This window comes from Myripristis murdjan, chromosome 1, assembly GCF_902150065.1.
Source record: "Myripristis murdjan chromosome 1, fMyrMur1.1, whole genome shotgun sequence".
NCBI lineage: Eukaryota > Metazoa > Chordata > Actinopteri > Holocentriformes > Holocentridae > Myripristis > Myripristis murdjan.
The window spans coordinates 28029858-28101946 of record NC_043980.1 but is presented as its reverse complement, the minus strand read 5'-3'; the positions used below and the strand labels follow the sequence as shown (position 1 = coordinate 28101946).

At 40.7% G+C, this 72089-nt stretch overlaps 2 protein-coding genes across 3 annotated transcripts in view; both read left to right on the top strand.

The window, feature by feature from the left end:
* fat1a (FAT atypical cadherin 1a) overlaps positions 1–8488 on the top strand; it is an 87249-nt gene extending 78761 nt beyond the window's left edge. The window contains exons 24-31 of one of the 2 annotated variants that reach the window (XM_030044817.1): positions 1–373; positions 813–966; positions 1977–2087; positions 2253–2893; positions 3726–3863; positions 5332–5391; positions 5823–5858; positions 6732–8488. The exon at positions 1–373 is cut by the window's left edge and continues 96 nt beyond it. In XM_030044817.1, the coding sequence (XP_029900677.1) occupies positions 1–373; positions 813–966; positions 1977–2087; positions 2253–2893; positions 3726–3863; positions 5332–5391; positions 5823–5858; positions 6732–7417 (2199 nt within the window). In that variant the 3' untranslated portion in view covers positions 7418–8488. The remainder of the gene's footprint in view (positions 374–812; positions 967–1976; positions 2088–2252; positions 2894–3725; positions 3864–5331; positions 5392–5822; positions 5859–6731) is intronic. The other variant, XM_030044878.1, reaches the window with a different exon arrangement.
* A 9398-nt stretch (positions 8489–17886) lies between these two features.
* On the top strand, positions 17887–52616 carry mtnr1aa (melatonin receptor 1A a). Its single transcript, XM_030064816.1, has 2 exons — positions 17887–18317; positions 51010–52616. The coding sequence occupies exons 1-2, from the start codon at positions 18134–18136 to the stop codon at positions 51876–51878; spliced, it is 1053 nt and encodes a 350-aa protein (XP_029920676.1). The 5' UTR covers positions 17887–18133; the 3' UTR covers positions 51879–52616.
* The last annotated feature ends 19473 nt before the right edge of the window (positions 52617–72089 follow it).

The window sequence follows — 72089 nt, the reverse complement described above, 5'->3', positions numbered from 1 at the left end:
ACCGTCTCACTGGAGGTGGATGGAAACTACGCAAAGCTGGTGTTGGACCGGGTGCACGCTGCCTCTGGCACAGCTCCGGGCACTCTGCGCACCCTCAACCTTGACAACAGCATCTACTTTGGTGGACACGTACGCCAGCATGCCTCTGCACGCCTTGGCCGCAGCCTGCCTGTCACCAACGGGCTCCGTGGCTGTGTAGAGGCAATCATGCTCAATGGCCAAGAGCTGCCTCTCAACACCAAGGCTCACCGAATCCACGCTGTGCTGGAGGACATGGTGGACGTGGCTCCAGGCTGCGCCCTCACACCTGTTGAGAGCTGTTCCAGCAACCCCTGTACCAATGGAGGGAGCTGCTCCTCTCTGCCTAATGGAGGTACTTACATCCTGAGGGTATTTGCCGAAAGACAACAAATGAACAGTTAATCTGAACAGATGTCTATGGCTGTATTCATTACAATAAACCATTTTTTTCTGCAGAATATCAATTATTAAATCATACTGGTCTGATATTACATAGGTGGTATTTGCATTTATCACAACATTTTTGGTTTTTAATTCGTACAGAATGTTGCCTGAAGCATTTCTCTCAGGAATGGGATTTATCTCTTTTTGCAAACAAACCTCAGATATTCGTTTTAATCAAATTCTGTTGCTCACAGTGCCTTTAAATCCCCCATCTGTTATTCATTGATTGCAGTTTTCTGCTGTAAATAAAGCACTGCTGCTTTTCTGTTACCTGAAAAGTATTTCACAAATAGATATTGTGCTCAGCATGTATGTGTCTTTACCAGCCTCTTCTCTGTATTCGTTAGGCTACTTCTGTAAGTGTAGTGCCTCCTTCATGGGCACCCACTGTGAGATTGGCATCAGCCCTTGTGCCTCCAACCCCTGCCTGTACGGGGGTACCTGTGTGCCCCGGGCAGACGACTTCTACTGCCAGTGCAGAGGGCAGTACTCAGGACAAAGGTGTGGTATCACAGCTTTCCGCTGATTTGCTAACAAATACTTCTTCCCTTGGTTTCCATTGCAGTCCATTTCTTGCATAATAAAATCACTCTTTGAAATGTGGCTTGCCAAGTGATTAAGAAATCTAATCTTGTCATCTTATTGATGTCGATGCTTTAGTTTCAGCCAGTAGTTTGCCCAAGGTCATATTAAGTAAACATTTAGCCGAACTGAAGCTCTTTATCTGCGTTCCCAAATCCATCAAAAATATAAAAGCATTTGCAGAGATCTTGTCTTATCAAGAGCAACACTTAATAGCGCTTGTCAGGCTCCTGCAGGATATAAGTTTTTAAATTTTTAAGCCTTTTTCTCACAGTGAATACAAAAATTTGACTTAAGACCATCCCCCTACTCCTGTATTGGTATACCATGGTATTTTGTTAATATTGTTTTATAAAAATGAAGCCGGGGGCATTTCCTTTTGGCTGCAGGTGATGCATGACAGCATTGGTGTTGTATTCACACTGTGTAGACTTGCCATTTATGCACTTCAGTAAATGTGCAATTTGTACTAATGTGCCATAAATGGCTTTATGCAAATTTAGTTTGAAAGAATTAAGAAAAATATTATTGTATGGTAATTTTATGATTCAGTTTAGCCTGTGTAACCAGACTGTGTCTGTGCCTGCTTAATGTAGCAATATAATCAAATCATTGTCAAAATGGCTTATTTTGTTGATTGAAGCAAGATATGCTCATAGGTTCAGATGGAAAGTCATCTACATTCATGAATGATCAATCACATTTTTCACTTTAGACTTTCCTGCAGCAACATCAAACTTAAAATTTTACACTTTCACTATTTCACCACTGAACAGAAGTCTTTTGTAGGTACTGGTAGCTGTAAACCCTTAAAACAGATGCACAAATTACTTCATACATGTAAACCCGTGCTCCTAGCCTGAAGCTACTGCATGCTTCTTTGTATTTGTGTTTGGAATGTGTCAGTAAACATGTATGTAATTCTCCAGGTGCCAGCTTGGGCCGTACTGCAGAGACAACCCCTGTAAAAACAGTGGGAAGTGTATTGACAGTCTGGACGGCCCAGTATGCGAGTGTGAAACAGGCTTCCAGGGAGACAGGTGAGTGTCAGTTTTATGATTCGGTTGAAATTCATGTACTGAACTCATTTTAATATCATCAACCCCAACAAACTGGTCAAAACATTTGCAGCCATTGTTTTGTCCATCGTCTTGCAACAAAGTTTGTAACATGTTAACTCCACCTTCCTCTTATGTTTTTTCCAGGTGCCTCAGTGATGTTGATGAGTGTGTCAAGAACCCGTGTGCCAACGGAGGCCTGTGCCAGAACACATACGGCTCCTACAAGTGTAACTGCTCTCTGGGTTTCAGTGGGCAGATGTGTGAACTCCGTGTCGAAGTTCGCAATGAATTTGTCTCCACCTCTTGGAACATTGGCCTGGAGGAGGTTATTGGAATCGTGGTCTTCGTATCCAGCATATTTTTCCTGGTCCTCCTTTTCATCATCATCCGCAAGAGGGCGTGTCGCAAGTCAAAGGCTGACAACGAAGACAAACATCCCGGAGGCTCAAATGTGCCTCACTCCTTCCTCCAGAGGCCTTACTTTGACTCCAAGCTCAGCAAGAACATTTACTCAGACATCCCACCTCAGGTCCCTGTGCGGCCCATCTCCTACACTCCCAGCATTCCAAGCGACTCACGCAACAACCTGGATCGAAACTCTTTTGAGGGATCAGCCATCCCAGAGCATCCAGAGTTCAGCACCTTCAACCCTGACTCTGTACACGGGCACCGCAAAACTGTAGCCGTGTGTAGCGTTGCGCCCAATCTTCCACCGCCTCCTCCCTCCAACTCGGTCTCCGATAGTGACTCTATCCAGAAGCCCAGCTGGGACTATGATTATGATGGTAAGCTTGTCTGAGTGCAGGCAACTGTACTTATCTTGCCATGGTGATGGGTAGGCACTAGTTGCCATGAGATGCAAGTTACTAATTAACATATGCCATATGATGGACACAATTAAAAACAACATCCATCCATACTCTGAGTGATGGATTTCACAAAAAATATACATATATATCGCATATACAGTTATACAGTGTGCAGTTATACTATACTATACTATACCTATTTTGTGTTGCCAACTGCATCTTGTACTGAAGCGGTAAGTTGGGATGGGAGTTAGAGCAGTTTAAGAAAGGATGCAGAGTGGTGCAGATGCTCGCGTGTAATGGATTTGCTTGCCATTTTTTGTCATCGGGTATGACTTTTTCATGTGCACATTAGCAGTGCTTTTCCTGTGCCTTGTGTTAAACAGCCTCTTGCTCATTTTACTTACGGGCTGACCTTTTCAATTGTTTTGGGTGTACAAGGCTAAAAGAGTCGAATGCTACGTGATTAATGTGATTGGTGGAGGTCAGAATGCTTGCTTGATTTAGTGAAAAAAGAAACTTGATTTTGACAAAGCAGGAATATTAAATGAATGCATTAATTATGAGTTTTTGTGATTACTGTAACACTCTTGCTGCTGCTGCTTTAATGATAGTCTTGATTAATATATAAATAACTGAGTAGCTCAAGTGGGTGGCCCCAGTGAGAATCAAACCCTCCTGTCCTGGCAGGGTTACAGAGATACTGCAGCCAAGGAAATACACAGGGCAGCACAGCACTTTAAATGTGTTTTCATCAAAGCAACTACACGCTAAAATCTCCTCCCTCTTCCTGTACTTCCCCCTGCAGCAAAAGTAGTGGACTTGGACCCGTGCCTGACCAAGAAGCCTGTGGAGGACAGTGCGTGCCACCCCTACAACACCAGGGGGAGCATGTCTGAGGTCCAGTCCCTCAGCTCCTTCCAGTCAGAGTCCTGTGACGATAATGGTATGCTGCTCATCTCACAGTGTTTGATTTTTCCTTTTTCTGACAGTTGAGACGACAGACATGACAAAAGGCATGAAAGTTTTATTTGTGCTCTAAACTTAGTTTGTAAAATGCAGTGCACAGCACACATAAGATGCATGCTGGCAATGGAGGACACACGTGCTCCTCAGGTGTGTTTTCTTAATTTTTTTTATTTTTTGTTTTGATATATTAATTTTTGTTTGTTTATATATGTATTGAAAATCTGATTTGCCTGTGGGGCTTTGTAAGAGTTTACACTTGGCTGGTATAACATTGCATACTGTAAATGCTAACTTTCTCTCTCTGCATGCTTAGAATGGATGGCCCAATGGTGGCTCTGGGTCACATGTTCTTTTCTCTTTCTTTTTGCTGCGGGGCTTCAGCTCCCATATGGATCAAATCAGTCCACAGATCCAGAACAAGATTTTAAATAGGGGTCCGGCCTGTAAGTCCTCAATCACCACCGGTACAGAAGGAAGCAATCAAAACAGCTTGTCGCATGTAATTCTCCCGAGATTAAAAAAAAAAAAAAAAAAGATTCCGATTCCGACCCTGTTTTTCCATTTTGTCTGCTCTCAGTTTACCTTTGCTCAGCTTCAAAAGAAGTTGATGACTAAATCAGATGCGTGTGAAAATCATTCATGAGGTCACCGCCTTTTGCTTTTACAGTCATTTATTTACATGCATGCTTCTGTATTTTTGTTTTGTGTGTCTGTTCTTTTCCTTCAACATCTAGCCTCAATCGGATGTTTAGAGAAAACAGCAAGAAACATAGCACAAGGGTACATACAGTACATATAATGGTTCTCCCATGCCCTCATCACATCACATTGACTGGGGAAATCATGATGGGGATTGGGGGATTAGGGGCATGAGCTGCTCATCAGTCATCAAAACCTTCATCTATGCCATGATCCTTTGCATTAACAGTCAACATTATTCATAATACTGTATTAACACAAGCATTTTAAAGACTTGTGTTTGGTATTCGTTCCATTCACTTCTGCGGGCTCTAATCAGATACAGGTCAGGTCTGTGTTAGGGATGGAAATTTATTCTTTTTTTTTTTTTTTTTATCTCTGGGGAATTTCACTGATTCTTCCATCTGTACTGTGAATAGCACCCCCTCCCTCCTCCTCCTCCTAGCATCTCAGTATGTTGTTGTTGTTCTTGCACAAACAAACCAGACCGTCCTATCCACTGTGTTACGTTCCACCATTGTCTTGTGCCCAGCCATGGTAAACCCAGACATTCACTGTCCACACACACAAAAAAAGTTTCCAGCAACAATGACAGGAAATTTTTTTAGGGGAGTATCGCTTGTTTTGGCATCAGCTCCCACAACCATGCGCTCCATATGTGTTTTTTTTCCCGTTTTACTTTCAAAGGCAAATGTACTAATGGTAGATCTCTTTTACCCATTCTCCCCTTCCCTACCTCTCACAAGCCTCCATAGTGACAGTAATCCACCTTGTCAACTCTGTTGTTGACACGGTGGAAGGAGAAGGTACTCTTTTATTGCTTCCCTCTGCCAGTAGTTTTGTCCTTGGTGTTGGGATGTGAAGCATAGGTTGTAGAAATGCCATTTCCTTACACCGACACACCTCGAAACATCAAAACCAACATGGTTCTATCTGGGATTCAGCTGTTAATTATACAGTGCATGCCAATACAAAGTAGCTAATTGACACAGGTACAAAGTGTTGTCTTCAAGTCTCTAGATCCTCACTTTCTCCCTCTTTATTGTGCACCTGAAGACGTCTGTTTAAGAAAATGGCAAGTCTGTTGTCCATAGATTAACCTGTCATTCTCTTTTATAGTTTTGTCTGTGAGTGTTTCATTATCCATATTTCATTCTTGTTCTCAGCTGCCTGTTCTTTCTCCTGGGTTTTAATTTGACTTGTTCTTTCTCTCTCCTCCTTCTTGCCTCATATAAAGAGTCTTTTTTGGCTCATGACCTCAAGAACCCAAGAGGTGACTTTTTCATCTTTGTTTGCCTGAAGTCCACTGGTGTTGCCGTGTCCCTCCCTCTCTAACTGTTAACCACTAACCCAAACCTTAATGAGGAGAGTATTAAACACTTTGTAAGGCTGCACTGCTTTGACAGCAAGGTGTTTTTGCCTCAGCGGCCTTGTGATGTGTTTATAGTTAACTCTGCCTCTATAAGATTATTTTTTCATCCCCAAAATGTTCCCTTGCATGGCTTTGATGCTGTGACAACATTAGAGAAAATCCAATTAATCTGAGCATTATTTGATCAAAGGGTTAGTCCAGTCACTAGTTTATTCTAACTTTGTGGGTGTTTGTGGTTGTGTGTGTGTGTTTGTGTGTGTAACTGTTGCCAAGAGTCTAACTTTGCCACAGGACTTACCATAATTAGATTCAAAGCACTTGGACCCCAGAATGTTACTAAAATTTTATTGTTACACAAAAAATGTTTCTCTGATGTCATGCAGTCTGAAACCAGAATGCATCAAAGCTTTGAAATTAAATATCATCAAGTTTCATGGCATTTTTTTTTTTAATAAGAAAGTTGTGTTATATGTGTGTGTGTGTGTGTGTGTGTGTGTGTGTGTGTGTGTGTGTGGGAAAAGCAGTTATGCCCTATGTCTGTGAATGTAAAAATGGTGTGTTCACAAGTATTGTCATTAAGTGGTGTGAAATTAAGTGTTAATTAATGACTGATGAGTTAATGTTGCATGGCGTGGGTTTTTAACATTAACACTATGGTGTTTGGTGATGTTAAGTAACCATGTATAATGCACTGTGCTCTGGCATGGCAATGTTACTTATGCTGACTAAGTAGTGTGTATGTGTATGTGTGTGTGGTTTTGCCTTTTCAAACAGGATATCACTGGGACACATCTGATTGGATGCCAAGTGTTCAGCTTCCTGGAATCCAGGAGTTCCCACAGTATGAGGTTGTGGAGTCCCGCGCCCCCATGTACAGCGACCCGAGTGCCATCGATACCGACTACTACCCCGGTGGCTTTGACATTGAGAGTGACTTCCCGCCGCCGCCAGAAGACTTCCCCACAAACGAGGACCTGCCGCCACCGCCTTTGCCGGAGTATGCTGACCGCTACGACACCCTGCGGCCCCTGGACAGGGACTTGGATCCCGCTCCCGCCAGTCCAGGGGGCTCAGTGGGGGTCCGCCAGCGCCCGGCCCTGCCCCAGCTCTACAGCCTTAACCAGTATCTCCCGCAGCACTCCTACCCAGGCGAGGGGGCTGACGCCGAGGGCCTGGGCGCCAGTGCCACTTCCACTACGGCCACCACCACCCCGGCTTCCACCATGGGCACCAGTGGCTACAGAGGGGACTACCCCATAGGCTACAGTCGGGACTTTGACAACCCTGCTCTGGACAACATGTCCATGTCTCTGTACACGTCCACAGCCTCTTGCTCGGACATGTCGGCGTGCTGCGAGGAGTCCGAGGTGATGATGAGCGACTACGAGAGTGGCGATGAGGGCCACTTTGAACGGCTGGCCATACCAGCGCTGGACTCCCAACAGCACACTGAAGTCTGACACTGGATCCAAACAAAAGTGCCTGAACCCACATAAAACCTTACATTACTCCTCCCCCTGCCACACACACACACGTACACACACACACACACACACACACACACACACACACACACACACACACTTCCCACCCTGACGCATTCTCCCTTTTTGTTCACAATATATGCACACACAAAACACAACACTACTCTCTACACCAGGGATCCAGGGGTCTCCAACCTTTTTTCATCCAAGAGCTACTTTGAAAACATGACTTACATTACATTTACACTTTGTATCAACTAAACTAACTAAATGCAGTGAGTTTCTTCATGTATCCAATGTTAACTAAAGCCCACATTTTGCATTTAAAAAATGCACATCAAAAGACATGTGATATATATTTTCTGAATCCAAAATGTCCATGTATCAAATTCGCATGTCATATCATACTAAAACACTTTAAATTCACAAGAAGAGTCCATGAGAGAGGTGTATGCTGGAGTAGCTTTTTCCACTTACATTCACTCTTGTACCATCATTTAAATGTTCATCTGTCAGCCTTGTTCTGAATTTCGATTTTCCGCCATTCATACCAGAAAAGCTGCTTCACAAAGGAACGTGCAGACACACAAAGCAGATACTTTCAGGGCTGCGTGATGGATGTTTTTGTACATTATTATTAAAATTATTATTATTATTATTAAAACCTTTTGACGAGAAACAGGTGGTGAGCTACTGGTAGCTCGTGAGTTACTTGTTGGAGACCCCTGCTCTACACACACACACACACACACACACACACACACACACACATCAACACACACACATCAACACAACACATAGTGTCACAACGCAGGGGTTGTGTAGACTGGTTGTGAAGGCCGCTCGGCTGCGAAGGTCTCAAAGAGCTACAGGAGAGGACTCTGTAGCATCGTCACATCTGCTCAGTTCGACTCCCACCCTTTGAGCTGGCGGTGCCATTGCTTTAAGTAACTGTCATCATGCACAAGAAATGGATTGTCTGAAGGAGCCACTTGTTAATGTACAACAGAAAAAGCATCTACACAATAATGATCATTGAGAAAAAAAGCGAAAGATTTCAAGGTGATACTTTTATTTCTTTAAATAAAACCGAGCAAAATGTTTTTATACAAGTCCTCATCTTCAGTGTAAATTTAAATGTACAGTTTTGATTTTAAAGTTTACTAGGTTTTGTAGATATTTTATGCTTTTATTTTCAAAAAAGAGTTAAATGGTGTGACATTATCAGCCTTACTGTGCTTACATTCACAAAAAAGAAATGTTTAAAAAAAAAGAGAGAGAGAGAAGAGCGTGGCTTTTCCAAACACAGTGTATCCGTAAAGTTTATTGTCTCCTGCTCATTTCAAAAAGGGTCTTCAATGAACGACTGCATATTCTTGTGTTGTTGTTTTTTTATTTGTTTGTTTGTAAATTTCAACTTTGGAACCTCTTTATTTTTCCACCAAGAAAATGGGACCCAATATATTTATAGTGCAAAGTTATCCATGGACACATGACTTTTTCAGGTGTCTATGTGTGTGTGAGCAATGCTATGGTCTTGTTAAGGTTTTTATTGAATACTGCCACAAGCTCACGCTTTCCTACTGGCAATAAATTATTCCTAAAAAATATTTTGAATGTCGTGTATTTATTTACAGATTGCTGCATGTTGTAAAATGTTTATCTTTCAGTTGCATCTCTTAATCCAAATCCAAACAAAGGAAAAGCCTTGTGACGGAATGACAGGGGTATCCAAGAAATTAAAAAGTAGATTTCAAGTACATGTTGATGAAAGCACAAAGTTAATCATTAGTTGTAAATGAGTTTCTAAAAGTTATGAAAGGCTTATTTGTATGCTTGTATTGTTGGTGCAAAAACATGAAGTAAGGAAGCAATGTTTGGCATAACAATAAAGGACACAAGACAGGAGAACATATTTACTCATAATTAATACACCTAAAGCCCCACAGCAGATCACATTTTTTGAACATAACATTATGAAACGCTTTTGTACAATTTAGTATGATTTAGTATTTACTATTAAAATGTATTAATTATACAATTATTGATTGCTTAGCTCATTTTATAATGAATCATGACTTATTAAGGAACATGAAAGCTTCTTTCAGGCTTGAACTTTACCAGCAAACAGTATTCTGGGAGAGTAATTTATTTGTGATTTGTATTTCCAGTCACAACAGCCATGAAATGTTTGACTAATATGGTGCAGGAATTGCCGCAGATATTTATTTATTTATTTATTTTATAATCTTAGAAAACACTGTTGTTAATCAAAACAACAAAATTCACTCAAATCTTCAGCCACTGCTACTGATTCAGAAAGCTGCAATATGTCTCCAGCCCACACAAATACTTTTTTCCCCCTCCAAATAGTGTTTTTTGGTCATCTCTGCTTTGATAGTGACCATAGAGAGAGGGGGAAGGCAGGGGAGACAGAGGGGATGACAAGCAGCTCAAGGTCCAGGCTGGGTTTGAGACCAGGCCGCTGTGGTAAGGACTCAGCCTTGATGTGTGGTACATGCTCCACCAGTTGAGCCACCGGGCTGCCGCAGCCTGCGCAGATTCTCTCAAAATCTTGTCACCCCTTCCTCAAAAGACCCTCTGACCCCTAGAAGCTGCTGGCATGAAATTCAAAACTGTGGTTAGACAGCCAGACCCATCCCTCCAGGATCCAGTCCAGCAGAACATGGTGGAACTTCTGAGCTTCCTTCCCGCTCACCGCTCCACCCAGGCTTGACTCTCCATCGCCTCTCCACTGGAGGAATAACCTTTCAGCTCTGTCCGGACAGAGGACTACACAAAAAATAACAATGACTACTGTGCATTGTAAGGACCCAACTGTGTAGCCGAAAAACTCAGTCATGAAGTTTCCATAGCTGTATACAGAGCATGTTATTCCTTAATCTTTTGTGAAATTTTCTATCCCCAAGTCTGTTGTGCAGTCAACACTTTTAAATCAGTGCTGGTGCCACGTGAGGACGTGTTATATGAACTGCATTCCACATTGTACACTGTCATTGCCAAGCTCTTAAGGAATTCTTTTCTTTCTCAGCCAGCTTGTGACATTAACATTATTTGGAGAAACAGGTTCTATGGTATGTCACACATCTACAATCAGACAGGCCTACGTTAACCCATACCTACAAAGCTTAATGGAGAAAATATTTCTCGACCTCCAGCAGTGGATAGCAATCTAACCACTTTGCAACTACTCATGTGCTCCTTAATCTCATGCTTGATGGATCCAATTAAGTCCATAAATAGCACCAGGTGTTATTCCATTAAATAAAATACAGACTCCATTCATATACACATTATGGAGCCATAGAATGGAGTTATTTGTAATTGGAGGCGTTCTGCTTCAGGGGCTGTGGTTATTAGCTTTCATTTGGAAGCTCAAGGTGTCTGCAGTACTAAAAAGTGTCCACAAGATGGCTCTGTATGCTAACAGTGTAAACCAAGACAGGACAGATGGCACTGAGGGAACCAGAAAGAGAAACACTCACAAGCTAAATCAGGTTCTCATGCAGGTTTTCATTTCAGCCCAACACTCGACCAGGTGATGACACTCATAAGTTCTCCCTCTCTGCATCAACATATGCAAATCAGTGAAATCGGCTGATGTGTTGATTGGCTGGAATGGAAACCTGCACAGTGCTCTGGTACATGGTGGTGAGCCACTGAGCTACAGGATGTAAGCAAATACCTCAGACATTTTGTCTGCCAACAATAATACACCACTCCACTCCTCTCCTGTCCTTCCTGCTAGATAACACCAAAGAACCACAGAGAGCATGTGTCTGGTCTCATTTCTAGAGAGTTACTCTCTCTCAAGAGAGAGTAACTCTCGCTTTAATAAAACTGCTTTAATAAAACTGATTGTCCTTCAGGTCATCAGTCAGAGCCTAAACTTAGATTCATTTGCTTCCATAAAACAATTTCCTTGCCTCTGTGTTTAAGGTAGAACTACCTCATGATGCCGTGCATGTACAAATGTAAATGCATAGTCTGTGTGTGTGTGTGTGTGTGTGTGTGTGTGTGTGAGAGAGAGAGAGAGAGAGAGAGAGAGAGGCACCACACACTATAACATCTATATGCACCACTGCTTTGTCTGTGTGTCTGCACAAAACTTCAACTCCCTCGGCGCACTCGTCTCTCAACATCTATCCACCTCAGCTATCTGCCCAAACAATGGTCTGTGCACACAATGTAAAGAAAGAGAAATGCTTAACCACTGTGAGTAAACAAAGACACCTGCTGAAGTGGCTTACTCAGTGTGGCACACACAGGCCAAAGTATAGTCAGGATGTGCGTCGCATTGTAGATCAGGAGTGGAGGGAGGGAAAGACAGTGCAGAGTGAATGAAGCGATGGAGGTTGGCGTGTCAATACTGACTGCACTCGATGTCTTTGATGATGAGGAATATTTTGATTACAATAACATACCCAATCAGCATCTGAATATGTAATAATACTGTGCCCCAAGCCACCGGCAAATCTTAGAGGATAAAATCAAATGAAAAATACATAAAACCTGCTCAGATTCCTAATCAACCACTTTGTCAGGACACCAATAGCCATAATAATAATACAATATCTATATAAAATATGTCAGAGAACCTACCAGTGCTTTACTAAAAGGCATAGCATAGAAGGAGCAATAAAATGTGCAACAAAAAAATGTGACTCAAAAACAAACAAAAAAAGCAAAAGCAAAATCAAAAATAATATGTAAAAGCAAGTTCACAAAAAATGTGTAGTGAATGAATTCTCCTATTCACCTGTTTTTGTGGACTGTGAATGAAAAAAAAAAAAATGAGGTTCCTACCCCGTAGATGTCAGGGGATTAAGTGAGTAAATCTGTCTCTGTACCACTGTTTGTGTGTGCGGTCATATGCTGCGAGCGCACGTGTGAGACAGACAGACAGACAGACAGAGAGACCACTGACCCCAATAATCCTCTCTCTCTCTTTCTCTCCCACCATACACATCTCTCTTCCTGGGTGGAGCTCTGTTGTTGTCATGGCAACCAACCAAGTGGAGGAGGGAACAACACCAGATAAAAGCAAACACTCTTGTTTCTCTGTGGGATGTAGTGATGACCAGTGAAGCGGGAGGGACACGCCGGGCTTGTGCAGAGACTGGACTCATTACATTACTTCTGTCTCCTCTCCTCGTTTTGCTGACAGCTCTGTCAAATGAGAGACAGACACAGAGGAGAGCGGGGGAATTCTGTTGCACCCGGTCCTCATCATGGCTGCTGGGGGTACACCGCTTCCCTCCCCCAACGTTGCCGGCTCCGCTCTCTCTCCCCCTCCTCACACCCCTCCTTCTCCCAGAAAAGTCATCCGTCTCTCTTGAGCCTGTTTCTACGGTTCCCATCCTGGTTGAAGAGGTTCCATCTTACACCTCCATGTCTCTCTCTGCTTTCATTCAGCAAATGACCTAAAGACAGACAGACATCTCCTTTGCAGGCCTTAGTATTCCTCTATTTCCCTCTCGCCGTCTGTCCTCTGTCAATTCAGGTGGTGTTTTCTTGAAATAGAAAGGTACTTGTTACCAAAGCAGAAACTCTCACCCTTTCACTGCCTCTGCTGCAGACTGACTGACATAATGTGGCACAAAGCTAGTGTTCACAGATACATTCTGTGTTGAAGCATTATTCCTCCTTATCCCTTGAGACGCATTTAATGAAAGTAAACCCTTGTAGCAACAGCATGCTTTCCTAAAAGCATGTGTAAAAAAAAAAAAAAAAAAAAAAAAAAAAAAAGAGGAAAAAAAATACAATATCCCCTGCAGATATGTCTGTGTCTCTCTCTGAGATGCGTGTTCATCACTTATCTTGGTTTGGGTGACATGCACTATGGTTCCACGCTTGCTCCTCTACCTACCACCGAAATTATTGATTTATGAGCCACTTCAATTATCCATTGGACAACCTTCTGGATGATTACAAAGACACTGTGGGGAATGCAGAGAGGTTACACGCTCCACCCAGGAATATGAGGTAAGTATACAAACTGTCAGCTGCTGATTTGAAACGTAATTTTGCATGCATGAAATGTTCATGTTTGTGTGACAAATGCATTACATATTTTTCATTTTGTAGGCCATCAGCCATTATTATCAGACTGTTAATTGAAGATACTGTATTTGCTACAGTAGAATAATCTGAACAGCTGTACATGGACTCTGATCTTCTCCACAGTACGTGTGCCCCATGACTCCATGCTGAGCTAAATAAGTTACTGTATGTAAAGAGTATTTGATTGAAAATGAGATTACATTATTTGATTTTTTTTTTCTATTCTCAAATTAATTGGGCCTCAATGCAATTTGCACACTGAACATAAGTTTATTGCCATCAACAGCTGACATTCCAGCACATTTAGTAGGCAAGCCATAAATACACATACTCTCCATGAATTTACAGCAGGAAAAAAAAGTTTCCTTTTGCAGTTTGGTGTCTCAGCATTTTCCATTTGCTCTACTGATGCTGTCAAGCCTTCATTTATCATCCAGCAAAATTCCAGTGACTGAATATCAGCAAATGACACTTCACATCAGAGGTTCACTCTTTTCTTTGCTCCCATCTTCTCTCTCCCACGTGTCTTTCAATGTCTCTGCTTTTTTGTTTTATATATATTTTTGCTGTCTGTCTCACTCGCTTTCTGCACCAGTCATTCAAAAAGTCTCTTGCTAATTCTATTTCCTTCCTTCGCTTTGTTTCCATCCACACAGAAGGCTTTCAATGTAATGTGTTTGTGTCAGTGTACTCATGGATACTGCATGTACTGATCAATGTCTGGCTGTAAAGACACACTGCATCCAAATGCTCTCAGCTGAACAGTTTGGGGGCTAAAAAAAAAGGGGGGTCTTAAAATGTGATATACAGAAACACAAGAGACAGAAAGGAGCAAACAAGTCCAGTAGCTTTTGTAGCAAGCTGTCTGTATATCTTGAAATAGAGAAATGTCATGATAAGATGTAGAGAGATGAGTGATAAAGGTAGAGGTACAAAGGCAGCTTGGATTTTCTCACCCTCTGAGTAATAAAGTTGGAATGCTGCCATGAGTGTTGAAAAGCATCTCAACTGAACTGTTTATGGAATAGGTTAAGGACAAAAAGAGACAAAAGGTGAGTGGCTGCTCTGAGCAAAACCAAAGGCCAGTGCAGGATCATTGTACTGCACTGCACATGCTAAAAAGTGCTACATGCACAACTGATTGAATCCAAACAAAGTTCCAGTCCAGCAGCAAGGAAAGATAGGAAGTTCTCACCATAGCTGGTAATGTCAAAAAAAAAAAAAAAAAAAAAATTACTTTCCATCACCTCTGACTTAGTCATTACTTGTCCAAATTCCTAACATAATGCAAGTATGGCGATTGGCATATCTTTATGTTTTTGTTGCTGGACATCTGCAGTGCCATGAAAAAAGTGACTTGGCCAGGGTCACAAAATGCAAACAGGCCAGAAAATATGTCTGAAATTAGGAAATATGAAAACTGAGATGTCAAAAATGCAAAACAGAAGCGAGCAAACTAATGTTGGCACCCAGGGATACCGGCAGACTGTGTGTCTCCTGTGCGGTCAAGTTTGTAAATGCCAGAGCTTGTGGGCCCCTTTCTGCACAAAATTTCCAAAAAGCCTGGGAAAATATATTCTTACCATTTAGGGCATCAAATGTGACCAGCTTTTGTTAGCTGTTGGTAGCAGTGTTGGGAATGATGTATTACTCTATAATTACTTTACTTTTCCCCGTAACAGTGATGTTTTAAGTGAATTTTCATTAATGTGATGACAGTAAATATATACAGTAAATATTAATGTGATGACAGTAAGTATATTTATTTTCTCTGAGAGCAGTGGATAATTTATCACTAACTTATAGCACTGCCACACAGGTGCAGTAGCATGCCCTCCACAAAAGCCATATTGGAAACCATAAAGTGTGTCATTCTTAATCAAATGTAAACACATTTTTTAAGAATTTAAAAAAATATGGCAACATAGAAATGGGTCAATAATTTGAAAAGATGGTATAGGACTATCTGCTTTAAACAAAGGATGATATTAGCTTTAATTAAAGGCTTTGGAATGATCCCTGTGCTTAATGAGGTGGCAAGGACCTGAGTTAAAGGTTTGATGATAATTGATCTTACTTCTTTAACTATTGCTGCCTCTATCATGAGCTGTGGATGCATCCTTTAAAAGATCCAATTATTTCCATGATCTCACCCTGATTAGGTTGGTCAAAAGTATTAAGAGAAGGGAAATATCCTTTCAGGAAATCTATGGGACAACTGAACTCCAGATTGGTGCGCAGTACATCCACATATCAGCAGGTTGCTCAGTGATTTTCTAACTGCAGTGGTTAAGTCAGCTCATGAATTAAATGTTTTGCTCAGTGACTCTCTTACAACAACAACAGCATGCCACTGCAGCACTTTGGTGTTAACAGGTGGAGTTTTTAAAGTCAAAGTAGATACACTCACTCCAATCATGCATACACTCCACTCAGCTCCAAAGAGAGTAAGGATAAGAAACTGAAGTTTGAAAGCCAGATATCTGCACACAGCAAAAGTCATTGGCATTAATCAACGATCTGCTCAATCATCCCCTCCCACTGCACTTTTACTGTGAACGTGGATGTTTGATAGAGTGCTTCAGTGGTTAAATGGATCACCCTCGCTATAAATAAAGTAGGAATGACATGCTGTGTTATGTCAAGAGTGATCTTCCATGAGTGCCATCAGCTGACCTATAAAGGTTACTACTAAATCCATTCAGACATGTGCAGCTCAACAAGGACCTGATAAAAATCCTGCAGTCACTAAGCAACTTCAGCAGATCTGGAGGGATCTAAATGTAGACCCTGGTGTACGGTCGCAGCAAAATGTGACTGTCAGAATACAGGAAATTTCGAATATTGGTATTAGAGTCTCCAAATTTGGTGCCTGCCCTCCCATTCTAGTGATTGTGGTCTTGCCCTCATTTTCTATCTATGAAAAATTATGCACATAAAATACATATAGTGGGATGAAAAAGGAATAGCACTGACTAAAAGCCCTGTGGCTTTACTTAAGTGTTTGGTCGGTCCGCTCACTGTTGTGCAAATGCTGCAATCATTTTACCTGCCTTATGTGAAGCAATTTTGCAGGTTTGAAGTAAGGACAGAGCAAAACATTTTCTCCCAGTAGCTTGATGGTTTATTGAGCCATGCCAGTACCAAAGATTCCAAACTTAGCTATCCAAATAGTTCAAATCCTGGTTCAGCCAATGGAAACAGGAACAGCATAGGGACATGCAGCTGTGTAAAATTAAAACATTAATGAATAGTCAGCTAGCTAATGCATGCAGGGGCTTCATGTAAGAATCACGGTGAATATTCATTACTCACACCAAACGTCTCCATGCTATGCATGAACAAACCAGAAGCAGCTTTCATTCATCATCTTTACCAGCTTATTCCTATTCAGGGTCAAAGGGGGGTGGAGCTTTGGCTGCGTTGGATGCAAAGCATGGAAAACATCATAGGTGGGTTGTAAGATAGATAGATAGGTTCCATACAGATATCACAGTAATACCGTAATTATATAGAGCCTATCATTACAATATTTGTGTTATAATCAAGATGCCTCATTGTAATTTTGCTGTGATATTTATAGCATCTTTCTCAAATATAATGTGTCAATTGACAAGCATCACTCTCTGAGATATTTTGTACAGAGTATGCTACAAAAGTGTGAGCGCATATGAGTGTGTATGTGGTATGTGTGTGTATGTGTTCGTGTGTGGGTGGGGGCTTATAGTCATTCACTCATTGTTATCCAAGCTGTACTGACCCATTTATTGTGAACACTCCCACCCCCACACCCCCTGCAATTATCTTCCAACATATATAATAAACTGTTTACTAAATCACAATATCTGACAATTAAATCTGCTCAGATGGAGGTCTCAGAGACAAAATCTCAGGCAGCAAGAGCCTGTGGCTTTACATACCAATGAAGACTCCTTGATATGGTAAAGTAGACCTGTGGGACTCCAGGAAACTGAAAGGCTAAATTGTATGGCTTATTGTCAATCACCAGCATGGCTGAGCATTCAAATACTGACTATATGTAAGATGGTGTTCCCTCCTAGTACCCGTGTTAGTCGCAGAATTTTCAACATTGAAATATATTAATTATGAATGTTTGCTTTTTTTCCAGAATAATCATGAATGGGCGCTTTAAATAAGATACAGTCAGCCTGCCAGAGCCGTGAATGAACCTGCATGTGACATGAGGAGTGGAAAGGGTCTCCATTCGCTGCGTTACTCCTCTCAGCCGCTAAGTGTCAGTATTTCCCCCCTTAAAAATAAAACCGCTCATCTGTCCGTGCCCGTGGCTGTTTAATCACATGTTGGGAAGGTTTGAAGTTGCAGCTCCATGTCACACATACGTACCAGCACAGTGATGGGCACACAGTCGGTATAGACACTGACAGCGAGGCGACTTGAGGGAAGAGACAGAGCTAAAGCAGCGGAAGCTGGGAAAGTCCACTGGGAACCAGAGAGAGGATGAAAGCCGCGGGATACAAGGCTTACATCACAGCACCGGCGTCTCCACTATCTAGATTTTAGGACACATGGGAGTCGCTGCACTTTGGTTTAGCTAAGTGAGAAAGTTCCGCAGATATACAGCCTACAATGGTAATAAATGGGTCTCACCTGAACAGTTCGTCGCTAGACCCGAATGACCACGTCTTGAATCGCCCCCCCTGGGTTACAACAACTTTGGGGTCCTTCCTCATCTTCACTATCGTAGTTGACATCCTGGGCAACCTGCTGGTGATTTTCTCGGTGTATCGGAACAAGAAGCTGAGGAACGCAGGTGAGTAAAGTGAACCTGGGGGAGTCGGAGCGTCGCGCGCCCTAAGCGTGCGGCGTTCACGCGCGTGTGACTGAGCTCAGTTGAAAAGTAAAAGAAAAAAAGTCTAAAATGTGTGTTTGCTTGTGCAGAGCGACCGGTTGTAGTAGAGTGAACTTAGATAAATACTGTTGTGTTTTTTGTGCCGTTACAGCGGACTGTGTGCGCTGTAGATGGTTTAACCTATTTACGATCCATCAGTAAACAAGGCTGTGTGTTCCAGCCTGCCAGTGTGCTCCAGCGAGATCTGACGAGCAGGTTAGGCTTAAAGACCCGGGCTAGAGCAATGATGCCCGCTCTTTGGAGCCTGCCATACACCCGTGCCAAATTTTATGCATCTAATTTATTCTAATAACTCATACGGCACTATGATGTGCGTGTGCAGATGACTAGCCCACTTGATAGTAAGTTTGTTGTTTTCGCTGCCGTTTTGTATTTGATCACATTTTTATTCCCCGTGGATAATCTCACAACAGGGACGTACAGTTTGGCTGTGATGTGGTACCCCTCTGTAGGATTGTACGATCGCTACAGTTTTTCACAGCTGATTCTGTGCGGTCGAAGTTGACCTTGACTTTGTGGTCTATAGCCCACTTTCGGAGCTGATATAATCTTCATTGACCTATAGACTATGATGTAGGAAAGGCTACAGCAGGCTCATTGTGGAGAAACACTTCAGAAAATCCAGAGACACTGTGAAGCCGCACAACGTTGGGCATTCTTCAATGTTGTTACCTAACCGGAATATTTGAAATAAATAAATAAATGGATACAAGAGCTGTTTTGATCACTGTGGTTGCATGGTGGGACTTAGACTGTGGGGGGTTTATTGTGGATTTAATGATAATATGGAGTGCATGGTATAAAACCTTTATAGGGTTAAATTCGGGTGATGCGCACCGTCAGTTCACTCAGCACCAACAAGACTGACAGACCAGTGTTTGTCTCAGTAGATGAAGCTGGTGAAACGCTCATAATTTAATAGTCTACAGAGGAACAGTCTGCTCCTCTGAAACCCCAAGAGGCTCCTGCCGTGCTCAGGCCCACAGACACTCACTGGCACATAATATCATGGCTGTCATCATTTGGAGGCTGTGGTAGGATGATTTACAAATAACACTCCTGACATCAGCGTCTCTCTCACGCACAAACGTTTGGGTCAGGACACATTTCCATCATCAGGATGGAGAGGAAATAGCCCCACAAATAATGTTGTGTGTGAACTACATGGTTATGTATGAGGATATGATTATTGCCTCTTCCTGGGATTTCTCCACCCATTGGTTTATGATAATCCCTTCATTTGATTAAAAAAGGCACATGCAACAATAGCTCTCACTGGATTTGGGTATTTTTATAATGGTGTAAACAACACAGTTGTAGCTTAGATGTCACATAAAATAAAAATTTGCACTGAAGCAGAAGAGATTACATCTGTGTGATTTGGTACTGTAGGCTATGCCTTGTTAGTGGATGTAAAACTGTGAAACAAAGTGTCTGACAAGTGGAGAGAAAAATTTAGGGAGCCACAGCTTTGAAGTTGTTCCATTCATTAAATGTAAGGCGGTCGTAATGCAGCTGAAATTTAATCAGCCATGCAGTAAAGATGTATTATCTCCATTGAATTTATTAGTGCCCAGCACAGTATATGTGCTCATGTATTCATTCACATGAATGAAAATAAAGAGCCTTAATTTCTGCTCATCAGATAAGCAGATTACTTTTTGCCACACTAGCTGAAGCCCTTTAAAATATCCTGAGTAATAGTCCAATGTTTAAAGATCAAAAAGAGATCAAGAAAAAAAGTGATGTGTTGTCAATGAATACTAACAAGCCCTGTGTAGATGACTGCCCTGGGCTGACAGGTTTATGCCTTTTAAGCACATTTCCTATTTTCCAGGTGAGTTCCTAAAGACTTGAATGCATAACTTAAGGCCCATAGGATTTCTGTGGTAATTATGTTACCAAAGACACTGAGTGAGACAGAAAAAAAAAACTTCCCCATATGACTGCTGGCCTGTTCAGTTTGTTAAACTGGACATTACTCATGGCAGTTCACTGCCGGACGGCTGGCTGGATAGATGGATGTTGTCAAGATAGGTGTGAGTCTGACTTCAACAGCAGTCTTAACTTTTAATTGACCTACATGGAAAGTGGATTCAACTTCCCCATTTTCCTTCCTGTAAGAATTCCATTTCCTGTTGTTGAAAACATGAGTGGGCAGAATGTTCTTGGCTTGAACTCTTTGTTGTCCTGGGTGCACAGTGGCACCTCAGCAATCCAGCTGAGACTGAAATAAGCATTGAGCTTTGAAATAGACTCTCAGCGGAGAACCTGGCAGGCTTCTTTTGTCCCATATGGCAGGTTGCACCACTGCTATCTATACATGACAAACCCTGTGTCACTGTATGAATTGGACCAAATTTGGGAGTCAGCAGGTGAGTGAGAAAGCGCATGAACGAGTGACAGCAAGATAGCCCCTTCAGATTCTGAAGTATGACTCATTTTGAGACAAAATCTTTGGGGAAAAAAAAAATCAGAAAAGCATTATAAGTTTGACTTGTTTATTCAGTTTGAGTGAGAATAGTACTTACATGTCCTATCAAAGCAAAGAGCTTTACAAGTTTGCCACCAGAGGAAAGTTGAAACAGTGAGGTACTTACCTGCCCAAACTCTGAAGTGGGGCAGAGGGATACCGTGGTGGGTACTATGACAAGGCCCCCTGCTAACCTCAGATAAATCCAGAGATCTGCTGCTGCTGAATACACCAAACGAGCCCCACATTTGAGGGGGGTTGTCTGTTTTTGAGTGTGACAGGGAATTTATCCTTCCCCAGTCTTGCGTGCCTTGGCTGTGTGCCGGCAGAGTGTTATTTCCGATCATTCACGTTCATTACCCCTCTAGTATCTGTTATAATTGCCCTCAGCATAATGACTGTTTTGAAGCATTTAATGCAGATTTAAGTGGCATTTGCGTGTCTCCAATTAAAATGAATGTTTTAGGACTCTAAATATCCATCAGCTTTGTTGGGAGATTCTAAACGGAAATTGGCTCAGCACTGAGGAGCTTAATGAAGGGATGGCTGTGAAACTGAAACAAATCCCCTTCTGTAGATATTATTATACAGTAGTTGTTGATTCCGCAGTATCCTGTTGTAATTTGTTTGTGAGGCGCTTTGGTTTGGGGAAAAAAAAAAAAAAAAACTTTTGTGAGAAGCTGTAATCCTTCACACGGGGCTGTCTCAGGGTTGTGTGTAATTGTGTGGTTGTGTGTACAGCACCTTTCTTGTGTGAAAACGTCAGAAAAGAGTCTGATTTCGTTTAGCGTATTTAAGTAAAATGCTTCAACATCAGATAGGTGAGTGTCTGGCCAGCATTACTCATATTTTCCACTCATTTCAGGGTTGGAATTGGTTGGCAAGCTGTCATTTATTTTGAACGGTTAACTTGCATCTGAAATATGTGGTGTGGCACAGAAAACTGACAACATGTTATTATTTTCTTCGTAATAATTGCAGGCAACCTCAGTGCAGTTGTCAAAAAAAACCCATCAAGTTCTTGACTCCTACTGACTTTCAGAAACATCTGCACCATCTGTTTCGATGACTACGACTCTGACTACTTATTATACCAGCCTACATGACGTGCATTCCCTGCATTCTCAACAAACAGTGCAAGAAATCTTTAATTTTCTAAGGTTTCAGACAAATGTGTATGTTTTGCTACTCTTTGTCGAGTAATACCATATAATTGTGATTCAGCCTATAGCCAATTAATGAAAGTTTTACATTTGCCTGCCTAGAAAAAACCTATTGGGGGGTCCTTCTTTCCCAGGAATAATCCTCTGCTGCACAGGAAGCGATCCGTTTTCTGTTTACAGAAGCAGCACCAGCAGTTTGTTTGGAATACACAGAGGAATATATGTGTACATATATATATATATATATATATATATATATATATGTGTGTGTGTGTATATATATATATATATATATATATATATATGTGTGTGTGTGTGTGTGTGTGTATATATATATATATATATATATATATATATGTGTGTGTGTGTGTGTGTGTGTGTGTCGGAAGCAGTCAGAAGCAATCACAGTCTGCAGCCTTTTTGGCTTAGACCACCACAGTTTCAGTGGTAGATGACTTGGGAATGGGAGAGGACATTTGAATGCAAAGAGAGGATAGCACACCAGTGCTGACTGTGGCTGTGAAGTTGAGCTGGTTCTATGTTACGATGTGTATCAATTAATTTCAGCATTGCAACTCATTTGCCACTTATTATCTAAAACACTGTTTTCTGGAGCCTAACCTCATGTAGATATATTGTGTTGTATTATGTGAAAGATAAAATGTATTCCAGACTGCAGTAATATTGTGTTACATTTGTTCAAAGTTAGTGCAGATCTCTTGAAAAGTAAGTCATGCAACAGTGTTATTCAAGTGGGCCTCAGAGCTCTAGTTATTGAAGGGGCCCTCAATAGCTTAAAAGGCCAAGGGTCAGAGCTTAGTATGCCTGCATGCATACTAAAGTTGACATAAGACGTACTGTAGATACTATATAGGTATAACTAAGATATTATCAGGCCGTTGTCCCAGTAAAATAGACACATCTCAGAGCAGTCTCTTACACTTTGTGTATTTAGTGATTGTGATCATCAAATAGGTTGAGTGTTATCTTTGCACTGGTACTGTGTATGTGAGTATAAGTAGCTTTATCTCAGGCGTAAAGTCTCTTATGATTTTGAAGAAACAAATAAGGCTGTGCAAACATTTATCTATTCTCCTTTTACACATTTGTTTAATTAAAGCCCGTTTCAGCAGCTGGCCACTTGGCTCCTGTCATTCCCAGTGTCGTGACGTGTTAAGACGCAAAAATCACAGCGGATGTGTCAGTTTCCGTGGTGAATGCTGTGATAGGCATCAGGGCTGCACGCTATGATGGGGCAGCTCATGGGAACTGAAAGGAAAGTTTCAGTGGAGAAGAAACACAGACTAATTGGGGACCCACAACAGACGGCAGGTCATGCAATTAATTCATAGCTTGCCTGGGCTGCGTAAATAAAATTGAGTGGGAGAGGACAAAGATCACCTTCTCCTACTCACAAAGCACATAACGCTTGGCTATAGATCAGTTTCTGGCCCTCCTTTTAGGCAGGACAGTGAACTGTAGGGCCATCAAGCTTCCTAAAAGTCAGCTGTACTCTTAATAACTTACAGAGAGCCTGAAATGTTTTTTTTTTCCTCAGCACCGCCTTGAAACATGTGACTCCTACTGAAGAGTCGGTGTGGTTTCATTAATTACACCATGCCTGCAGCTCTGCTCTGTATAGATTCCTTTCAGAGGGGTTCTGGCCCTCGCTGGCATCATAAGGATGGAAATGGATTAAAACGTCAGATATTTGAACACACAAAATGACCTAATTAAAGACTTTGGCAACAGACGCCCAAAGAGCCACTGCTGGGTTTGTATGTACGATGTTATCAGTGTGTGTTGACAAGCTTGTCCGGCTCGTCTGCTGCTGCCTTGTGTTCACAGATGAGGAGCGGGCGAGACAAAGGTTCAAAATGTTAGAACAGCACATCACTGCAGAGATAAAGCGAGACAAGGAGACAGATAGGTGAGACCTGTCACACAAAGACAGACGTGCAGAGAGAGAATGCAAAATAAACACTTTGTTGGGTTTGTTTTTAGAATGATTTTGCTCTGCCATTTAATTAAAAAAGAAAAAAAAGGCACCTGTTGTTTCCGTCCTGGACAATTGGGTTTGAGTTTTTGTAACCTCAATGTTAACAATCATGGGAAAATTTTCTGTTAAAACTGGTCTGTTTTTCTCTTTGACCACAGTGCCCCCATTGTACTTGGCAGGTGCTAAGTTTTCCTGCTGGGTTTAGGCCTCCTTCCAGGGTCATCTGAGAAAGAAAAATTGACCCAGCAAGTGCTCATTTTACTTACCCTCAATGGGGTGCATCAGCGTTATTCCTGTTTAATGATTGAGTAATATTTGCAGAGTTAAATGTGCACAGAAAGAATGCCTGCACTAATCTAATATATTTGAATTTGGAATAAAAACGAAGACTATTGGCTGTATTTGGTTTCCCAGATACCACCACTTATGGTAACCTTTTGAGAAGAAACCTTATGTATCTTTTTTCTGTTTTTGAGTCTTAGCTTCTCCTCAAAAGTTTTGAATGAATGAATGAATGAATGAATGAATATGTTTATTTCGATCACAGCAGCACAACATATTAAACATAATTAAAGAATTAAAGAAAATGAATATGGCTGGTCGAAAAGGGTTTTCGGCTGAAGCAAAAGCTTATGGCTGCCGAACCCTTGTAATTTTACACCTCATTCCAGTTTGCACCCATCCATTCTTTCTCTTTCCCTCCAAACATACTCACCCTCAGACATTCTCTCCTTTTGCTTTTCCCCCCCCTCTTTTCAGTTAAAATTTGACCACCCGGGCTTCATATTCCATGACACCCTGTCTGTTTGCATCACTCTGATCCAACACCCCCATCGCTCTCTTAGGACGTTATGTTGTCAGACTACATACCTGTAGTGGAATTCTGCCAATAGCACTTTGAATCAAACCAACCAGGCAATAATACAGGTATCGCACAAACCCTTTGGTTCCCACATTTACAATGTTAGCAAGTTAAAAGCTCATAGTGAAATAAATTAAGTCTGCTTTCTAATAAGTGCTGTGTTTAACCATAAACAGCTTGGCTTGGACAAATTAAGAGCAGGCATCTGGCCTCTGCTCTCCTCTACAGCGACCCCTCGTGCATGCTCTTTCTCTCGCTCTCTCTCTCCTTCTCTGTCTCTGTCCCTCTGTCTCACACACGCCGAAGAGCATGCCTGAACTTCAAAAGGAAGACATAATGAGTCTATAAATACTTATACATACAAGAGCATATTTGCAGTCATTTAAGATCCCATCCCCCCACTCCACCTCCTCTCCATCCTCCCTCTCTAGTGCTATTTTTAATCATTTACAATATTATACAGTGCAAACCTCTTTCTGCTTGGAAGGAGCTGGGGGATGACGCACATGGCAAGCTTGGGGCAGTGAGATCAAGTAAAACCTAATGCTCATTCAAGGGGAACTATGCATAACACATGCATACTGTAGAGTGGCTACTGTAGAGCAGCAAACTATTTGATTACACATGTGGAGCGGCAGCAGCCCAGAAGTTAGAGATGCTGGCTGGTGACCAGAAGGGTGACAGTTTGAAACCCAGACTAGCTGAGAAAATGTGAATGTGAACACTGTAGCCTCCCTCAAGAGTTGGGATGCCCTTGAGCAAAACACTTATGCCACCGTTGTTGCTTGGTAGCCATCAGTAGCAGACTGGTCGAATGAATGATAAAAAGGGTATTGCTGAAAAATGTAGACATGCAGGCTGAGTCAGTCCGTCCTAGATAAAGGTTAAAAAAGACAAGCAAATTAACCTCCTTACCTTCCAAAATTTCTCCATCACTACCTGCCTGTCTTTCTTTTTTATCTCACAATTGATTGGCCTAATAACAGGGGAGATTTGACTCAGTTAAGTATTAAGTAAGCACTTTTATCTAAGAGTCGTGTCGGTCTCTTTGTGCTAACAGGGCGATACAGATGAATGGCATGTAATGATGATTACAAATGCAGCCATATGAATGTTTATCAGTGTTCCCCTATGAACACTGCCCTATTCAGCCTTATCAGATGTCTCTGTGCTCTGCTTAGTTATCTATCATTCAGAGAATTTGCACTCCAGTCAACAGCACCATTATCAAAATCACATTTTTAAAAAAGCAGTAGAGAGCAAAAATAGCAGGGCACCAGATTCAAATAATGACCCTGAGGTAAGGAAGCAGTGCGTTGTCTACATGAAATGCATAGTAAGGTTCAAGCTGAGCCAAAACAAAACTTGGTTTGTTAGTAGTGGCTATTCATTTTAAAACAGATGTTAGGGAAAGTGTTGGGAGCACAGAAATGGAATTGTATAGGGGATTCTACGGATGCTAATGGGCAAACTGGTAACCATTTTGGGAACTGATTGAATAACTAACAATTTCATGGTGAAAAAACAAGCATTACTAAAAAAATATTGGCCATAGAAGTTATGATCAGTGGTAATGTACAAAACATTTGATTGGTGCCTTGACTGCTGACACCATAATGTTATAAATAGAAGCACTTGCAAGATCTTGTGACTGAACCAAAACTGCAACCAGTACATTTACCTATAGTTATGTCAAATGATCCAAATCAGCTGTGGTATTGTTAGCAAAAAAGTATTTCAGAAAATGATGAAGGACTAATAGCCTCACAATGAAGCCAAGTCCACACTAATCCAGAGGGCTGTTTTCATGTCACACTCTTTCCATCCACATTAGTGTTTTCAAACAGTTTTTAAAAAGTGAGTAATTTACACCAAAACATTTAAATTTCTTTAAAACACTTGTATTACTTTGTCTAACATATAGATTGTTTTGGTTCCAGGATTACATGACATTTTTGTGTAGACGGAAGGGCAAAATGGATAAATTATTATTCAGATTTCTCTGGATTAGTATGGACTTGTCCTCAGTGGTGGCTCTTTAATTGGTAAGACAAAGATGAATTTTAACAGGACAGTTCTGTTGTAAGGGGCCCAGCAAAAAAAAAAAAAAATGCATAATTCAGACCCTTAAAGATGTATTTTTTATTTTTTTTTAACATACCCCATAAAACAGTATATGCCAAAAAAAAAAACACATTCAGCTGGAAAAAAAATCTTTCCTGGCTGTTATCAGTCAACTCAGAACACAAGGATGTGCAGTTTGTCTACAGACACAGTCACAACAGAAAGAGAAAGATTGAGTCCTTTGTGAATAGCCTTATTTTTGTGATTCCTAATTTTGCTTTAGGATAATTTTTCCTTTGGTCTTGCTCTGCTGACATAGCATGGGGGAATTAGTTTGATAGGGATTAAGATTTGTTGTCATCCGAGTCTGTGCAGCACAGCAGGGATAGATCTCCATATCACTCGTCACTTGTCTTCACAAAATGCAACATAGAGAAATTTGAGCTGTGGCAGAGCAGCCAAAGATGTGAGGTTTTCCTTCCATGGAAGCTTTAGATTTTTCTTTATTTTCATTTAAACCAGAATATGCTGACATAAGGATTGAGTTTTTAAGAAGAGGTTGATATTAAACCTTTTTATAACCACTAATAACTGCATGCTATTGCATCACTATTTCATCTAGATATCTCTTCTCACTCCATAAATGTTCATTGTCCATTCAGTGCAGGGTGGGGGTGGGTTAGACAGATTCTGCAGTTCTTGGCTTAAGGTAGTTCATAAATTGTCAATAATAAAATGTTTATTATTGACTGTTCACTGTGTCCCAGTTAGGAGTGGGAGGGTGGGAGCATAAAGAAGGTCAGAGTGAGAGTGATACACAGACACAAATACAAGTCATTTGGTTGGATGAACAACTCCACAAATACAAATAGTAACAACATATCTGCATACTGACTCCTAGTCCCCATTCTTACAATTCAGGCATGCTCAACACTCTACATGCTGAATAGCTTTGGCTTAAGTGTTATTATCCAATAACCGTTCCTATCATTACCCACTTGTTTGAGAAAAGAGGCACTTATCCATTTAAAGCTGTCTAATCACCACGGAGGATCACTATTAACTAGATATCCATTATTCAGCCAGAATCCTACTTTGTTTCTTCTTTTAATATTACTTAATATCGTATAACTGTTTTTTAGTACCCACTCAGCTATTTGCCTTGTAATGGAGTTGTTGAAGGCTGATGTTATGGATACTAGGGATATTAATAGATATTATTAGAGACTCATGAACTTTGTTTTACCTGCAAAGCAATGCTGACATTGATTTTGGATCTTCTTCGCGTCAGCCTTTTCTCTTGAGTTAAACACTATACTACTATACTACTACTGTATTGTACATCTGTTTTGCAGAGCAGACCTAAACCCACATTCAAAGTAGGCAGAATATGACAAATCCGCTGCCACATTTGCAAAGCCATTAGCTGAGTCCTACACGTCCCTCTAATGAGAAGAGATTAGTATGTGAGATTTCTGCATCACAGTATGCTTTGCTTTAATGGACCGTAACCTTGTTCCCTGCAATTATTGTCTAAATTGATGCATTTTGTCACACTTTCAGACACATTCACACATTGCTTGGGCTCCATCCAGCGTGCCTTGGGTGCCATCCAAAAGTAATAGGGAATTATGCAGTAGGAAGGTGCGTGTTCATACTGATAGTGACCCACTCCAAGCCTCAGTTGTTCCAAGACAAATAAAGCATGTGGCATGTGGTGTTTCAAAGATAAGATGCTCTCAAATTTCTGGAGAATATTGTACTGTATGAATAGCATCCTCGCATTATATCTGGGCTGCTCCCAGATGTTAATTAGACAAATTAGAGGCACTCTTTGCTGACTCTGGTGGCACAAATGACCAATAGTTTGCTCAGAAAGAAATGTTGCGCATCCCAATTTTAATGTCCAGGTCAGACAGTGTAACCTGGCAGTAGATACCCCTAAAAATGGATTTTGCATTCATTTCTTTTGAAAGATGGTGGAGAAAGAACTGAAAAGAAAGAGCTTGGGAAAAAAAGACCAATGCGAGAAATTACCAGCTTAAGTAGAAGAAGTAAAGGCAGGGTGAGGGAAGGTGTCTACAACGTAAAGTTACATTACAACACATCACAATGAACTCCTGGAATGTGCTGAACATCAAACACATACGAGGTGTGACAGTTGAGTATCAAAGGGAGGAATTTTCCCTCGGTACAAGCGATAATGAATGAAGTTTAGTGGATTAAGTGGTTGCTTTTGTCACTAATACACACACATGTGAATCTGGCCAGGGACCAAATTCATGAATGCGTTCTTGAGATGAATCAGAATAACATAAGAAGAAATTTTAGCAAATTCTTAAGGCTTCTAAGTGCAATTCCCCAGTATTTTCTTAGATGCAGTCTTATTTCTTCCAAGTTTCTTTAATTTTCCTACTTAGGAACATCTCAAAATAAGGCATGAATAAATTATCATAATAATGCTTATCCTTATTACCACTGAGGCTAGGAGACCAAAAAGTTCGATGTATTAAAATAAGCATGTTTGTCAATATCAGGACACATATCCATTGTGATGCTAAATCTGTCCAACTTATGGTTTACTGAAACAAGGTAGTGTATGATTTGATTTGATATATTTGATATGATATATTTAGCATCTGAGTTTAACTGTAAAATCTGATATACGTAGGTATATTTGGGCCACATCAAATAAACCAATAAAGGCTTTGAGTTATAATCTAATTGCCTAAATGTGCTTAAATGTATGACATTAGAGGCTTAGCTATGTAATGTAGGAATTTTGAGACAGGTGAAGGGTTGTCTTAAAAGATTAAATAACAAATTTGAGAACTTTAATTTCAAGAATACCATTTACTCACCATTTACTCAGTTTTTTTCTAAAGGATTTGTGAGTCCAGCCCCAGTGATTTGCCCTGCTCCTTCTCCCTCTCTGTTTCTCAACTATCTGAAAAAAAAAAGAAAAGGAAAACCCTTCGGTGAGTGGATTGCCTGCTCTTCATCTAAAAAGAGTAGATGAAGAGTGGGTACTTAATCATGATGAAACATTTACCAGCACACAGGACCTGATGTGGCTATCACTTGTGCTGTTAAACAAGGCTAAGTGCAGAAACTTGGCTCGGATGTTAGAGGAGAGCAGTGTAAAGGTCACAGCGGGTATGTCCTTGGGGTTATCATGTGGGCATTTCCCCTCATAGTCTGCACAGCAATTTATAGCATCTTGGAGGCCACTGCCGAATCCGCTCTGAGCACTGGTGAGATGTAAGGTCATCCGAGTTTTTGTTCATTGGAATAGATTTACCATGGATGTCAGAACAAGTACTTAGACTCAGGAAACTATCGAACAGTGTTCAATATTGTTCAGTGTTCCTGTAATACACTGTAGATGTGGACTAGTAAGCCCTGGACAGACAGAGACCAGCAGTTGCATTCAGAGCCACATCTCACGCATTAGTAACTCTATTTATTTTATTTGGAGGTGTGGATAAATTCTCATCCTTCAACGTGAGATGTTGAGACCGTGCGGAGCCAAATAAGGCAGCATGGATTGACTCTGAAATAGGATTCTTGTACATGACCCCAGAAAAATGGCTCGTCTTGCTTGTTTTTCCATTGTTAGCTTAGCTGCAGCGCTAGCTACTGTACTGACTAAATATACAAACTTTGGGTAAATTAAATGAGCTCGACAAAAATGGAAATGGATTTTTTTCGTTATTGTTGTTTTAATTATGAGGATTTTTGTCCAAAGTACTGGGGTCCAACCTATGTTCCCAGGAGTCTGTATTACATGAATATGATTTTTTTCATCCGAAAAAAATGTTGCCTCAGTCTTTTAATTTAATCTTTTAATTTTTGAAATAGCCCCATGTTCCCTCAGTCTTGTTATTGCAACATAATAATAATAATTAAAAAAAAAAAAAAAAAAAAAAACATCAAGCAGCTTCCAAAAATACACAACTACAGTTCTAATTAAAGGGTTGGTTAAATGAAATATGTAGTTTCTCATTTAATTGGTCTTAAATGGTATCATTGTGTGGAGGAAACATCATTAAACTGTGAGAATCTGAAGTCCTTCCTATGCAGGTAGAGTCTATCTGTGTAAATTGTTTTCCTGTCCAATCAGAATGTGGTGGTGTATGAAAAAAATGACAGAGGGAGCATGCTTATTTAGTCTGAGTCTGAGTCTCTAACATTTTGTTTAGCCAGTTTGTTAAGCAGTTTCCTTCTCGTTCACCAGTGAAAATCAACTTGTTTGAATAATAATGACAGCCCACAGCACCACTGCCCTTCTCTGTCAGAATATTGTGTTTAAATTATGTGTGCAGCAGTTTTTGCTCTCACACAGCAGAGTGTGCTTAGCCATAGTTTGTTTGTGGTTTATTTGTGTTAAAAAAAAATCCCACTTGGCTACATATAACATATAACAAGAGTGAAAATTGGGGAAACATTGTTGATGTGATTTTAGGCGGCCAGTGGGGCGCTGATGGGATGCAAAAGGTAAGCAGGCTGGGGTGGATAGATGCATGGTTGGTGACAAATAGGGAGGGTAATGATTGTGTTGGGGGATGCGAGCAGCTTTCCTGCTGAGGGAGAAAAAGCTTTGGAGAGCTGTGCATGAAAGTCTAGGGGAAAGTACAACATGAGGCATCTCTCCACCTCATCTTTTGTAATGAACCTCAATTAAGGTTTTGAAAGACTGTAGCAGATGATGTGAAATTTGATGTACAGAGCCCTAACTACTGTATCACCAGACCCAGAATGACTGATTTATCATTCAGTCATCATATGTCTCCGTTTAATCCAATAACCCGCCTATTCAGACTCTCAATTACTGCCTTGTTATCTTCTCAGGCCACCATTAAGTGTGTGCGTGTGCATGTGTCTGTATTGTTAATGCATTTGCTACTTTTCATTGGAAGATAAAATGTATTTTCTTTTGCACAGGACTGTGCAGTTTAGTGACAGAGCATGTGGGCATATGCCGTGTAGAATTTGGCTTAATTTTTGTCTTTCGTTCCTCACATCTGTCAAGTGTAGCTCCCCCAAAAAAAACCTTAGTGAAACACAAAGGAAAACACAAATTTGTCATGTTGTCATGTTTCATTTGCAGCATGTCTTAGAGTTTGAATCCGCTGAAGAAGCTTCCAACGTGAAGAGTGAGGGTTTTGTTGGTGCATCTTTTGTAGTTAGGCCAGTAGTCAATGTGATAAATTCCTTGGGAAGTTGAGGGGGATATGTTGGGAATCTGGGGAGGGAGGCGTGTGTCTGGATGTCATTCTTGCAAAAATCTATTGAGTGTGCATAAGTGTAGGAGAGAAGAAGGCTGGAGGAGAGAGGGTTTGACTGACAAGCGTGTGTGGTTGATTGGTGTCTATCTCTCTGCTGCTCTGTGTGTTCATGCATTATGCTTGTTTTTACAATTTCCAGTGTGTGTATGAATGTGCACACGCATTCAGTGCACTGAGGCCAAGTTTTGAACCTGTCATTATTGTTATGACAGGAAAATGGCTGAACAGGGCGTGAGGGTGGGAGACAGATGAATGAGGAGTATATTAATGATGAGTAAAAGATAGTGGGATTTTAATATAGGGATTAACGATGACATCCTGGCGATATTGGCATGACTTTGAAGCAGAGCTATTACATAAATAGGAAATGAGAGACCGGGGCCACAGCTTGTGGCTGCAGTGACACTCAGAATAAAATATCAAGTTAAGCTGTTAACCACAGCAATAAAATGCGGTTCATCTTTCCACAGTAAAACAGACAATATACTAATTTATGTAAGTCTCAAAACACAGTGAAAACATGACACTCAGATAGATACAGAAACTCGTACAAATCCAACTACGGTATAAGGAGATTAAATTGAGCTCTTTAAGGTCAATTAGGGTCAGATATGATGATGGGAGTAACTGCTGCACAAACTAATCAGACATAAAAATCTCAGATGCTTAAGTGCTGGTTTGACCTCATTTTCTCAAGTGTACAGTAACAAGATATCAAAACTCTTAAGATCATTGGCTTCAGCATCCAGCAGTTACATATGTGAGGTACTGATGGCTGTGTGTCCTGTGACACTACATGAAAGTTTGAACTAGCTAGCAATGGATAGAATTTTTTTTTTTTTTTTGAGTAATTTTCATTATCATGTTCTGTTCAAGCATATGATTGCATGCCAGATATTCAAAGAGATTCCTCTTGTCTAATAATGGTATGTTAGGGTTTGTGCTACCCAGATTAATTTAACATTACATAATCTGTGACACCCAATCGATTATGACTTACTCATGTAGCAGGCTCTACTAATCACTGTTGTGTAGTACATGGGAACTTGATATAAAACTTCTACATATGTTTATCACAGAACATTATACTCTGCTCGCAATCTGCACTAGAAAGATTGCTATCTAGCATTAATAGATACAATATCTATTTATTTGTTTGTATATTTATTTATCTGGTGTAGCATGTCTGGTAAAAATAAATGAAATAAAAAAAATGTATTTATGGTTAGTGGTTATGGTTAATTCTTATTTGAAGTTTGAATTTCATTTTATTTGGCTTAAGGTGCAGCTTGAGTACATTGATGATAAGGTAGAATGAGTTTAGGTTATTATTTCATGCATCAGATGTACAAGATCTCAGTATTTACTTATCAAGAATTATTTACAGTTTGTCTTTGACTGTAAAAACTGAGTCTTTTATTGCACACAGACATGGGCACAGATGATAATTTTTTATAGTTTCAGGTTAATTTCATTTAAAATTTAGCAAAGAATCTTTTTTCTGTCCTCCTTTCTTCCTTGCTTTCTTGCATGACAGCAGGATACTGTAGTAGTTGGAAAACTGCTGCCTCACCCTTGGCTTTGTTCACATGGTGATTTACTGAACTGAACTGAAGACAGTTTTCCACTTGGAAATCCATTGAGATACATGCAAGAACAGACAGTATTTTACAGATAAACGTGATTATTACATGTATTTGGAAGCTGTCAGTGTGAATTTGAATATAAATCTGGATAGACAAAACCATAATGAATTCTGACTTAGCATGATTTTGGCTTTGATTTTAGTTCATTTTAATAACCTTGGTGCATGGTGAGTGTGTGTAATTCATAACAAGTGGCAGTAACTGTTCATTAAATAGTCGCTTTGCAAGAACCTAAATGGCATAAATGGGATCCATCCAATCTTGCTGCAGGATCAAACTGCCTGGTAATTGCAAACTGGAATCCAAGCTACCTTGTAATATGTGTGTGTGTGTGTGTGAGAGAGAGTGTGTGAATGTGAGTGTGTGTGTGTGCGTGTATGTATGTGTGTGTGTGTGTGTGTGTGTGTGAGAGAGAGAGAGAGTGTGAGTGTGAGTTTGTGCGTGTGTGTGTGTGTGTGTGTGTGTGTGTGAGAGAGAGAGAGAGAGAGAGAGAGTCTGAGTGTGAGTGTGTGTGTGTGTGTGTGTGTGTGAGAGAGAGAGAGAGAGAGAGAGAGAGAGATGGTGGTGGGGTGGATTTGTCTCTTATAAACGTTTTGTCGCTCTTCCCTTTATTAATTCATCTTTGAGCAGCACACTTAATGTGCTCTGACTTTTTGCAGGTATTTAGCTACATGGCCACAAATGGAGACAGAAAATACTGCGTAATAATGCTGCCTCAAACCCAGCCCTTTACCCATGCTCATCATAATTTCAGCAATAGAAACGCCACACAACCAATACTTAGGTAATAAATCAATACCAAAATTCTGTACATAATACCAGTACTAGTTTTTTTTTAGTATCAGTAGTATTCTCTGTGTTGTTATTGTAATGTAGTCTTAGTCTGTATGTTTAAATACTGATGCACCTAAAGTTGCAGTCATGCTCACAGGGCTGTAAATCAGAATGAAAGCACATAGTCATACCATTACATTTACTGTTATAGAGGGATGTTTCATACAGTTCAGCTAATTTGAAATCATTATTTTGTTGGGTTTGGGTTTTCTGTTTTTCTGTTTTCTGTTCACTCTTTAATGTTTGTACAGAATTTTCAATAAAAGGATTGTGTGCGGAATGGGATTTTTTTGATATCTGTGATGACAAGTCAGATACCATGTAGAATTTCCCTGGTGTTGGTATAAGCTATGAAAATTCTGGTATTGTTACGTCCGTATGCATCATCCACTAATCTGTTGGAGTTTCTGAGCAATTTGGAGCAGCACTGCATGTTTCCACAGCCTCCATGTGACTATCTACAGACACCGCGTCTGTTCAGGCACACAATGGCCCTTTGTCTATAAGCTGGACGCCTATACCCTTACATAACAAACCTGAACTCTGAGGTCTTTCTCACCTTTTCTGATTTTGTCATCTGGTAATGAACTGATATCACCAAGAGCCCTGGGGTTAGGGGTGAAGACGCACACATTGTTTGCATTTTTTCCTATCATTCCTATATAGCTGAGGTCTGATTAAATCTGTTGCATGTACTTTGAAGCATGCAGTGGTGAAATAACCATGGCAGTCAGGCAAAGAATTGTGTCATGCCACAATCAGCTCTTCAGAGCTTAGCTGCTGACATGATATTTGACTTTAGATCAAATTTTCCCAGCACAGTTATCTATATGGAATTTTATGGGGCAGCAGTAGAGCACAGTCAAAGGCTTTGGCTTTTTTATAATATGTGTGTGTGTGTGTGTGTGTGTGTGTTGCTGTGGCCTTCATCACACTGCACCTAAACCTAACCTGTCTGCCCCCATCTATGGCATCCCACCAGCCCCCTAACGAGGCACTGCATTGGTTTGCCTCTCAGACACAAGCATACACACTCCACTACTCTGACCACAGGATGAGAGCCTTCTCAGAAATGTGCTGATAATATTTTCCATTCATGGTCTATTTCGAGGTGCTTCCATCTTATTCTTCATGTGTTGAGGGGACTTTCCTAGGCTTTCTTAGGTCCCTTTCTGATTGTCAGGGGTGAACCTGGAACATTTCTTTTGTGATTTTTTAAATACTTTTTATTTCTAACCACAGATCTATTTTTTGTTGTTGTTTTAAATATAAATCAGCATTTTTTATTATAGATTGGCTGAGTCAAGATCCTGCTGAATACTGTAAAATGTCGATTGCAAGGTGACTCTCCATCAAAACAGTTAAGAAATATCAGAAGTGTTGCTTGATGATGGCCCTGCTTGCTCCTCCTTAAAGTTCCTGGAACTCAGATTTTAGTAGGCTATCACCTCCTGAGCAGGGACTAAACTGGGTTCCAGGAACTTAACATGTAACTGTGATATTCCCAATGGAGACACTTTCAGAACCTGTGAAATAGGCTTCACGGTGCGGCGCACCTCAGTTAGCTCTTGCAATCGAAAGGGGTCATAATTTACTAACAGGAACTTCTAGTCTTGGGAGCTACTGTTCTTTATTATGGTGGTGGTGGTAATGTATGTGTGTGTGTGTGTGTGTGTGTGTGTGTTAGGGTGTGGGGGGTGTTCCAGTGTTTTTGCAGTGATGCTTGTCAGTTTGATGGTGCTACCAAGTGATCCCTGGCACCAGTCACCCTGTGCACCAACATCAGAAGCCAATTACCTGCCATGGAGGGGCTAGACATCAAACATCTCCCTGAAATAATAGAATCTGCTTCTCTTTAGAGAGCGTGACAAAAAAGCAGCCAGATTGAGTACACCACACCTGTCAATCTCTCCAGAGCAATAAGCGTCATTTCAACATTTCAAACAAAGCACCATATGTTTTTTACATATGATTTTTAAGCAGCCAATATAATAGGTGATTGTGGAAGCCCCCGAAAAGCAAGTAAAGGATCCTTTTGCCAAGTTTCAAATAAATTGTCTCTTCTGTGGGTAACTCATTATAATGACTTAGCAACAGAAGGGAAGGGGTTTAGAGTGTCCAATTGCAATGTTCTGCCCAAAAATGTTTTTCCTACTGCCCATATCTCAGCATAATGACTAATGTACAAGGAGGATAAATTCAGTTATCATGTTTCTAAGTTCAACCTGTTTTTCCCGCCTATTTTTATCTCAATGTCGACCGTGTCACTCCCTTTTTAACTTTACCCAAACAGTCGAGATCATATCTGTTCATCACAAATATTGGTTGCATAGCTGTACAGAAAATGCTTTGATAGCTTAGAGGTCAAGGCTAACTTATCCCAATTTATTCCCATTTGTGTTCATAAACGTTATCAAACTGTGCCAGGAAGCTTTAAAGTTAAAAGGTAATTTCATCTTGTGCATACTTGGATGACTTGCATTCACAAAAAATACTAACTGTATTATAGACACTTAAGATTCACACATTAATTGCAAATGGGTTTAGCGTTCAAAGCTTGAAGAGGTTTTCGGGTTCATGGTGACAAATTACAAATCAGTCAGACATATGACAGGCATTTCAAAAGGGTAAAGAAAACACGCCTGCTGCTGACTTCCAGCCTCCAACATTATGCTCCACAGACCTGTGCCAAAAACACAACACCACTCTGCCTTGGAGCTGACATGACTTAAAATGTGTGTCCTATAACAAACAGAGCACCTGACGTGATCAGAAAAAAAGGAGAAGAAAACAATGTAAGTGTTAAAACGGACAGCAAAAAGTGACTGAAAAACACTAATAATCTTGGTCATGTCTGGATGAACAGCTGCATCATTGGCGGAGCAGTCTGTCAATCCCACTTAAGCCAGAAAGTTTGACCTGTGATTGGACTGTACTTCAGAGGTCAAACAACAGGTTAAGAGCAAATGTCCCTGCCTCCAGGTTTTTTTCCCCTCAACAGTAAGTGTGGTTCGGAGTTTCAGACCAGAGCTGCAATAATCACGTGACACAAAGGTTTGCAACTTTGTTTGCAAATCTCTGAAACATGGGTGCTGTGCACTCAACTCTGAAAAAACTTTCTACACTTCAAGTGCAAATGTACATCCTCAAAGATTCAAACAAAGAGTCTCTCTTTCAAAACCCAGGTTTCAACATTTAAAAGCTTCCCCCCCCAAAAAAAAATAAAAATACGCACACCAGTTTTCAGATTATCATTTATAAAGGTTTCAGACCTGGAGAACAAAGTAATGGCGCTTTTCCACTAGCACCTACTATCTACTGAGTTTGTAAGGTTTTCCATCAAGTGGTAGTACCTGGTAACAGGTACTATTTTAGTACCTACTCGGTCGGGGTTCCAAGTGAGTCGAGCCGAAAATGTGACGTAAACAGAGTGCAGGCCACTGATTGGACAGGGAGCGACGACACATGAGAGGGACTCCTTCATGAAAACCAAAAAAAAAAAAAAAAAAAAAAAAAAACTGGCAACAGCGACCGTGCGCATTGATCATTGCTGAAGTTGGCAAAGTCAGAAAATGGCAAGCAAACCGGTACCGTGGTCAAATGAAGTGGTGGAGACTTTTCTGTGCTTGGTGGTGGACCAAAGAATCCAGAGGGAGCTGGACGGTGTGCCGCCTTGCTATGACAACTCCACCCACGATGGAGGTGGTACTCAATTGTAATGGAAAACGACCGAAGCCGAGTCGAGTCGAGTAGAGTCGAGCCAAGTAGAGCCAAGTAGGTGCTAGTGGAAAAGCACTATAATGCACTTGGAGAACAGTGAAAGATTTGAAACTCAGTGTGTGGGAGAAACACTGAAGAGTGTCTATCAAAACATTATGCAAGCCTTCAAAACTTACTCTCAACTTTGCAAAATCTTTATAGATTTCAAACTACTTTAATTTTAAAAATATGACATCATATTTGTCGTAGCAGTTCCAAGCCTCACCAACCCATCATTATTATTCTCAACACTGAATACATGTAAAGATACCTCTTTCAACTGAAAATAGCCATACATACATAAAAGACCGAACAGTAACTATTAATCAAACATTAATTTGTTTATCGACCATTGCTTATTAAAATGTCTGTGTCTGTGCAAGAGACTGTGTGGATGGTAGTACAGCTTGGAATAAGGATCCCAAGAGAATCCCAATTTTTTTTTTTTTTTTTCCTATTGTTTTTCAGGGGTTGTGCCAGCAATGCAAAGTCTCTCTTATCTGAAAGGTCACAGGTTTCATCCTGACAATAGCCATTGTCCTGTCAAAATGTCCTTGAGCAAAACACACCTATGTGCTCGTTCACTGTAAGTCACTCTGGATATCAGTGTCAGCTGAATGATTAAAATCTTTTGAACCTGGCACATTAGTGGCACAGAGTTTGATGGGACTGTAAGTCAGCAGTAACAGCTTTATTCACAGATACACTGGGCTTCACATGGCAACGGAAAGCAGGGGATGCTATATCAGTGGCAATCATTCTTGCACGTAGCAGTGTGAAATGTCCCAGTTAATGTTGAACTGCTGTTGGATGAGGGAAGACAGCAGATACGTTATGTAGAGCTCTTTCCCTGCTGTATTTTATGGAGTTTTCATACTTAATCTCAGATGCTGTAGCTGAACCACAGAGCTGTGCTCACTGGGGAGCAGCTGGGTTACTGTAAATCTTAGCAGCACTAGCAGCTACAAGAGCCATGGCCACATGGTTCACCCAACCCACACTTCCCCCCGGGGATCTTGAGTACAGTATCCCCCACACAATGACCTGATGTTCATCAAGATCAGTCTGATGGAAAGTGGTGATCATCGTGTGCCATGGTTACACATCCGGAAAGCTAGTACATATCTTCTGTTGGTGCAACTATCATTACAGATGACATTTAGTAAGAATGCAATCGAAGCATTGTTACAGCAGCATTTTTCAGCATGTTTAACATTGTTTAACCTAGGTGTGGTAGAGCTGCAGAGCTTGTTGTTTTTTTGCCTGGTCTGACCAACAGGTTAATTTTTTTTTTACCCTGTTTTGCCACTGGTTCATGACACATGAAGGCTGTGTAATCAGATTGACAACATGACATTGGACAACCTGTCTAGGGGGCTGTGTCTGGAAGATGTGACTGGACCTGTCAGGCTGTGTCAGGCCACCAGCTGTGGGGGCCAGGCTGACATCCAGTGTGACACCACCCGTGGTGTTTTGTCATCTCTGCTCCCTGACCAGAGAAAGTAAGTGTGCCAGACAGGTATTTTCACAACACATGATCTTCAAAACTGCAACGTGGCCTGTAAGAAAGAGGTCCAGCAATTTGAGATTGAGACTGTGTAGTTACATCTTCTGTGCTTGACAAGGACAGGCCATTTACATGGTACGCCTCATTGACTCCAAGATGATGTTCAAATCTCGCTTATATTATGTACCAGCACAAAACCCCACAGAGCATAAGAGCAGTCCCAAACAGAATAGGATGTCATTGTTTCTTTAAATACAGTGAAGAAGTAACCACTTGAGATCCAATTGTTCCCCAATATGCAGCTATAAGCAATTTTTTTTTTTTTTTTTTTTTTTTTTTTTACTGGAGAGTGAAAAAGGCGTATTGTGTCTCAAATTTTGCTGGACATTGTGTGCTAATTGGAGAGTTAATTTATCTTTTTATCTCAGTGTCAGCTCTTAATAGGAAACTCATCTGAAAACGAAAACTACACCAAGAGCACATTGTGATAAACAGTCTTAAATGTCATGAGTCAGGTTTTAGCCTTGAAAAGCTTCCCACATAAATTTCATTGTGGGCCATAATCATTCTGGTCCCTCTTCTGAAATTTTACTCTTTTACTTGTGTCTGCAAAACTGGGTTAGCATTAACAGTGGTAATTTATTAAGACTTTATTATGGCATTTAAATAATCTTTGCTCAAGGCAGGTTGTTGTATGAAAACATCTATGGTTGCTGATGGGCATTTCTCCCTGTGTGTGGTAGTAAGTTCATTAGCTAAAACTGAAATTAAAGCGAACCAGAATCAGCTTGGAAATGAAAAATGCTGCTTTCCACTGTGTTGTTTCCGATTACTACTTGTTTCCCAGACAGCGGGCATTTAAGGTCAGCTTGTAAATCCATGCTTTTTTCCTCTGCCACACCAGGGAAAGAATAAGCAAGCCCATACCTAAATCCACCTCAAATGCACTTCCTTTTTTCTCTATTTTCTCAGCAGCTGGAAATAAATTCTCGGAACAGTAAAGGAGAACACCACTGACACATGCTGTCAGTTATCCAGAGGGCATTTTTTTTTTATTCTTAATACATTGTCAGTGTGCTTTTTCACTCATCCTTGCTTCAGTAAGAGAAGTGAGGAGATTAAACCTGTCGAGAGAGGCTCATCATCCACGCTTGTCACTCACTTCATTCACAAATATAATATAATGTAATGTCCCGTGTTCATAAAACTCACAATTCACCATGCAAACTTAACGGCATGATAATTTGAGGTGTGTGATAATTTCAGGTGTGTCCGACGGGAAAGCCAATGAGAATCAACATTTTAATAACCTTATACATATTTAACACACAGCATAATCACCCGTGCGTGGGAGCACAATGGAAATTGAACCATCAAAATCAGTAAGAGGTGAAATTTTAACCAGCAGAAATTGGTGTATTAAAAGAAGGTTTAGATGTGGGCAAATCGCCATTTTCCTCATGCACTCCCATTGCTGCAATTGCAATATTTGCCTTGGCCAAGTTAAAGTGATCTGTGGAGAAGCATTTAATAAATAGACCACACAATGATGATTTTAATGTATTAATTATTAGCAGCACCGATTGCAGTTTTCTCAGCCAATCCCAATTTTCTGTTTAAGACCTATAAATGAAAGGATACAAACATTTTTTGAACTTTTCTTTAATTGAAAATTCAGTTGCATGTTCATAATAAAACATTGAGCATTAAATAACATTTACATTTTCTCCAAAACTATGCCAGGCTACAGGACCTTCTTAGTCTCACTTAAATAAATCTCAAAATAAAAAAGTGCTCCAGGTTACTGGATGGAGCTTTTTCGGACAAATAAAATTGCAATTGCAATATACAGGGTTAGGGCTCGGCAATAATCGACAAAGTAATATTTTGAACAAGTACCTCAATATTTGTATTGTATATTATAGCGATGTTGTTATATTATAGGGATGACTGTCAGTGCTTTCATATGATTTATGCAGGAGATCATCAGCAGTCAGTCATCAGTAATGTGGTTATGATGACCAAACAGGTCAAGGCAAATAGTAAAAACAACTTAAAAAGTCTGGTAAGTTCAGAATTGCATCCTTTTATTGTAATAGAGCATTTAAAACCAGGAAAAAACGCTCATGTCATATCACAATATTATATCTGAAATCCTAGACAACCGTTTTACATCACAGTATCAATAATATTGCCCAGCCCTACACATGGTTTACACATGAACCTACTTATGTTCATATTGTATTTGTTATATTATTCTTATTTTGTTTCCTAAGAACACTGAACTTTATTTTGAAAGATACTGTAAGCATGTAACGGGACAGAAAATCGACAGTGAAAGAGTAAACAGTGCAGAAATGGTTACACAGAACCATTATCACTTTATCAAGGGATAAGGATTAACAGCTATAGGTTAGCTCCAGTCAGGAGTGGTAAAAAATGTAGACAGTTTACCTGTGCCTTGTTCAGCCACAGTGAAGAGCTTCCACATTGACATGTTGAGCATGTGTTTGTGTGCGCGTGTGTGTGACTGTGACGTGAACCATCATGTGGTGCATGCGTGTAAAATTTGAGCAGAACAGAATTGGATATATCTGAGACTGATCAGCTGGTCACTGATCACGGCTGATTAAGCTGAAAATCATCCAGTTCCAGTCACCAGCTAACTTGAAATTCACCTCCAGCACTGAAACTGAACTGGTATTGACAAGAATTGGTTGTTTATTTGATGAAACAGGACGTTGGGGAGCTTATGGGACATATAAATCAGCAGATGGAGGCAGTAGTATCATGACAGCGGAGGTGGTAAAACTCAGGCAGTGAAACCCTTTTCTGAATGAGTAGAATACCTACTGGTGCCTTTTACAAATATGGGCCAATATCTGCAAATCCTGTACCCGGTGACACAATCACTCAAATTCTTTATAGACCTGTCTCTAGCTCTCACTGCCTCTGTCTCTCTTACTTTCTCTTTTTGGATTGTTGTGGCTGTTAAACTAAGTCCCATTTGTGCATTTTGTCGCACTACTGGGTACACACTGCAACTTGCCACCTTAGTACTGCCGGACAGAGTGCCATGGTAATCAGATTTCTTTTGCTGCCATAGCAGTATCTGTGAGATATTGTGAGAAAATTCCACTGCCTTGCTAAATGCCCCGCCGACACACACACACACACACACACACACACACACACACACACACACACACACACACACACACACACACACACACACACACACACACACACACACACACACACACACACACACACACACACACACACACACACACACACACACACACACACACACACACACACACACTATATCCTATCCCTATCCTATTCTCAAGCACTTATCCTTATTCAAGTCCTTTGAAATTGTTAGCCCTGTCACTGATCCCTGAATCAGGCTGAAGCAGTAGCTGCCACTTTAGTGACAGAGACAAATTCACTTTGGAGAATTGTTATCCGAAACAAAAAAAAAAAAAACTCAGGTGCACAAAAAAGGTGACATTAACTTTAGAATTGCGATTCATGAGTGTGAGATATGCATTCAATTACAATAGAATTATTATCCAAATTGAACAGCACCATACATTCTTGACATGTTCAAATGTATTCATATTCTTGAGGTAGTTTTCATACATTAACATACATTAGTATGAATGTTCTGCATAATATTCTGCCATGGGTGAAGGGAGAAGGGCCCTTACAACCTTGTGATGCATTTTTACACTTTGACCTCCCCTTGAGAGGGTACACGCAGTTACCCTTCACTTTTGACCTTGCCAAGCTCATTAGTGCAGTTTTAACATAAGGCTTCAATTTGTTGAGGCAGAAATGTTCAGGCTCACTCCACCTGCTGCTAACCTTCATCGCATGTGCATCATATCTTGCATGGAGCCACAGAATCTTACATACACATAGCAGAAGCAATCATTTGCCCCGCTATGACAGTTTGGGCATCTAGGAAAGTGGACTGGGCTATATATTACTGTTGTGTGGCAGTTCTTTGCACCTCACTGAGCAATCAGTGACTCAAAACACATCTGCCCTGCCTGTTTCAGTATGTGCATATGCAGCACTTTAAGAAAGTACTCAATCCAACATTAACTCAATCCACTGGACTTTTTCTGCATTTTGTAGTGGTACAGGCTTATTTCATAACGGATTAAATCAGCATTTTTTTGTCCATAATCAACAAACAATAACCAATAATGTCAAAGTGGAATTTTTATTTACTTTTTCACTTAAAATTCAAAGCTGGAATGTTTTTAGTCAAATATTCATGAATAGTTTGTACCCTTGTGTGGCAAACATTTCAGCTTTTAATTTGCACGTCTTCCATAGCGCCAGTCAAAATGGATTTCGGTCACATCAAAATTCCTTTGTCCTTGACATTTCCCTACAGCTTGATTGCAGTTTAAGGGTCATTCCATTGACTGGATGTGATTTAGGGAAGAAAAACAATGTCTAAAATGGTATATCTGCACAAAAACAATCGACACAGCTGAGGACTGTGATAATATTTTGCACAATACTGTGTCACTGTATTGTTATGTATCATGATATGTGTCATTGATATGATATATAATATAAGTGTTTCTGTCACAAGTGAGCAGCCAGGGCAGCCCAGGGAGACAAAGCGGAGATTTTATAGCCTTTACTGAAGAACAGGTCAGCAGGAGTACAAACAATCATGAAGAAACAGGAACAAACAACAGGCCAGGAGCAGAGGCCTGTATCACGAAGCGGGATTAAGGCGTTAGCGAGATAACTTCAGGCTCAACTCCGGATTTTCGGTATCACAAAGCTGGTTCACCTCTGATCGGGATAGAAAAGCTAGCCTGCTCTGGGGCAGGCTAGCTTTCAGGACAGGATTGAATCCTACATAAAGCACCGCCCCCTGGCCAATCAGCTGTTTGCCAAAACGTGGCCTGCCCAATCATAGAGGATCCCCATTGAACAATGAGTCCAAAAAGGGAGGAGAGCATTACGTGAAAGGATTTTCCTTGACCGGTAATATCCGTTAGATTTTGCCAACGACTCTCTGTATGAGAGAAAGTGTAATAATAATAATGCAATACTAATGTGAAAAAGCACAACTCAGTCTGGCTAACAGCTGCCTGATATACAGAGCTGATATTCTGTAGGAGAGGAAAACAGAAATGAGAGATCATTAAAGGAAATTTGATAATTTAAAGTATTTTTAGAGGCGTTTCACAACATTTTAGGGACATTGAAAATGGCAAATTAATTAGCTCTAAATATTTTTTGGGGGGCAAATTATTCCTGGGTGAGAGAATGGGCCTGATTGACAGCTCGCTCATGCAAATGTGAAAAAGGATCATTTGTACCCTTCATTAAAGAGGGCGAGTCGGCCTTTATATTTGCCTTTTGTTCCTGCTAAGTTCTAATGCAGCTCCGTTTATGATTTTATTCAGGCTATCAACCTGATGTGCTGATGTGATTGAATTGTGGCATCAGCTTTATTTTATTATAGCATATTATTACAGGTTATAATAAAAAGGCAAACTTACCAAATGCAATGATGTTCTTGTGTTTAATTTTTACTTGCTCCCACATTCTTTTAAGCCCTGAGGGGTCACACCTGGAGGAATTAAACTATACCTGTCATACATGCAGCACATGTGTGCAGTGCAGTGAGTTCATGGGTTTCAGCGTCAGATGTGGAAACTTGAGCCACTGATGTGTAACTTGCATTTATGCAGTCGGCAATTCGTTGCCAAGCATTCCGCCTTCTCTTCGCGGCAGCCACGGTGTTCGATGTAGTGTGTAAATGTTGTTTTTCCTCCTCATACTTTTCCAGTATAATACGCTGCTCCTCTGCCGTGAAACACGCTGTGCGTTTTTCCTTGTTGCTCATGTTTGTGATTGGTCGGCTGCCTCAGAACCCGCCCCTTATACGTGCACGTTCACGGCTCTTGATGAGGAAAACCTGGATCAAATGAGTGAGTTGATGACCAGCGTCATGATACCGGTTATCCCTGATCACCATGATCTCGATTAGTGTAGCTGGATAGGTCTGAGTAATCCAGGGAAATTTGAGCTTGCTTCGTGATGCAGGCCTCTGGAGTCAAAGCCATAGACAACAATGAACTGGCAAGGAGAAACAGAGACCTGAACTTAAATATAAACTGAAATAATCAGGGAATAAACAACAGGTGTGGACAGAGGAAAAGGGAAGGAGCTGATAGGCACGGAGGGCAAATGAGCAGGTAAACAAGGGGCAGGGCTGATGAGACTAATGCAGGGCAGGTGTGCAGGGGAAACAAGCCAGGTAAGACAATGGCAAAACAGGAGGGACACAGAGCAAACAGAAAATTCAAGAATGACAAGACAACAACACAGAATCTGGAGACTGTGCCAGTATGCTGATAATTCTCATTCCTGCACTTAATTTTTATTGAAGGTTACACATCTGCACTAATATGCTGTATATTTTATTGGTCTTCCCACGTATTACACAGTAGGTTCTAGTTAAAGCTTTATTTATACATTTTCAGTCAGTTCTGTAGAGTATCACAGTGTATTGTGATAACTGTATCGTGATCCATGTATTGTGAGCCCTCAGCCAAAACCATTCTCCCTGTAAGGATCACAGATGACAGGGAATGTCAGAGGAACTGGCAGAGCCAGATTGTGATGAGGTATATATCTAATCTGTTGGGATTTCACAAGAGAACAGCCTCTTGTTATAGGTAGCTATTCAATAAAACTGTACAACTGGGCAAGAAGGACCTTGGTCAGTGAGGTGGCCAAGAACACAAGGACCAGTGTGACAGAGTTCTTGTGCTGAGATGAGAGATTTTGCTGAAAGGACAAGAGTTAGTGCAACACTGCATAAAGCTGGGATTTATTGCAGTGTGGTCAGAAGGAAGTACAGCCATTCCTGAACCAAAGGATGAATGGATGCAGCAAAAAAACGACTGCAGTCTTTTGGAGAACCTTCTTCAGAGTGCCAGTGATCTTAGGTTGGGTGACACTTTATGGTCTAAGAGAACAATGAGACCTAAGCATACAGCCAAAACAAAATTGGATTGCCTTCAGAACAAAAATGTCAAAGCCCAGACTTGAATCCCGCTGGGAAATCTGTGGAATAACTTGGAATAACTGTAACTGTTCAAAGGCACTCCTCATCCAACTTCACCAAATCTGCCTGCAGGAATGGAAAAAAAAAAATCCAAAATTCAGATGTGCCATGCTGATACAGATGCCCAATCATGGCTAGGGGTGGCTCTACAAAGTAATGAGGGGATAAAATGCTCATTTCAAAATTATATTAATGTATTTTACCTTCAAAATAGGTGTAGAAATTTAAAGTATTGTTTAACTTTTCATTATGGGGTATTTTATGGAGATTATTGACAAAGTCTCAGGATGCTTCATTTTCAATTCAGGCTGCAAGACAACAAAATATGGGGAAAAAAATCTTGGGAACTGCATACTGTCTAAAGGCTCTGAAGCCTTTTCTCCAGTTTGTGTTCAAATTTTTTTGTTGTTTACAGTGGGAGAGACACTCAGATGAGCTTCACTTGTATTTAAATCGGTAGACAGTGTGAGACTGGAGAAATGGAAAAGGGACACAGCACCAGGGCTGTATCTCTCCTTAAGCTAAATGAAACTCTGAGTGATGCGTCAATCACAGAACTAGTCACAGTGACAGAGACAGTGAGGGGGGGGGGGGGGGGGGGGGGGGCAGAGAGAGAGAGAGAGGCCTTGGGCTGTCCAAGAGCCAACAGAGCCAGCTGCCTGTAGGCCTGTCTCCACGACCTTGTCAAGGTCAAGCCTATTACTACTGAGAGAGACTTGAGTTTAAAATCCTGTAACGGAGTTGCTATGGTCAGGCATAGCCAAGGGAGTGAAATCTTCAAGAGTCCCCTAAAGTTGAGCATTTTCGCCCTGTCTCCATACCAAATCTGAACATGGGAAACATGTTTTAATTTTAGCAGTGTGCATGAGGCCTCAATAAACACACCCACCCCTCCTCTCTGAATGACACCAGCTCTCGCTCTCTCTCTCACACACACACACACACACACGCACACTCACATATTTAAAGCCCTCTTGGGTCTCGTGACAACGGCAGGTGCACCTAATTCCCTATAGAGGGCAACTGAATGACAGAGATAAAAGGAGAAAACTTAATTAATAGCAATGCATGACTTTTGGCAGCAGAATGTTTGGTATGTACCATGGGAGGTAATGAGGCACCAGGCAGACCTGTAGTGTGCCTCTAACATTCAGGCGAGACTGACAGGTCGGCCCGAGGCTCAGGGGATTGTACCTGATACTGACAGACTAAACCTGAGCACAGGAGCAAAATGACCAGAGCACCGTGTTGATTGCACTGATGTATGCTGTCCTTGGCTCACAGCTGATATAAATGCTGCTTAACAACTGTGACAGGGGGTCTGTCACTTAAAGAAAAGAGTCTTTCTTGAACTGAATCTGGACTTTTCACTTTGCCTTCATAATTTCCCAGTCAAGCATGATGCCCGCTGAAAACATACCGCTGATTTAGGTGACAGCTGTGAAATTGCTGCATGGCTAAATACTAGGTTGCTCCACCATCACTACGTTGGTTTACTCTTCAGAAGACGTGGCCTAATGCAAAATGTCTGATCTCTGCATAATTAAGGCAAACTTGAGACACTCAGCAGTGCTGGCATTGTTTGTGCCTGCACACACGCTAGAGAGAGACTATAATGAGATATCTGTTCCTTTGCCTCTCTGAAGTGCATGTCATATGTTTCACTTGAAAGAGGTTGAGGGTTTGTTTACAGTCACTGTCCATCGCCTCTCCGTGTGTGACAGTGTCTTCTCCAGCAAGCCGTCTCTAATTCCTCCGTCAGTTTGGGGCAAAGAATGCACTTGTGTGCCCTTCATTGCCACCTGACCCGTAAATCAAGCTTGCTTGTCACACGCAGTGTTGAGTCCTTAGTTGCAATTAGAAACATTCATTATTTAATGACAGGGAGGCCTATACTGTTCATTGTTTGCCAACATCACAGGGAGGAAACTGCATGCAAGGTGAAGTCCACATATGCTTACCCACCAGAGGAATATAAGCAAATGCATGCATACACACAAGGGATGTCTTAATATCAGAATTTTGTGGATAGGTTGTAAATTGATACCAATGGCACTGAAGTTTCCCTATTCAGTAATTCAATACCACAGCAAAAACAGAAATCCTATTCAACACAGACTTCTTTATTTAAGCTGAGTAAACATTAACAAGTAAACAGACACATGACTGCAGCTTTAGGTGTTTTATTTAAAGATACAAGTTAAAGATACAGTCTTATGCTACATTAGAATACCAATACTTGGTTACAGAGTGAGGGTTCAAGTTGTGTCTGTGCAATAACATTATCATTTTCAGAATTTTGTTATTGAGTTCGTACATACAGTATCAATTTTCACAACATCCTTAACACACAGACACACACATACACACACACACACACTCTCTCTCTCTCTCTCTCACACACAAACTTGAAGATGTTTTCCATCTCACCATCTAGCCTTGAGGCCCCTCACTGTATTGCTTACATACTCAAGCAGTAACAACAAATATCATGAACAATGTTTCCACCCACTTTTTTTTTTTTTTTTTTTTTTAACCAACTATCCTTTTTCATGTGCATTTTGCTGTATGGATTAAAAAATGCTTTATGTCAAATATTACCTCAAAAAGTTTTTGCACTCGCTTGAGGTAGATAAGCTTTTTTATTGAATAAAAAGAAATGTGATCATTTGTGATGAAATGCACTTGCTGTATAAGAACTGCACATGCCCTTAGGAGTTAATCACAAGACTTGTTGCTCTCTGACCTCTGACTACAGACATCCAGTTGTCATGGTGGATAGCGATAACGTCAACAGGTCCAGATGGACAGATGAAGAAAACAAAGACGTTCATTTTCCGCATATATGCAAAGACAGGAATGGCGATATTATACAGGAAAAAGCAGTGCAATGTGACAATCGATGAAGGTTTGGAAATGCAAATGCAACTAGCCACAGCCATGTAGCCAGCAAACAAACTAGCTGCTGTTAGCAACAACATCCTTCCCACATACAAGACGCTACGCCTCATTTGCTTAAACAGATGTTTTGGAAGCACACCTTAATTCGCTTGATTGTTTTGCAGCATGTGTTTATTTGTATGTAATATGGAAAGCCAGCTACTGACTTAACAGGCAGAGAGTACCAGTATCAGGGAAGTTACTCTCAAAATGTAATGAATTACTTACTACTCCTCATGACAAGTATTGCGATTATGTCACATTAGTACTTTCTGAACAAAGTAAGTTATTTTAATTACTCATTACATTACATAAATATTACTTTCATTATTGGTAATCTACTTTACAAGTCCACAATATAAGCCACTGAAAATTATGCAAAATGATGTTCATTAACTGTCTCTATCATTAAGTGACAAAACAATCTCTTAATAATGACTTCAAAAAATGGGGCTCAAGGAGCTAAATTATTTTGAGGGGTGAAATTAAAACTGTCAATAATCAACTATTTATGGTCACTTAAAGAGTAACTAAACCCCAATCCCAAATCTTGGGAACTGCCCAAATCTGTGTGGTGAAAAATAGGCTGCTTGGGCTACAGTGGCAGATGATGTCACCACCTGTTGTACACTCCAAAACTGTGCCAGAATTCCAGTGTACTTGTATAAATGGCAAATAAAGTCTCTAGTATTTGAATCTTGAAATAATTACAGGAAAATAATCATACTGTAACCTGCCTTAAGAGAACCTGCCTTTGTAATCCTGACAGCAGTGAAAATGGTTTTATCCTCCTGTCACTTAATGCAGATTCTCTCTTTGTTTCCAGTGTTTGTTGGACCAGTATGCTGTGGTTCTGTTGCTAAAGGCTAATTTGTCCCTCCTTGTTTCTCTCATGTGTGTATGTCTGTGTTTGTGCATGTGTGTGTTGTGTGTGCCTGCAGGAAACATCTTCGTGGTAAGCCTTGCAGTGGCAGACCTTGTGGTGGCCATCTACCCCTACCCTCTGGTCCTTACCTCCATCTTTCACAATGGTTGGAACCTGGGTTACGTCCACTGCCAGATCAGTGGGTTCCTCATGGGTGTTAGCGTCATTGGCTCCATCTTCAACATCACTGGTATCGCCATCAACCGCTACTGCTACATCTGCCACAGCCTCAAGTACGACAAGCTGTACAGTGACAAAAACTCTATATGCTATGTTCTGTTAATCTGGGCGCTGACAGTGGTGGCTATTGTGCCCAACCTGTTTGTGGGTTCACTGCAATATGACCCACGAGTGTATTCCTGCACCTTTGAGCAGTCGGCCAGCTCGGCGTACACCATCGCAGTGGTTTTCTTTCATTTCATTTTGCCCATCATGATTGTCACCTACTGCTACCTGCGCATCTGGATACTGGTCATACAGGTGAGGAGACGGGTCAAGCCAGACAATCGGCCCAAGCTGACACCGCACGACGTGAGGAACTTTGTCACGATGTTTGTGGTGTTTGTGCTCTTTGCTGTATGCTGGGCACCACTCAACTTCATTGGTCTGGCAGTGGCAATCAACCCAGAGGCAGCGGTGCCGCTCATCCCGGAGTGGCTATTTGTGGCCAGCTACTTCATGGCCTACTTCAACAGCTGCCTTAATGCCATTGTGTATGGTGTGCTGAACCAGAACTTCAGGCGCGAGTATAAGCGCATTGTGGTGTCGGTTTGCACGGCACGCATCTTTTTCCAGGACAGCTCCAACGACGCAGGTGAGAGGCTTAAGAGTAAGCCTTCACCGCTCATGACCAACAATAACCAGGTCAAAGTGGATTCAGTCTGAACTCAAATTCAGTGGAACTTTGTGGCTGAACATGAAAGGATATGCTGTTCCAGAGTAAAAAAAAGTCATGATCTGCTGACAGAGAGGTACCAAACATACAAAAACAGCTCATATCCTCTAAACCATCCACAGACTGTCTTTAGGTGCTATTTCACCTCTGTACAATCACAGTAAAAAAAAACAGGGGTGCTTATATCTGTCTTTTATGAAGCACTTTTGTTTGTTTCTGCAGTACCTATAGTACAGTAAATATGATGTCCTTTTTGTTTCCATGTTTACAGTGATGATATAAATAAATACATGTATCATGCATTATATAAGTATTTATTTTGTATGAAATATTATGTAGATATATAGCAAGATGTATCAGGTTTGTTTAACCCACAGTTATGGTCCAATGATGAAAAAAAAAAGAGGCCATTAGAAAATATCAACAAATCTTAGTAATATAATAAAACAGCTCTCATGGAGTTAACTGATATTAGTAACCTCATATTTGTGACACTGTAACACTCATTGAGTGCAAGCAATGTGGGTTGCTATTGTTTATTGATAATCTGCAAAATTATCCCTTTCATTGAGAATGATTTCTCTCTTTCTCTCTCTCTCTCCCGTTCTCTCTCTCTCTATCTCTCTCTCTCTTTGTTTGCAACCACGTGAGCTCATTGTACTGTATGCATGGATATATGAGGAACTGTTCATATGCAAAATAAAATCTGATATTGATGGAGGATCTGAGATAGTCTTGTGTTCACTTCATTTACAGACAATAGTAATTAATTTAGGTTAGCTTTTGTTGATCCAATATATATATTGTGTGTATATTGTGTGTGTATACACACACACACACACACACACACACACACACACACACACACACAGATTATCCAGTTTGCCAATTCAGTTCTATATCACTGCACACATTAATTGCTGTTCTTTGGCTGGGCGTCCAGAAGTATACATTTGCCAAGGCTTAGGATCAGCTATGGCAGCTCTGCTACAAATCTGCCTGGGTAATGTGATTTCACCCAAAGTGGAACACAATTGTCTCTAGCTGTAAAACCTGCACTAAACAACCAATGGATATGCTTGTGGAATTTCTCTTTGCTCCTCAAGCATTTTCTTTGTGTATCTGCCAGCCGGTGTGTGTTTGCCACGCTATAGCTATCAGATGTTGTATGCAAATAAATTTCAAGGTAAAAAAGAGGTTTGTAGGCATGAGTGTCCTTGTTAATCTGAAGGACTCAGCAGTCTATAGATGGTCTATATAGCTTTGGTATGTGTGTTGCATGGCGTGCGTGGGCAACCTAGTTAGTGGAACACAGACAAAGGCATCATAATGCATCACAAAGGGGAGAGGCTGAACTTTGCATTTGACATGTACTTGGCTTACATAACAGCCTCTGACCGTCATCTACTAAGCAAGAGCTGAACGAGTCAGCTTCCCCCATACTCCCTGCCCCCTTCTCTATCCGTTTAATCCAAAGAGCTGTGTGTGGTGGGGAAGGAATGAATGGGTTGGGGATGAGCAAATATAAAAATCCCGGGGATTTACACTGCCTTCAAACAGAATTATACAGTAATCTGGGCCCAAATACTTTTATAACCCACACTGGCATCAGGATGTACAACATAGAGCAGACAAGTCAGGTGTTACAAGGCATGTAGTGCTGATTTAGGCCCATGTTCCAGTACTGATTCAATACCAAGAAAAGAAAATGGAATGTGTCCTTCACTTTGACAAGGCTATAGATCAAGGCTTCACCGGAGCTTATCCTCTGAGAAGCAAAACACAGCAAGTAACACGCAATGTTCAACAAAGTTCTGCAATTTTCGTGAACTTTTTCAACAAAACTCTTGATTACTTGAAAAACTTTGAAAGCAGAAGAACCTGGACCTACACTGTTTACCGTTTGTTAAAATATACACTCTCATACAGCTAATCACTAATCTCTATACCAAGTAAACTCCCCTGGAGTGGTATACCTTTGTGCTATATAAAAACAATTGAAATGATCATCTAAAATTTTACATGCATTAGCCAAGCAGGTGTGTGTCTTGAACTGAATGTAATACGATGGCACAGAGACACTTTTTACTTTTCATTTTGTCAACCTGGTGCCATACATTGATACTCTCTGCTCCCACAGCAGGCATCAAAACATTTTCTGTATCGTTCTGATAAATAAGATGTTACAATTCTTTGCTTTTTGTCATTGTTGAATTTGCTGAGATTCTGTTACTGTCATAGGAATAATTTAGCACTTGGATTGTTCTGGCTGACCCTGAACTGGTCCATCTAACTTCACTTTACCACATATAATGGTAGAATGTAAGATAATGCAGCTCTTTCTTCATGTTTTGGTTTCCATGTCTTTCAAAGAGGGGTAATCTACAGGTTTCATACACGTTTGTGAGGAGACGCCTGGGTCTCTGAAAGCACCCCACAGCTGTAGATGGCCGGTAGGTTAAAAAAGACAACTCAGAGAGTCATGATGAACTCACCAGGGGTGTCGTTACAGTTTAAAATGAGATGACAAAGGTATGTGTATCTATAGTAGTTTCTAGTCTACAGGCCACTCAAAGCGTATTACAATGTTTGCATCACATTCATACATTCACACACACACACACACACAATGATGGCAGCCATGCAAGGTGCCAAGCTGCCCATCAGGAGTAGTTCAGGGTTCAGTGTCTTGCTAAAGGACCCTTCGACCTGTTCTCTGGAGGAGCCAGGGATTGAACCAGGAACCTCCTGATTACCAGATGACCACTCGCTCTCTTGAGCCACGCCGCAGAGAAACACTGAGCAGCAGCCTTTTGTTTGTATGAATCATGCTGTGTCAAGCTCATTTGTATACCAAAATAGAATATAAACCACACATAGGTATCTGCAGTGTCCAGTAGGAACAGTTTGACTAAATATCAGCATGCATCCAGTTAATTATCACCCTGCAGTTTGTGAGTTGATTCTGAAAAAGCTGCACTAGAACCAGTGGCATCATGCCAATTCAAACTTGACTTTTTTCCACAAAAGATAGAATTGTACTGGACAATTCAATTACATTTGCAGCACAGACAAGTCATTGTATTCTTGTATTCTATAAAAAAAAAAAAAAAAAAAAAAAAAAAAACACTGCTTCAATGCAGAATTCAGTTGAGTACAGCCTGATCCACGTCTAAACTGGTTAATTCCAGTTGAACTGCATCTCCTTTGAAACAGATAGAGCAGTGGCTTGTGGTACTTTTCTTTGCCCTGAAAGTTGCCTGTAAGGCAATGCTTCTAACCTTCAAGTAATCACCTTAAACACACCCTGGGAGTCAGCTTTACAGTCAACACTGGGGACAAAAAAAGGAAAAAAAAGGGGAAAAAAACAGCAGTGAGACATTTCAGACAGCAGAGCTGTGATTTGATTACTGTTTATGTCTCAGCATTGCTGATATAACCACAAACTCAAACTAAAAATATCATAAGTAACACAAACACAACTCTACCTTAAATATAGAATATACGCCTACCAACTGTTCATGTATAATTTAATTAACTGGCAATGTTGACGCTGAATGATTTGAAGTTAATTTACTTTTGGATCAATGTTGATGCAGTGTTAAAATGAACAGTCAGTTCTATTATTATGAGTTAGCACAAAATGTGTTTGTTAGCCAGATATATATTTTATATGTGTATGTGTGGCTGACTTCAGACCTAAATAAATAAATAAAACAAAAATCAATTAATTGGGAACAGCTTGTACAAATTGGGGGCAAAAGCTACGTACCCAATTTGGAAAAAAAAGCTGATTTTTGGGTCAGTGGTTAAGGTTAGGGTCAGAGCTAAGTTAAGGTAAGGGTTAGGGTTAGACTTTAAATATACAATATTTACTCCAGAAGTATTGAACTGCCGTGAAGGGTACAGTGTATGTAAGTTTTCATTCCAAACAAACACTGCACAAGGTCATTTCACCAATTAGCCCAGATACAACCAGAGGCGGTTGACACTAATCTGTGAATTCACCTGCTGTAGTCTTTAATTGGAAGGAAAACCTGCATGATCTCAACCCTCCATGACACATGATTGAACACTGCTGCTCTAAAATCAAGTTGCTCCATTCCAGTCCTTGAGGTCCGGTGTCCTGCAGGTTTTTGATCCTCCCTAATAGTTAATGAGCCACACCTGGTGTCAGGTCGATAGCTCATTAACCACCAGAGAGGAGCGAGAACCTGCAGGACACGAGACTGGAGACAAGAGGGGACTGAAACAGTTGACTTTCATCATTCTTTCTGGGAAGAAACTAGCAGACCTCAGCACCTAAACTGAACTGGATTGGATGAATTTTTTTTCTCTGCAAATAAAAGTAGATGAGACTTATTTGTTTGAATAACACATTTGAATTGTATATAATCTTGGCATGTTGACATGACAATACAATTTTGACATGTTTAACTCAGAATGTTACACTGTACATCCATAAAAAATAATGCATGACAGAAACTAACCGTGGCATTGAATGAACAGCTACTAACTGTGGCATGGTAATACTGGAGGGCATTGCCTTTCCATTCATCGTCCTCTATTTGTCCAGTTCTCAAGTACCAGAATTGAGTACCTAAGCTCAGCACAGCCAGAAGCCTCTGGGTTTTCTATTTGACCTGGTATTTGATCAAATTCACTTGGTATTCCAGGTCTCACTGAGCCCCTGATTACACCAGGTGAATGTAACTAACACCGTTTGTTAGTTACATTCCTGTCCAGAGCCAGAGAAATTGGGATTCTAGATGCAGCACAAACTGCTCGACTTGCAATTTAATTGCTTTTTCCAACATAGCCAAAGATTTCTTGCAAGCTTTGCTATCAATACTTGATCAATGTCCAAATTTCTTACTATAAGCAGATGAACATAACCTACTTGGGAAGCCGAGTTGTGACATGTGGGAAACTCATACCAGATAAATCCGACATTGCATGGATACAGAGTAACTGCCAGGTAGTGCAGAAAACCAACAGGTCTCTGGCTGCTGAGGATCAGGATTGAGGACCAACCATCCATTTTCTATACTCCCTTATCCTAAGATGGAGCCTATTCCAGCATACACAGGGCGTAAGGCAGAGAAACACCCTATACAGGGGGGGGTTGAGGACCACTGATCAAGATGTTATTTTACTGACATTGTGTACAACATCAGCAGTGTCCAAAGACTCGGTAATGGCAGGCCAAAAATATGAATGTCAAAATTCCAAGGCCAAGCCTCCCTGGGACAAAAATCCTTTTGAATACCAGATTGGTCAGCAGTACTGAGGATACTCTCTCCACCCTACACACATCTGCACACTGTATCCGAATACGTCTGCCTGAGTTTCAGATGGCATTGAAACAACAATAGGATAAGAATTAATCTGAAGGGAAAAGTTCAGTCTGAATGTGAATCACTTGTAAAAAGTAAAAGAATTTGTCTTCCTTTTAAAAACTACCAGAAACCATTTTCACCATTTTTTTTTATTCAGCCACTCCACCAAGAGCAGTAGCCTCCTTCCTCCTTTCACTACATTTTTTAAGCATTATTTGTCTTGCTTTTTCCGGCCTCCACCTTCCATCTTGATGAAAGTAGTTTTCACATACCTCTTTCCACATTTCCAAGTAGAGCATGTCATTTCTGGGTTCTGCCTGACTACACAAGATATTGACCCCCTCAGAGTAGAGGGGGAAAGAGGTGATCTAGACAGAGAGACAGACTGATAGAAAGAACGAGATAGAGGGAATAACACTGTAGGATGAGAATGCTCCATTTTTATATCATTAAAAAAAAAATCAAAGCCACATTGGGGTCAGTATGATGAATGATATACTTAAATGCAAGATGAATCAAATAACTAAGATAAAACTGATCAACATCTATTCATTTTTTTCACCACTACAAGACAAAAACACTAACCATACTTTCTTGTTTGCACCCAAATGGGGTTGTGTGTGTTTAGTCATCTCTTTCTTCACAGCATCTCTTCTCAGCTACACAGAAGCACAAAGGATGACAATGTTAACCAGCATGCTCCAAAGCATGCTACATGGTGCCTCCCTGATATTTTAACCAGCACTTGCAGGGAATAGTATCATCAGTATTCAGAGCAGAAAAAGAATTTATAGAACCTTTCATGCTGTGCACACTCAATGCTTTGGTCCTTTTGAGATAAATGTAATATGGACACACAATTTGCAAGACCATTGGTACAAAGCACACAATTTACCACAGAGAGTGATATTGAGATTTGTGCCAAGAAAAGTTTTGAAAAAGATTTGATTTTGTTTACTGGGCTGCAACATTTGCTGACTGGCACTGGCTGGATTTTTTTTTTTTTTTTTTCTCATTTAAAACTATAGCATTCATTACTTGCTTGCTGCTATTAAGGCCTTTTTACATATGAAAGTAACAACAATGCTCATGAGTTGGAGTTCATTCAGCCATGCCACTCCATTAACCTATTAATGGTCAAAATAAATAACGGAAGATATAGGATAATTTTAACATGGAGTGCATGCTGCATTGGGAGAGACATAAAAGTTTATTGTGTGTGTGTGTGTGTGTGTGTGTGTGTGTGCATGTGTGTAATGGGTAAGTTAATGAGTGATGTCATAGAAGGCTGCATCCTTGAGGTGACGAAGTTGGGGAGGACATGAGAAGGGGAAACAGCTATGCATAAGTTGCAATGCATGACACATAGCCACAAACAAGCTGGCACACATGCACACGCACACACACAGACGCACACACACACACACACACACACACACACACACACACATACACACGCACACACACATGCACACACACACACACACACACGCATGCACACACACACACACACACATGCAAACACACACATGCACACACACACACACACACGCACGCACACACACGCACGCACGCACGCAGGCACGCACACACACACACACACACACACACACACACACACACACACTCACACACACACACACACACACAACTGAATGATATCTCTGGAGGATGTTTCAGGTACCATGGGTCTTGCATGCAACAGAGAAATATATCCTGGTCATGGATCATTGCAGCTGTTCCTCCACACACTCCTCCTCACACTGAACACATACAGATAATGTTGCTTTTTTAATGCAAAATACATTTTGAATGCAAAATAAAATACAAGCAAGAAGGCACTCAGCAGAGTGCAGACTTCCACCAAGGTCACAACTGGAAGGGTCTTGTTTGCATTAAGCCACACATCATTCTGTAATGCTGTTTCCATAGTACTTGCCCCTGTCAGCCAATCAGCATGAAAAGGTTGTCAGTGCTGTTTGACCCCTTACTAACGGCCCCAACAAATGACATGATTTTAGGTGGATGTGTTTGGAAATGATGCCCTGTTTGTGCTAAGCCACATAATATCAGGGGGATGCTGTTGTCATGGGACACGTCCCTTGTGGCCAGTCAATTTGGAAAGGTGGTCAGCCCTGCCTTAACCCATGAGAAGCCTTCCCACTGTGTTTTATGATGTGTGGATGCTTTTGAAAACCTGTCTGCATTTTAAAATTGCTGTTTGTGGTAAGCGCTGCCCGTTCCCATGGCCTCTTCAGGCTGACTGGCTTAAAAGTTTATCACTTGTTCGCTGACCCTTGACTACCTTCCCTCCCAGGTTTTGTGACATTATATGGATGTGTTTGGTATCTAAGGCCCCATTTGTGCCACCACACACCCATTGCCATGACGCTTTAAGGCTGATTGGCTGCTTTTTCACTGGCCCATGAGCAACGTCCCCACCAAGTTTCATGCAAACCTGTCCAGTACTTTTTGAGTTATCCTGCTGATGGATGGACTGACTGGAGCAATCCCAATTGAAGAACATTACTTTTGTTTTGGCCTCTCTATATTGGCTTTCTGTTGAGTTTATAGTTGTGTTTACAGTATTAGTAATTACTTTTAAAAGCACTTCATGGTTAAGCCCCAGTCAAGACACTGATTTTTTTTCCCTTTTACCTCCTTTTGAGCAGGGTACTGGTCTGTGGTGAGAGAGTGAGAAATGGAGGTACATAAACCTCTTATATTAAGGTCTTCAGGATTTCCTTTTTTAGATACATAATATATACTAGTACACTATTTGTATTCTGGCATTTTGCCTCTATTAGATAGGTCACAGAAAAGAGAGACAGGAAAAGTTTGGGAGAGAGAGGCAGGGCAAAGACATTTAACAGAGGTCCTGTGCCAGATTCAGACCCATAAGTTAACATAATAATCTTGTCTCATCCAAATGAAAGAATGTACTCAGTGGTCTAATTGACCTTTGGAGACGTTGGACACTGGCAGCCTCCTTTCTTATTGTTCCACTTCCTGATAGGTCATTTCTCTCAATCATTTTCTCCTCTGAAAATATGCAACACTGACACTAATGATAGAAAACCTCCCAGTTTAAATATCAGGCTTTTGGACCCCAGTACAGTAATTTGGTTTTTACATCTTTATGCTGAACAAGCTGTTTGGAATAATTTTATGGTCATTTTTTGTCTAAGATTATTTTCTTGGGGAACTTCTGCTTTACCTGACAGCCACAGTAGAGAGAGACAGGAAAGGCAGAGGAGAGGGAGGGGACGAAATGCAGCAAAGGGCCTGAGGTTGCACCCCAACCCAGGACGCCGCAATCAGGACCAAGCCCTGGCACACGATCGGGGCAGCCCAGCCCTTTTGTAAACATTTAAGAACTGGGACCTGGCCACTTCTTTTATTGAGTAACAAAAGCTGTATCAGCTTATTCGCTATATATTATATTGACATGCACATTTCCATTGACATGAAGATGAGTAACAATCAATAACCAATAACAATAACAACCAGTTTTTTTGGGTGAACTATTGGTGTAATTCTCTTTTTAAATGTAGGGGAGAGTGGGGTAATTTGTGCCAAGGGGCAAGTAGTGCCACCCCTGTTATCTAGAAAACTATAGAAGAAGTTGGTTATGTGACCACATATTTTTGAAGAGGCATCCATTTCACTCATCCTGCAAAGAAGGGAGACACATTTCCATAATCAAGGTTTTTTGATTGCTGTGTTTGAACAATTATAGAAAACTTTGAAAACAGTTCACACAGGTTTTAGTACTTTAGTAAGCTACACCATGAGTCTATACAGTTAGCATGATGTTAGCTCAAAACAGCTGGGGGATGCATTTTTTTCAAAATGGTGGGCTTGGGGTAATTTGTGCCAAAGGGCCTTGGGGTAAGTTGTGCCAGTAGCACAACCTGTGATTATATACTATATATTACTTTATTGTATTTTATTGTTATTGTACATTGTCTTCTTACCTTTGATCACTAAAACTATTCAGATTCAGATGAAGATGATTTGCAGGTGCTCATTTTGGAAGTTTTATTTTGTTCTGGGTATGTGTTCATGTGGCGCTGGGCCTCGTTATAGAAAAATGGCCTGTGATCTTGTTAAAATAATAAATAAAGGTTAAATAAATAATTTTGTATTGAATTTGTTTTGCTTTTATATAGCATTATCATTTGTGAGATTAAAATGATCTGTTTTACTTCAATTATCAATGGCACAATTTACCCCAGTGTATTCTCTCTAATGGCACAATTTACCCCGCACCAGGGGCAAGTTGTGCCACAAAACCACTTTTTTTTCGAAAGCTATATTTCTCAAACAGTTTATATAAGATCCAAAGTGATTGTTCCCAGGGATGCACAACATCCTAAACTATATGTGCATATTTTAGTTGGAGGCATTACTGTAATCCCCTCGCTTTAAAGGCACTTTAAGTAAAAACTGGCACTACTTACCCCACTCTCCCCTATAGTGCCTAGAATTAGCATTAGCAATTCCTTGGTGTGTGTCATCAGTGTGGGTGTTGCACTCTTTGGCATCATGAGTGTAGGTGTTGCACATTTAAGGAGCAGAAAATGGTGGTGAGAAGTGACCTACCAGCAAGTGAGGCAGCATGAGAGACATTGCCAGGGCCTACATTCAGAGGAGATATGCTTATGTAGAATACCAGGGAACTGAAGATTTCAAATATAAGTTTAATACAATATACACTACAGTATATGTGACATAATATGTAGTATATACAAATATTCAAATATAAATGCAGTTGGTCTAGATTTTAAACCAGAAAATGTAGCAGGGCCAGACATTTGCAGCCCACTGAAAACCTTTTTTTTTTTTTTTTTTTTTTAAGCTTTCAGTAAAGGCACATGTTGTTCCACTTTTGAAATAAAATAATAATAATAATAATAATAATAATAATAATAATAATAATAAAAGGAATCTGACACACACACATCACAAAGTGCGGAAAGAGAATAAAAAAGACCTATCAATGTGCAGAATCATAACAAGTGGCAATAACAGTAACCAACCAACACTTTCTCTCTTCCAGTATCTCCATCCCTCCCTGTCTCCTCTCGCTCTCAAACACAAACACACACACATACACACACACACACACAGTTAGTTCATTGTCAGTTTTATGTTCAGGGTTGACCGAGACACATGTTCAGTCGACCACTTGGCTATATATGTGTGTCAATAACTAGTTGTTTTGAAAAGTAATGAGAAAACATTAATTTGTGAAAGATATCCGAGTAGTTTCTCATGCTGGTTTTGCCTTCTGACTGCTTGCGGATTTTGGACCACAGTACTGTAATTATTTAGGCTACACAATATGTTGCTGTTAATAAGTACTTTTTTTCTACTGCAATATTACTATTAAAATATCAAAATTGCTATTAAAATAGTTGCTTCTGGGCCCGATGTGGCCTGGTGGCTGCCAGTCGAAATAGGCTGGATACACAGTATCTCTACAGCACAGTACATAGTATTTGTAGGCAAAGACCAATGAATGTAATCACACTGGTGGCAAAAAAGGTCAATTTCCCTAAAAACAATGTATAGATTCATACAAAAATAATCGCTCTCAATCATCATGTATGAGCCACTAGATGTGTGTGTTGGTGTGTGTATCTATAGAGACATTGTCCTCTGCGTCAGCCTTTGGGCAGCGGGTGTGTAGCTCCCAGCCAAAAACCAGCCAGATTGATAGCACGACATCCAATAGGAAGATATGAATATCAGGAATTGTGGAAGAAAGGAAATATAGGGAGGCGAAACACCAAACAGATAAAACTCATTCCACAATGAGAGTGAATCTGGGGTTGACTTTCACCTGCTGGTGAGAGCTGAAGGAGAGTTAACAGTTCTACTTGACAACTGTGTGATTTTACAAAGTGTGGCAGCCAAAAATCTCGGTGTTACTTTTGATCCATGCTTATCCTTTGACAGGCACATTAAGGCACATTAATGTGCCTGCGGGATGAATAAAGTATCTATCTATCTATCTATCTTAAGGATATCACCAAGACTGCCTATTTTCACTTACGTAATATAGCACAAATTCGGTCTTCCCTGTCCATGGCTGACGCAGAGACCTTAATTCATGCATTTGTTTCAGCCAGACTTTATTACTGCAATGTGCTGTTTTCAGGTCTCCCACAGGCCAGCACCAAAAGTCTCCAGATGGTTCAAAATGCTGCAGCTAGGGTCTTAACTAGAAACTAGAAAATTTGATCATATTACTCCAATTCTTGCCTCCCTTCATTGGCTTCCTGTGCATATTAGATCTGACTTTAAGGTGCTTCTGTTAACCTACAAAATCTTAAATGGGTTTGCCCCATCTTATCTTTCAGATCTCCTTAAACCCTACATTCCATCGCAGGCTCTCCGCTCTCAAAATGCGGGGCTGCTTTGCTTACCTAGGATTAAGAAGTCAGCAGGTGGCCGGGCCTTTTCCTATCGTGCCCCACTGCTGTGGAATAACCTCCCTGCTGCTGTTAGGCAATCTGAATCTGTTGATTCTTTTAAATCTAGACTAAAAACTCATCTCTTTAGCCTAACTTATGGTTGAACAGTTAGTGGTATGGTGGGCTGGTTCTCGGTTCTCAGTGAAGTAACCCAAGCACTCACCTGCCGACAAGATTATTCCTCTCACGGAGCTAGTTTTCTATCTGTCTTCTGCAGACAATTAATGTTGCACCTTTGTCTCTGTGTGAGTGTGTGTGAATGGTTGATGTGTGTTTGCCCGAGTGCATGCTTTGTCTATCATTCACTCAGGTCTTCATGAAGTTGGTGGTTGTGTGGCTCGGGTCCCCGACTGCTCCGGTGCATCTGGTTGCCCTTGGTGTCCTTGTCCCTCATCGGCCAACTGTTGTTACACTTATACTTATATATCTTTTATTGTTTGTGTTCTGTGTTTACAACTTCTATTGCACGTCTGTTCGTCCTGGGGAGGGATCCCTCCTCTGTTGCTCCCCTGAGGTTTCTTCCTATTTTCTCCCTGTTAAAGGGTTTTTTTTAGGGAGTTGTTCCTCATCTGATGTGAGGGTCTAAGGACAGAGGATGTTGTACTTTCTGTAAAGCCCTTTGAGACGAATTTGTAATTTGTGATCCTGGGCTATATAAATAAATAAAATTGAAAATTGAAAATTGATGAGGATGAAGAGTGATGCAGTGTTAACCTGTTTTCTGCTGGACAGGCAGGTGCCGGAGGAAAATTTTTTTTCCTAGGATGGCGACAGCATTCATTCTGTGGCCATCCTTGGAAACCAAAAACTCGCTGCCGGCAGTTAGTTTAGCCAGGAAGGTGGGGCCAAATTTGAATGTTGTCTTTACAAACCGCACAGACAAATCCTACTCTCTGCCTTTTATTTCAACTGGCTTCAAATGAATGGCTGCATCTGGTTGCAATCATCATTGTGAAGCTCCCTCTGTGGGCTGAAACAATCCACCATGATGCAACTCTGGTCTCACCTCAACCAGTGGTGATAAAGCAGATGTTTTGCAGGTGATCGATGGGTGATCTGTTACCACACACTTATCTGCACTTGCTCCCACACTACTTTTATGATTTTTTTCAAAATATTGTGCTAGGTAGGGACTGGCTGAAATTCATGTGTTTACATACTCTAAGCTCCAAGTAATCAAATTCAAAACTCATCCACTCTTTGTAAATAATTTAACTTTTGACCTTTCAAACACAAGGTTTGTTCAGGAAATTTAAATTTAATGAACTCACATTTAAGAGGTAACTTCTTTATACGCTTTTGGTGGTGAATGAGTATTTTTGAATAGCTTGATGGAGCCAGTTGTGATTTGTGATGTAGTCTATTAAAAGCTCAAAGCATCAATTGTGCTTTTGGCCTTAATTCAATGGTGTACTTTAAAGTCTCTGATGAGTGGCCTTTCATGCTTACAGTGGTTCTATTTCTGTATAATTTATATTAAGAAAATATCACAGGCTTGAAGATAAATGTGCCTTTTTCTGCTTGACTGAAGAGGTCTTAAAGAGCAGATTTCACAAGATGTGTTTTCAAAGCTGAACATCGTAAAACAAGCTGCAGCGACTTTTTTGTTGCAGCCTACAGAGAGGAGCAGGGCCTTCAGTGCCGTTGATACGACACGATCCCAGAATCAGCTGACAGCGGGCTGCCACTCAACCAGCTGTTGTTTGCTGAGCCAGCTCGAGCAAAGTTGACATAATTTAGTTAAATTATAAAATCAAAAAATGACAATTCATGTCAAAAAAAATTGGCAAGACATGTCAAATGCAGCACTAAGTAGTGTCAAGACCTGCACTCACTGCAGCACAGTGACTCTCTCTGCATGTTTCAGTCACAACTTCAGTCCTGCCTCTCCACTGATCCAATTGGACAGCAGAGAAAACAAAAAGCAAACAAACAAACAAAATGAAAATGAAAGGCACTCACAGCCAAAAAAAACTTGAGATGCCCAGCAATGCAAAAGCAGCAAGTCTCTGACATGGAAACCACAGAGAAAAGGCTGCTCTCTGCTGCTAAACACAATCCTGTGTGATCAGGCTGCAAGGCTTCTTTTTATTATTGTTGATCATTTGTTAATGTGACTGTTTTTTGCAATTGCACTACAAAACTGTCACTTTTAGAGAAATATGACATGTTTTACACAGAATTGAAGAAAGCAACCTGTTAAGTCTACCTTCTTATCCATTTTGGATGGGGGCTCCTTCAGGACTCACTTCTGTCTACTGTATGAGAGGGCTTGTTGGCAGACAGTGAGGACGGGGCGACACTGCCTTCTGTTTATCTATCAAGCTTTTACTGGAATACTTAGGGAGTATCGCTCAGGTCTTCTTACATAGAAGTCCATGTCACACTGTACTGGGGCATGAGAACACTTAATCCTAGAGGGTCATCATGTCAGCACAGACCTAGAGAAGCTCGCTTTCAAGAGCCGTGCTCCTAACAAGTGGAGCAGTGTGCAGAGATTACTAAAACGGCACAGGTTGATCTCTTTTACACTATTCAAATTTCTTACTGAATGTTTGTGTCTCCACTAATAATTGCATGGTTTTATTGTTTTCTTTTACTATTGTTATTGTTATTTATTAGTATGTTTTATTGCATTGCTGCCTTTTATTGAATTTTATTTATTTATTTATTTTATTGTTTTTTCCCCCCATAATTAATCTTTTGTATTATGTTTGCTTTGTGTATGCAGGGTGTCCTCAAAAACAGAGAGCTTGCCTTCAAGGGCCATTCATGATTAAATAAAGGGATGATGATGATGATGATGATGATGATGATGATGATGATGATGATGATCTGAAATTTCTGCTTGGGGGTGCAGGAGCATATACATAACCACAGGACCTTGGTGTCGAACCATGTGCCATGGAGGCTCAAGACGCTGCCGGTTTTCATTCCAACCCAAAACTCCACCAGGTGATTTCACTGATTGGCTCCTCCTCTCTGCTTCAAGCTGAGCTGATCAGTGAAATCACCTGGTGGAGTTCGTGGTTGGAACAAAACCTGAAGCCTCTTAGCCCTCCATGGCACTTGATTCGACACCCCTGATCTAGACTGTTAAGATGAATCTCTCCCATTACTCAGGCAATCACTCACTCAAATCAATCAATCATAAAAAATCAGTAATCATCCAGATGACAGTAAAACAATTACAATAGTTATAACCAATAACTCAATGTTTTCATTTCCCCTGCTGATCTCATCATAATTTCGCATACAGCACAGAATGTGGACTGCTAGCTGCTAACTTATTCAGAGAAGAGGCGTAATGGAATAAGTGCATAATAAGTAATAATTCCCAGTTGGACAAGAAGTGTATCAATAAAATTCACTGCACAGGCTGTACTTATATTATACTGCCAACAACTTTGACAAAAACATTCCACGTCTCATCTTTTGTGCTGTTTCTATAGAAACAATGCTGACAGCTTGGCTGGCTGTACTATTCTTATTTATTTTTGTGACAAGTGTTCAGTAAAAGACCCAATTTGATAAAAACAGATAAAATCATCCTACAATGCATAATGCTTTTTTTTTTTTTTTTTTTTTTTAAAGATTTACATCAGTGCACCACAACAGTGCACACAAAGATACTTGTGCAGTATGTGAATATGTATGTTCCTCTGATGAAGTAATGCAAATATGACTGTCAATGTACTTTCTGTATTTCTACAATGTATATTTCTGTATTTCTGGGAAATCTATATGCTACACACCGGGAAAATTCCCTGAACACCAAAACTGTTGCTGCAGGTCTGAAAGCTGCAGGCCGAGCTTGGCTCCGCTGCCACTTGTGTTCAGCTTGGCTGCCAAAAGGAAGTGGGTTACGCATTTGTTCAGCCTCTGTTCTGAACAGGGCTCTAGACTTTGTCTAATTCCCAGAGTTTGGAAAATCAAAACGTTTGGCGGTGGTGCACAGATGAAGACGGCAGCGTAGTGAAGGATAATGCCTCTTTTGATGTGAGAACAGCAACATTTCAGATGGATGTTTTGGATGCATCCCAAAGTGTGACAGACCACTCTGTTTGGCTTCACTCCATGCATCAGGCCAACCTCGCAGACGCCTGTGTGTGTGTGTGTGTGTGTGTGTGTGTGTGTGTGTGTGTGTGTGTGTGTGTGTGTGTGTGTGTGTGTGCTTTTCACTACTTTCAGGGACACACACGACTGGTAATTGGGCATGGATTGTCCAATTGGGGACAAAAGCTGTGTCCTCATTTGGAAAAAGCTGCCTTTTGGAGTCAGTGGTTAAGATTAGGATTAGGTTAAGGTTAGGTTAAGGTTGGGGTTATGGTTAGGTTAAGGTTAGGTGCTAGGAATGATACACTCGATAGCTCACACCAAACCCATCTCCAATTTCGGTTGCATGGGCTGCATGTCAGGTAAGTTTTCGAGAGAAAAGGCTCTGGCCCACGTCCGTGTCTTATCTGCTAAAACCCTGAAAAACAACACACCTCGACAGCAGCTCAGAGTTAACATGAAACCATTGGCAAACCCTGATGCCTGGACCTGGGTGGCGGGAGCTGTCAGACTTGGTCCAGCCTTATGGAATCACCTCCTCCCTTTAGTCTTTGCATGTTGCACCAAATAAGGGCCCAAGTCCTGTCAGATAAACTACACATGATGTGGGGTGAGGGGGTGAGGATTCAGATGAGGATGAGGATGGGGTTAAGGGTTAGGGAGAGGGTCTGGGTTTGGGTGAGGCGTTCAGGTGAAAGTTAGGGTTAGGTTATCTATTGCTTCTCCAATTTCAGAGGTACAAGCGATTTGCAATGGTTATATTTTGCAAGGACCAACAGTATCATACATCATACATCATACGTACGGGAGGTTAGGATCAAGTATGTAGTTGTTGTGGTTGGGGTTAGGGTAGGTCTCAAGAAAATGAATATGTCTATGTAATATCCCCCAGAGTGAGATAAGTAAACGTGTGTATGTGTGCGAGTGTGAGTGATAAATTTCTCCTACAAAACTGAAAGTTTAAATTGTGATATTTCTATGTCCTGGGCCTTGACATATAAATTAAGTTGATGACTAAGAAATTAATAAGAAATTGCATAAATGCTTCATTTCACAGCAATCAAATTTGCCCAATCAGCCAGAAAGTGGCACTGTTTTTATTCAGGTTCTGTGATTCAACGCAAATTAATGCTTTGAATGCTATGAATCCTTTATACATTGTAGTTTTCATGTCAGCCTTGTCCACACACAGAAAATCAAAGCTTCACAGTATTCATTAGTGCAACGTTTCCTGAAAGGTCTTTGTCAGGCAAATCTGAAGAGGACCCTATAGTCTTTGCCTTCTTCTCTCATTGCCTTGAGAAAAAGACAGGGCCTGTATTCACAAAATATCTTATCTTACCATTAAGAGTAGTCTTAAATGTCACTAAAACTTCCTAACGAAGAGTTTCCTCTTAAAAGTTATTCACAAAGCTGCTGAGACCAACTTTTACTAAGGAACTTGCAAACTCTTAAGCTTAGAGAAAGGGGTGGGGTCGACCCCGTTGCTGTGGATGATGTCATGTTTTTGGAACAGGTTGACTTACTTGGCCTGCAGTGATTGGTTGACAGGGAATGGGTCTTTGTGACTGATCTTATCTTAGAAATATGGCAGAAAGAGGTATAATGATGCTCTTGGCATATTTAATAAAGATCTAAAAATAAAAAATGGAGCCTTCTCTGATTAAACATGAAACAAAGAACATAAAGATCAATCAAGCACATGTTCAGGTAACTGTCAGCAGCCTCTTACGCATCTGTATCTCGTTAAACAATTAGAAAATATGTATAAAAGCAGCCTTTCAAGTATTATCTAGATACTACAGTGGCCATGGCTGATAAAACATTTGAAGCTGTGCTCTCCAAAAGAAAGCGAAAGCCAAACTGGACGCAAGAGCAGCTCCTCTTTCTTGCACAACTTGTGCATCAGAGGAAGGATATCATTAAAGGGAAAAGTGGAGCAGGGGGTGACATCAAGATGCAAAAAAGAAGCATGGGAAGAGATATCTCTTCAGATCAATGCAGCTTTCCCACTGATCACCCACACTCCAGTCTCAGGCGAGGACAGAGGACAGAGACTGCAGAGTTAAAGCGCCAAACATCTGCAACAGGCGACATATCAGCCACTTATTTGTAAATACTCGAGATTATAATGTATTACTCTCTATCATTCAATCTGTTTAGCATATGGAAAAATTAACAAATGCTATACTAAACTTTGATACCCATCCTCAAATTATATTAACTTGTAAACTGTTTTTAATGTTTTTATGTTTTTATCTTGTATTGCATTTATTAGGAGGAGGCTCTGCACCAAAATCTTTATCACCTTGTGCTTGGCCATTCTGACACCAGCATAACCTGTCTGAGTTGCTCTTAGTGACTTCCTCTTGACTACCCTTAACTTGTCACAGAGTTAGGAGCTACTTTTAGTGCAAAGAAGCTTTGCGAAATTCTCTTAGCAGAGAAATTTAGGAGTTCTAAAATTAGGGCTGATATGCCCATTATTTTCTCCTAAATTGGTGAGTTAGGAGCTACTTTTCGCCTTAAAATGTTTTGTGAACATGGGCCCAGGTGCAGGGCCTGATTCCATTCTGCACCTGTGCTCGACGTGGGCTGGATGCACACACTGTTGTATTAGTTCCACTTTCATGTCAGCCTTGACAGTTCCTGCCATTTTGAATTATATGCAAATCGTCTTCTGTTCATTGTTGATCTAGTCTCTATAACATTTTGCACACACAACACATGCACACATCATACATTATGGCAATCTCTCCGATTATTTTGATACTGTTAACCATGTGGCTGTGAAACAAGTGAAATTGACAGTGAAAACAGGAATGCAAACAGGAAGTGAGGCAATTGCTAAATGCTTGATGACAGAGCAGCCAGTTTTTGCATGCCTGTTTGGGACGGGCCCAGAAGTGTTTCACACCACATTTTATCATCCATAACACCACCATCAAGCCATTTCTTCCTCCTAAAGCGTCTCAATCGGGACCATATTTTACACACAGCTCTTTCAAACTATTTTTGATAGTTGCATGACACTTTCTCTTGTAACATTTCCTGTCAGGGCTCTGAGTTTTTGAATTTTGCTCCCACTGTTTTCCTTGTGTTTTGGTGTGGTTTCCTATGCCCTCTGTGTCAGTCTTGTTTGCCTTTCCCAGCTTTCCACGCCTGTCCTGAGTTTGACTTATTATCCTTGATTACTCTGCGCCTTCCCCAGTGTCTCCATCAGCCAATCCACTGTGTTCTCCTGTCTTGTATTACAGCCCCTTCCCCAGGTGTGTTTCCTCATTAGTTTCTTGTATATTTCAGTCTTGTTTCCCCATTCAGTCTTGGTCTAGTCATTGTTGTCGCAATGTGTTATGCTCATGCTCCTAGGGTTCCTAGTGATCCATAGCTCCCTGAGTTTCTTAATAAATAATTGTGTTCTTCGATGTGGCCTGCCTCAGCTCCTGCATCTGAGTCCTCCTGCTCCACTACATGTAACAGTTTCCATCCTTTAAAACTGACAGTAAACACCGTGTCGCTCTTGTTTCCAGCCCATGAGTCCTGAGTCCATTTTTGGTTGTATATTAAAATATGAGCTGCCTGCTGTTTGTTTTGCTTGTTTTTTCCAAGTTGGATCTGTGTGTGGAACTTTATTTGTTAACATATCTCATATGAAACACTGCATTAATGCCAGGTGTAAAGAAGTAAAGAAGATTTCAGGGAGGCAATGGAACAGCTCAGAAGAGTGATTTTGATAACAAAAATGCCTATGGATGCTGATATCTGCACCCACAACAGTTTAATAACCCAGTGTACCCAATGTCAGGAAAATAAATATCATGCTGTAAAATTTAACCTCAAATTAAACTACCAAACAAGCGTCGATTTTTATTTCTAAAACACAACAATGAGAGTGGTAGGTATAGCCATTTACTGATTATGCAATACAATGCAGACACAGTGCAAAAGTGCTTGAGTAAGGAAAACACTTTAAAGAACAATGAAGTTTAATAAAGAGCAGGACGTGTAAGGTATTTAAAAAGCTGTTACTGTGAATTCACAGCACAGAATTGTTGGAATGCACTTTTACACACACACACACACACACACACACACACTTTTATCTTGCACAGTAAACATAAAAGAGTAGGAAATAATCAGCATGGATAAGACCTCCTATATGTCAAATCAGGAGCTCAGTCCACTAAATCCTTTGCACTTCTACATATGCATCTGTCTTTGATCTGTCCTCTACACTTTTTTTTTTCTTAGCCAAACAGAGCATATTTTGTCCTTCTGTGAAGCAGGCTTGTCAGTCAGGACAGACGTGTATGTGTGTGTGCTT

What these genes read in the sequence shown, in the direction of transcription:
- mtnr1aa (XM_030064816.1), top strand. Translation starts at nt 18,134, where the DNA reads ATGGTAATAAATGGGTCTCACCTGAACAGTTCGTCGCTAGACCCGAAT. An exon ending in CAAGAAGCTGAGGAACGCAG is followed by an intron (nt 18,318 to 51,009) that starts GTGAGTAAAGTG and finishes GTGTGCCTGCAG; the next exon opens with GAAACATCTTCGTGGTAAGC.